Consider the following 72089-nt stretch of genomic DNA (forward strand, 5'->3'; position numbering starts at 1 on the left):
AAACAACGCAGAATTTGGTTCTCACAAAACGTTGAAGGTGGAGTCTATTCAAGTGACCTAGACCTCTAACTCTCCTTTAGACTATCCGATAACTGCAATGTATTCCAGGCAGAAGTATCAACTATCATGCCAGTCGCAGTTAGGATAGGCACACAAACTATCGGTAACGAAATAATTGTAGTGACAGCCAGGCTGATATCAGATCTCTTGGCTCTTACGCATTGAATTGTGAACTAAAACTAAACTGTCGCTTGATATCTTCAAGAGATGGTCCAATAGAACATCTCAGTATACTACCTTACATGGGTGCCGCGGCACCGGAACATCGAAGGAAATTGCATTGCAGATGAACATGTGTGTGAGGGCATGACCTGAATGAGAACGCTTAGGTATGCCCCTTTACCATATACAAGCACATCCACCGTCAAGCCGAAGAAAAATGCCTACACATACCTGAGTGTCGGAAATTGAAGGGAATCTGGCCAAATTAGGATCCTAGAAGATCCCGTTCCGCTTACAGCCTAAATGGTGGTACAATTTTAACACTTGTAAAGTACAAACTGGGCACTACCTTAGATGTGATTCACCTCATCTGCAACTGCCCGGAGCTAAGTGGTGCAAGGCAGCGCCTTTTCTGGATAATCTAGGCAAGATCGTGGATCATGACATTAGGGACTTGGTAGCCTTTATAAGGTCCTCAAATTATTGTGAAAAGGAAAGATGAACTGGCCGGTCAATAAAGACCTCAGGAAAGGAAAGATACTGGTATATTTTTATGGTGTCACAATGGGCCAAATGTCACTGGCGTAAGTGTGCCCGCAGGCAGCCACATCAATCAAATTCAACCAAACCTAACTCAATGTTCATTTTTAAATAAAAATGGATGTGTGTGTGTGTTTGTCGCATTACCTTCCAAAGTTTTCAATCGATATTGACAAAACTTTCAAAGTAGTTTCATGTGGCCACCCGGTCATGATCAATGGCATTAGCATGAGAATGGATTAGGAATGGGGGTAGATGAGCAATATTTAGAGGAAAAATTTTATTGTGACATTAGAATGGAAAAATGGGAGGCCAGAAAAAAGCAAGGAGAAATGGAAGACTAAGTAAAAGAGGATGGAAGGGGGAATGTTAAGAATGTGAGTGCATCAGGACTCCACTATGCGAACAGCCTTTTGTGAAGATCCTAAGTTGTTATGTGAGTATCCTATTGAAATTTAAGCTATTATTTTGTCAAGTACAGGGTATAACAACAATTCTAAAAGGCCCTTGAAATTTTCCTCTCTCAAGCGCACGATAACTACTATTTTGGGCTGTCATGTAGAACGCCCTCCTTGAAGCGGTTAAGCATTACTTAGGCGGGTTAAAAGGCACTTGGAATTGCTGTGATCAAAACTTGAATTGCCTTGTCGCGTAGTTAGTAGATATTGTTTATGAAGTTAAGGTTATACTGGCCGGTCAATACAGGTTTCACTTGGACTCTAGATGAACACAGTGTCGGCAGAGGTTTTTTGACGAACCGTCTGTATAGCTTAATCAAGATTCAAAACCCACATGTGGTAAAGACTTTCTGCATGCCATATATGTAGTCGGAGCTGTAGTCACGTTCGATTCCCCTGAACTATACTCAGCTCTCAACTTTTCTAGTCTATTCAGAAATTTCGTTTGCGGTTGCTAACGCAATGTTCTAGGTCCCCGACGAAGGTAACGTGCAGCACATTCCGAGGAGGTGTAAGTTTGATTGGTGCCTTGTACAATTGTTTAGCAGTTTGTTGATAGTCCACAGAATTAAGCCTTATATTGTACCCAGATTAAATTTGAGTTAGATAGAAACAAGTATCCCTCCCAACGCTTTTCTCCACTGCTTTAAATGGTGCTTTGGCTATGACATTCTAGAGCTGTGTGTTGATTAAGCAGGCTTACCGACTCAACATGTATGAGATAGTGCGAGCGATTGTGGTTCTTTGTTATTTAGTGGATAGTCTTAGGCCTGCGAGTTCCACATCCTCTTAAAAGTCCATCTTTAATATCCGAAGTTTAAACGTAACCTTCGAAATGCTTGTAAGTCAATTGAGTACTTAGCGTACGTGGCTCGTAAGTGAGCATCTATTCTATAGGACAATATTAGATACCAATTGTTAGCATAGAATGTTGCTATTGCTTTTTTTTTGTCTTTATGCAATTGTTGTTATTGTTTTTGCTTTTGGTTAAGTAGCATCATCAACAGCCACCACATGAACAATCGCTATTAATTTCTTTCAACCCATCCATCCACCTTTCAATACTGTAATTTCACATCCCCTTAGCTCATTATTATTGCTGTTATTGTTGTTGTCCCAACATCTAATTGTAGCTTCGCAAATGACCGACAGACAACCTACTTATTGTCTATAGGACAATTTGGTCATTTTGTATGCTCACGCTCACGCACCAAAGGTAGTAAAAACCGAAATCTATATTTACGATTATTGAAGTTTATGATGAAACATTTTCGTATCATTTTGCGTCAACTCATAATGTATTTTGTGTGGTAAAAGGCGAAGATATATAATCTCGACACAAACATACATACTATGAGTATGAGTACTTTTATGCAAGGTGGTTGAATTGCACATGAGATATGTATGTATGTAAATTCGTGAAAAATGTTGTACAAGGCAATTGTAAAAATGTGTTGCGCATTAAGACAACTAAATTAAAAGCAACATAAACATCAACCATGCCTTATTGTTGATATGTGCAAATAAGTATAAAGGTATGCATTTCATATGTATGAATATATGGACTAGACGAGGTTTGAAGGAGGAAGCATCGCAAGCCCGGTACTACTGTCAAGTATTTCGTTGGGAGAAGGGTTTAGCACTAAGCTCTTTTCGTGTTAGGGTCACGTTGCATTCTTTCAAAGTCGTTCTAAAAGCTGGGGTTAGAACCCACATACGTGTATGCCATTTTTTTACGTTTTTTTATTTAAGATGCTTTTTTTATAAATATTTTTTTCAACTTTTTTTTTAATATTGTTTTTCTTTTTTTTTTTGAATATTCTTTGGTTTACAAAAATTATTAAACATTTTCTATTCTTAATATTTTTTTGAATATTTTTTCTGTTTAAGTTGCCTTTTTTTATAACTATTTAAAAAAAAAATTTTTATTAATATATGTTTAATATTCTTTGATTAGAGACAATTCTTAAACATTTTCTATTTTTAATATATTTTTTTACATTTTTTTTTTAATTTTGTTTTTCCAGAAATTTAAGAAGCCACTTTAATAACTTTTTTTTTAATTCTATTTTTATTAAGTTTTTTTTTTGAATTTTTTTTTATACATAATAATTTTTTCAGATTTTTTTCTATTAAATTTTTTTTATTTTTACTCAAAATTTTCTATAAACAAAAATTTAATTCTTTTTCAATATTTTTATTTTTTTTCAATTAATAAATTTTCCTTTTTAATTTTTTTACTATTTTTAAAATTTTTTTTATTACGTTTTTTTTTGTTTTTTTTGTTTTGAATATACTTTTATTTATAAAAATTATTAAACGTTTTCTATTTTTAATATTTTTTTTTGAATTTTTTTTTATAAATCTTTTTTTTTCAGAAATTTTAGAAGGCGTTAAAGCCACTTGAAAAAGGTATGTTTTTTTTATTCTATTTTTAAAAGTTTTTTTTTTGTTGAATTTTTTTATAATAATTTTTTGGGTTTTTTTCTATTAAAGTTTATTTCTAATTTCTGTTTTTATGTACGGATCCCTTTTTCGCTTTTATTTGGAGTGCAAATCTATAAATAAAGTTTTGGTTGTAAAGATGGAGATTCGTGCTATTAGCGAGCTTTTGGCTTTATTGGTCGTAGTGCTTTTGTTTAGCTATATTTTATTGAAATAATTTGTTAAAAATAAACGATTGTGAGCACACAAAGAAATCTATTTGTCCTATGGCACTGTTATGAATATTTGATTCGAACTAATACTGCATTACTGGCAGTTGCTAACATTCGCCAGATGGCAGCGCAAGCTGTAAGTTTTAGTTGATTCATAGAACAGCTGATTTCTGTTGATATTTGATAAGAGAATTTTATATTGGTTGCGCAATATACGCACGGGTCCGGCTCGTTTTCTATAATAAAAATTAATGCTTTTTCAATATTTTTATTTTTAATTTTATTAATAAATTAAATTTTTTTTTATATTTTTTTAAATTTTTTTATTAAGTTCTTTTTCTTTGGAAAATTCTTTGATTTACAAAAATTATTAAACATTTTCTATTTTTATAATTTTTTTTTTGAATTTTTTTTATAATCCTTTTTTCAGAAATTTTAGAATGCGTTAAAGTCACTTTAATAATTTTTTTTTTTCATTCTATTTTTAATCAGTATTTTTTTGTTGAATTTTTTTATAATAATTTACTTGGGATTTTTTTTCCTACTAAAGTTTTTTATTTTTACTCAAAATTTTCTATAAATAAAAGTTAATTCTTTTACAATATTTTTATTTTTTTTTTATTTTTATTAATAAAATTTTTTTTTTATATTTTTTTCATTCGTTTTTTTTTTTAATTTTTTTTGTTGTTTTACTTGAAAATTTTATATCAAAAAAATTTATTTTTTTATTAATAATTTTTTAAGTCTTTTTTTGGAATTTCTTTTTTTGATAAATTTTTGTTTAATAAAATCATTTTTCAGTATTTCTAGCAGCCGTATCATTGTTGTTTTTGTAGCAATAAAAACACTCACCGAAAGTTTTAAGAAGTGTTATCGACGTTGATGGTCGTTTGCCAGATAGATCCGGTACGTTTCACCAACAAGCACCATTAAGGCACTAGCCCGTTTATCTCGGTAACGATTTAATCTGACCAGTTTGAACCCTCCAGGACATTTCACCCGTAACCCTCTAGTTCCACAAGCAGCTTGGGGTCGGCAGAGCTTCGCCTGCAAAAGCAACAGGGTTCTACACATGTAGGTGAGGTAGACAATTGTGTTCGAGAAGATTGAAATTGCATCCCCTTGAACTGGTTGCGCTTTACAATAACTTGAATAAGGCATATCACTCCGAAGTTGGAACGATTGAAGAGACCTGGTATTCAATCCCTGTTTTATTATGTATTATCTATGGACGTCAAAAATAAACGTTTACCCCAATGTTGTCATTTAGGCGGTTGTCTCCTTGTCCCCAATCCGTGCCTATAATTTGACGTCTTAAGTATTTATTTACACTTAGTTTTCCGTACGCGTGTTTTTTGGTTCGTGTTGTTGCTTAGTCGTTTCTTCTACAGTGCAGGCTTTCCACTTCTTAACCACCCCATTTTTACTACGATGACATCGCACGCTTCCGTCCATTTTTCGATACTTTGGAGCATATGACAAGCGATTGTTTCGCTAGTGCAATCTTCCCAAAATATGCTGCTCAGTTTGCATTTGAAGCTTTAACACCTTGGGCGGTTGAAGGATCGCCTCCAGCCAAATTTAGTTATGGTAAAGGCAGTTTTGAGGACTTAGTTTTGGCTCTAAGATTTTGAGAAATATTGCCCTACCACATATATCTCGTAGCCCATATGTTATTTGAGGTATATAGGAGGTCCATGAGAAGATCCACCAAGCTACCTGGCTCTCTTCTGATTAGAAACCTTGAACTAAATATAGTAGTGAAAGAAAAGTATACAGTCGAAAAGTTTCTAGCAACATAGTTAATATGGAGCGAATAGACAACATGGTACCGTGCCTGAGCTTCGAAAAAATCTTAAGCCACAACACATCTGGTGGTTTGGCGAAATCGTGCGAGAACGGAAGAGCATGTTGTGACGAACTGACACAAAGTGATACTCATATCACTAGTTTGATGCTAAGCAAATGAAGCCACAACAACAATAAAGCAAGCAGTCACTTCTATCTACATAAACGAATCAATCATTATGTCTACACATATGTACGTACGAGCAGCAGAGAGAAACGCACAAACACATGCATATATGTGAGACACTCCCAAAAGTATGCAATCATTTTTACAAGTATCACTCACATATACACGCGCATGGGCTATGAGAGAAGCTATAAAATCGTGCATCTGTAGTTATAGCTGAGAAACTTATAGCTGATAACTAACTAGTAAATTCTAGAAATAGAAGCGCCTAGAAATATCTCAACGAGGAAAACCAAACAGTATAAAAGGTAGCAAAATAGAGGCACGAAAATCAATTTGATTTAAGCAAGCTATCAGTTGCGAAGTATAAGTGTTATTTTGAAGTACTTTAGTAAAGGCCGTTTGGCATTATTGAATATTGGAGTTATGTATTCAATAGTTTAGTGATTCGAACGTTAGTTGAAGGTTGCAAATAAGCGGTATTGCACTAAACTCGTTACAATTGGTATCAGAAGAGGAATTGTTGAATAAATTCTGAAGACTTCGAATACAACTTGGACATGGCAAAGTGGAGTCAATTGAAGATCCAGCAACTGAAGAAGGAGTTGGAGAGCCGTGGATTGAATACAATCGGCAATAAACTCGAACTTCAGGTACGACTACGAAAGGCAATGGAATTAAAGGGAATTAACGTGGAAGAGTATATCTTTCATCTTGATGGCGAGGAGACAACAAAAATTAAAGAGAAAAATGAAACATCGCAGACAGTTACGAGCACAGACTTGAACATGATTTTAGCTGCAATATCTGCTCAAACATCGAGAGTTTCATCTCAACTGGCAGAACAGAAGACATATATGGCATCCAAAATGGAATCACAAGAGATACGTATATGCGAAATATCGTCACAAATGTCATCTCAGCTGGAATCGCAGGAGAACCGTATAACAGCGAAGATTGAAGCACAGCAGGCACGAATATCCGAAATGTCGGCGCAACTTTCAACACAGATATCATCACAGATCTCTACTCAACTGGAAGAGCAAAGGACGTATTTCCTCGAAGTTGGAGGCGCAAGATACAAAAATTGTACAGTTTGAGGAAAAAATCCAGGCCGAGGTGGATGCTTTAAAAGGTCGTTTGGAGCAGTTGCAACTAAATACCCAGCAGTTTCAGCGAGTAATCCAAAGGTAAAAACACCATCGTTTGACGGTTCTGTTCCTTTCCAGGTCTTTAAGCTACAGTTTGAGAAGACCGCAGTAGTGAACAAATGGAATGCGGATGAAAAAGTAGCTGCACTGTTCATGGCATTGAATAAGCCTGCAGCGGAGATCTTACAAACCATTCTAGAGGACGAACGGAACTGTTATGGAGCATTGATCGGCGCTCAAGATAGACGATACGGAACCGAGCATAGGAGACAGATATACCAAATGGAGTTACTGAACCTCTTCCAGAGGCCTGGTGAAACATTGCAAGAGTTTGCGTCGGATGTTGAAAAGCTGGCACATTTACCGAATGCGGACGCGGCTGTAGAATATACCGAAAGGGTAAAAATCCAGAGCTTTATTAATGTAATACGGGATATCGAAACGAAGCGAGCGACTTACGCAAACCCAAAACCTACATTCACAGAAACGTTATCACATGTTCTGATTCAGGAAACAGCATCGCTTCTGTGTAAGCCAGCGTTCAGAGCATGTCGTGTGGAGGTAGAAAGGCCAGACTGGGTGAACACAATATTGGAAGCGCTGAAAGGATCGCAAAAGTGGACTGGAAGGGTTATCAAATGCTTCAAATGCGTGAAGCCCGGTCACATTGCACGTCATTGCGATCTTGATCCTAGTGGTTGCAACAGCATGGGCGGTCTTAATAATAAAGCTGGATGGGATGAGCAGGACCGAGTAAGATGTAGAGATCGAGAGCTATCTCCAGCTATTGAATGTCCTGTGATATCTGTGTCGCAAATTGGAAGGAAATCAAGCAGTCTTACTGTCAGAGGGAATGTGGATGGCAAAGAACGTGTACTGACTGTAGATACGGGCGCACCTCTTTCGTTGATTCGATCTGATTTGGTCAACAGGAGAGTTAATCCATTACCTGGAGCAAGGTTGCGTACGGTCACGGGCGAGTATAACCAAGTCCTGGGAGAAGTGATCTGTGAAGTCTTAATTGGGAAGGCCATGGTTCTACACAAATTCGTTGTGGTGGAGATTGTTGATGAACTCATATTGGGAGTGGACTTTTTTAGTTGACCGTGACGTCAAGATCGATATGCAGAGAAGGGTTATGCATTATGAGAACCAGGATGTACCCGTCAGTTTGGAAAAAGGGTTCAGCAGTAATCGAGTACTGGTTGAGAACAGTCGACAAAGACCACGAATGTCAAAGGTAGAGGTTGATGGAACGAATGGGCCAAACAAAGCAAAATCAAAGATACCTGATAGAGAAACACTGACATTGACAAACCCAAACGGACGCACTAAAACGAAGGAAAGAATTTCGCAGAAAGAATGCAAGGGTGGTTTCAAGCCAGGGTACACTACTGTTGTGAAGCGTCGGAACGATACTGATTATGCAAAGCCAATCCGTCAAGCGTAAGCTCTACGAAGTAGTTCATTGGCCTAACAACAGGGTTTGAGGGAGCCAGGGTAATGAGTAGTACGATTAAACACAACCCTCACTGGCGGAAAGGTGTTCCATCCAAATTGCGGTGCAGTTGGGAAGGCCCGTGCAGAGTTGTGAAGAGGATCAGTGATGTCATCTACCGCATACAAACAATTGGGAAACCACGAAATAGAAGGGTGGTTCATTTGGAGAGGCTAACAGCGATTAGATCGAGAGATTTGTCTGATCGGGACGATCATACTTAGGCGGAGGGCAGTGTGACGAATATGAGTGACACTAAGTGATACTCACATCACTAGTTTGATGCTAAGCAAATGAAGCCACAACAACAATAAGGCAAGCAGTCACTTGTATCTACATAAACGAATCAATCATTATGTCTACACATTGTACGTACGAGCAGCGGAGAGTAACGCACAAACACATGCATATATCTGAGATACTCCCAAAAGTATTCAAGCGTTTGTGCAAGTATCACTCACATATACACGCGCATTGGCTATGAGAGAAGCTATAAAATCGTGCATCTGTAGTTATAGCTGAGAAATTTATAGCTGATAACTAACTAGTAAATCCTAGAAATAGAAGCGCCTAGAAATATGTCAACGAGAAAACCAAACAGTATAAAAGGCAGCAACAGTAGAGGCACGACAATCAGTTTGATTTAAGCAAGCTATCAGTTGCGAAGTATAAGTGTTATTGTGAAGTACTCTTTATTCAACAGTTTAATGATTCGAACGTTAGTAGAAGGTTGCAAATAAGCACTAAATAAAGTTACTATTTGCAACCTTCTACTAACGTTCGAATCACTAAACTGTTGAATAAATAACTCCACTATTCAATAATGCAAAATGGCCTTTATTAAAGTACTTCACAATAACACTTATACTTCGTAACTGATAGCTTGCTTAAATCAAACTGATTGTCGTGCCTCTACTGTTGCTGCTTTTTATACTGTTTGGTTTCCTCGTTGACATATTTCTAGGCGCTTTTATTTCTAGAATTTACTAGTTAGTTATCAGCTATAAATTTCTCAGCTATAACCACAGATGCACGATTTTATAGCTTCTTTCGTAGCCCATGATCGTGAATATGTGTGTGATACTTGCACAGATGATTGCATACTTTTGGGAGTATCTCAGATATGTGCATGTGTTTGTGCGTTACTTTCCGCTGCTCGTACGTACATATGTGTAGACATAATGATTGATTCGTTTATGTGATACAAGTGACTGCTTGCTTTATTGTTGTTGTGGCTTCATTTGCTTAGCATCAAACTAGTGTTGTGAGTATCACTTTGTGTCACTAATATTCGTCACAATACTGAACACGTCTATAACGATGGTTCCAAATTAACCTAAGGAGTATGGTCTGCTGTTTACTATAATGATACAGAAATGAGGTGGCACTACAAGCTACTAGATAAATTCTGGTTGGAGCGTGGTTAAGCTGCAGTCGCGTCATGATATAATTGATAGTCTGGCGGCGATAAAGGTAATAATCTTGCAAAGTACTTCATCAAAAAGTGTCGTGAAATACAATAAAGCATGGAAGAGACTTCGCTCAGGCCGGTACCATACATCTATACTGGGTTCCCTATCATAAAGTGATGGAAGCTAACAAAGAGGCCAATGAGGGTGGAGCACTTGATGAACCGACGGTAGGCGTCTTAATCCGATTGGGAGAAATCAAAAGGATACAGGAGTTGCATAGCAAACTTAATGTTCAAAACGGGCATGCTAACTGAACACTGTCTTTCGGAGTCACATTCTTATAAGTTAGGCGTCGTCAGTTACAGCAGATGTAAGAAGTGTGAGCTGCCGGAAGAAAGGGTTGAGCACGTTCTGTGTTCGTGTCCTGCGTATGCAAGGTCAAAGCTTCAGTCATTAGGGCTGGTAGAGTTGCCAGATCTCGAAGAAAAGCTTCTAATATTTGCCAAGAGGGCTGAGTTAATCTTTTACAAAGACCTGGTACCTATTTGGTGGTTTGGTCTTCAAACAAATTCTAGTAACACTACGGACACTTTCAGTCTATGTGAGTCCTTTTTGGCTGGTTAGCTTAACTTTCTCCAGTTATTACATATCACAAAATGAATACTAAGCTAGAAGTAAATTTGATCTAAATGCTGTATTAAATATACAACCTACCAGGAGGCGTTCTCTCAACGACTAATGGAGACCATACAATAATTGGGAATGCGGACGCCATTTGCATTTTTAAAGTGGAAAAACTACATCAAACCTACTGAAATTGGATGAAGAAAGAATGAGTTTCAATGTGCAAGTAGGCTAGAAACCATCTCACGAGTTAACCGAAAAAGGCCGAAGTTGTCCTCTTTGAACGAAGCTACATTGCAACAAATATAATTACATCTGAAAATGAGATTAAGCAGCTGGTATTTGTAGGAGTTTTAATACCATAATAGTGACTAGTCGCGGAACATTATGCCTCCCTACTGGGATTACATCATTTAAAAAGCTTATCGAATTAAACCATAATAATTAGGTAAGAAGCAGGGCTTCTCTGATGGGAGTAAATGTGGTCGCACGGAATGATTTCTGTCGCGGAAGCCTTTCTCTGGTCAAATCTTGTATGGAATGTTTGAACATGACCTTTCTCGAATGCTTGGCATATCAAGGCTATGCTGAGAGGAGCGGTACTATGTGCTTGATTCCCTGAACCCAGTATTTCTGCTTCCTGCACATATGAAAGAGAAAGGGCTTTAGATTATGTCAATGGTACAATAATAAACCAGGTTTGCCCGTCGTAAGTGGTTTGCAGAGCAGATCATTTTCACTGATATTGCATACTTTAGTTCAGCGGTATTTCCCACATAGAGGATATGGATTTCTTATTAAGGCAACGCATATAATTAGGCTATTACTATAAATTCAGTTAACTCGCACGTTTCATAATTTATAGTTGACATTTGCAACACATAAAATTATGATTACGTAAGCTTGCTTTTACTAATATTTATTTGGGTATCATCAAAATATTCGGATACTGCGCAGAGTGTGGGTCTGCCTATCGTAAGACAACTTTTATAGCGTGAAAATTGTCGTAATTACTCAACTCAGCCACTTAGTACTTACTATCAGCATAAACATTCGAAATCTTTCATAACTTTTAGTTATGTAGCATAATTTTAGGCAAACTTTTTTCGGTCAATTAAGCGAACGACCATTGGCATATGCAATCGATAATCTTTTCTCAATAAATTATTGCTTTTTTTGTTATTTTAACTTCTACTTTCTGCTTTCTTTCCAACTTCACATGCTCTTTTGGCTCTATTAGCATTTCTTGTTTATTACGTAGAGTAACTTTATATATTTCTTCTAACTCCATCTCTTGCATCTGTTTAATGTTTTCTTAGTTCACTTAATTGCATACTTTTAGGCAGTTAGCTGGTGTTTGCTATTCGATTATTTATGTCAGTAATTAGCAAAACAGCGGGAGAGGGGCGCACTTTTACGAAAACATTAAATATGAATTAGTGTAATATTTATTTGCTATGAAAATTTGTGTACCTTTAATTATTTTTTATTACAACAACAAAATTTAGTGGAATATTTTGAGAGGTTTGCGACTAGGATAATGGTGACACTTCTGCCTAAAGCCTCTAGCCATATAGAAAAGAGTCGGAAGATTATTTTCATTCTCTGGTAAAATTTCTTAAAGAAAAATGATCAGCCACCGTGGTGTGGTGGTAGCCTACCACGCTGCAGGTCCAAGCCCAGGGAAAGCAGCACCAAAATTTAATTTAGAAAAGGGTTTCAATAAGAAAGCGGTGTCACTCCTCAGCAGTGATTTGCAAACACTTCGAAAATTGCGCTGGTAACTCCTTGAAAGGGTTGCACTACGTAACCCCTTGAATCATTTGGATTATTAAGTCGCCTCTTATGACAGGCACACTTTAAAGGCGGTGCGCCCCTTATCCTGCCGCTTTAACAACATAGCTAAAAAAAAAAACAAAGATATTCCATTGTATGTCGTTAGTCGTCGGCCACACTTCCGTTCCCTTTGGCCATTGTTTGTTAAACGGCATGCAAGGTGAAAAAATGGGCGTAGACTGCAGCGATATTTAAATATTCGCAGTTTAGTTTTGTATTTGTATTAATAGTCGCCGCATTGATTTAGACTCAGCGATAAGCTTAAAGTGAAATAATGTCATGTTCGTGAAAAAACAAAGCCTACAATCAGGCCGTAAAAACAAAGCATTCCGTTCGATTGAGTTAACAATGCCGATGCTGGTGTTCTCATTTCGCTCTCATTCCTATCACTTTTTAATAGTAATTTTATCGATAATATTCGTGTTTTCGATTGTATGTGACGTGTTTGCTTTAATTTTACAGTATTGAAATGGCAATTACATTTGTAGGTTTTTTGAATTTTCTATTGCCTACTTTCAGGCTGTTCGCAAAGCTGCTTGCTAACAATTGCTCTAGAAGCTATGTGTTTGCCGAAAAATTATGAGCAATCGTCACGTAAAAAAAACGTCCAACAATGCAACAAATAAACAATGCGAATTCTTGAGTTGGATAAGGGTGAGGTTCTACTAGTGGCAAATCAAATAACAATTTGGTTTAATCAAATACAACAACATGGCATGCACTAACTATAACATAAGCTCACATACCATATACTTCACTGTGCATTTGTTGTCTCATAAATTTCTCGATAATCTTACATCAACAGAAAAATGAGTTATGAAAATTTTAGGTAATAATTGACTTAAATAGCAATGTTGCATGCAATACTTTTGAATGTGGCATGCAACTAAGTATGTAATAGTTAATCATATAAGCATAGAAGCATTTTAAATGTGTGCTGTTAAGGACCAACATTCGTTTTCCATAATCTGAAGGAAGTCAGTATTCAAAGTCGTGCTGGCATGGTCGCCATTGCGCGTCCCTGCTCGGGCGCCATTTAAGAGTTGCTTAAACATTTCCTTGAGTTGATAAACTGCTAAAGTATTCATGCATTCCATTAATGTTTGACTATAGCTACGCAATCGAAGATTTAAAAACTTTATCTGTCCCCCCAGTAGCATGGCAGTATTTCATTATTCTACGTATACCTCAATCTCAATTGACGCAAGTGTCTTTTGTTAACGATACGTGCTCATCAAAAGAATCTTTGGTGTAACCTCCACTACTTTTTTGGAGAACGCTATGCGGTCATGGAAATTTGGCCTAGAAGGTTCAATGTAGTCATATTAAATCGTTCCCGAGATGCTCAGGCATATACCTTAATGGCGCTTGTTATGAGAACGTATCGGACCTATATCTAGCAATGGACCATCAACATCGATAACAATCTCCAAAACCTTCAGAGAGCGCCTTTATCGCTACAACAGCAACCACAGGGGAGAGAGATGGAAAGATTCGAAGTCAAAGCCGAAGCCAAACCGGACTGTGTGTTATCAGTCTGTTATTGAAGTGCCCGCTTTAGATGAGTTATCTGTTTGTTATCAATGAGTTATAAGTGTGTTTTCTAATGGACAATTTATCGGTTTATCGTAGATTTGTTATGCAGTTATTGATTGTTATCGAAAAGTGATTGACATATCGAAACATTGTCATTTTATGAGCGAAGATTTGGCGATTTATTATCAAAAAATTATTGATTATTTAATGGAACTTTTATCGATTTATTATCAACATGATATCGCTTTGTTGTAGAAAAGAGATCGATTTGTTATCGAAAAAATATCAATATTATATAGTTACATTATAATCTTACGTACGCTTATACTTACTTATATTTACTTATACATACTTACTAACTTTAATCTTACTCTTAATTTAAGCTTAGTCCTACTCTCATAATTATTTTACTTATTAAGCTTACTTATATTTGAAACTACTCTCTTTATTTACACCCACTATTTACATACGTACTCACATTTAACATCAACACGTACATACATACCTATGTAACACAGAACATACATTCATACCTACATTACTTCCTTTACTTTCTCTTTTTCAATAATTGTATTTTCTAATTCCGTTTAAGGTTTATGTATGTTACACATTTTTGTATAATGAGCAGTCAATAAAAGTTCTTTGACACATAAAGACATTAGCATCATTTCTGGCGCAGTCTTACGCGAACCTAACACGCACTGCAAAATAAAAAAAAAAAAATTTTTTTGAGTAAAGCAAAATTGTTCGAAAAGGACATATGTTTTAAACGCAAATTTTATTGTGATTGACACTCAAATTTTAAATATCCGAAATCTTAATTACGTTTTTTGACTTAAGAAAAATGAGCAAAATTGTTCGAAAAGAACATTTGTTTTAAACATAAATTTTATTGTGATTAGCGTGAAGTTCTACACAAAAAAAATATAAATAACTAAGTTTTTGAGTCACGAAAAAGCAGCAAAATCGTTCGAAAAGGATATTTGTTTGACTTTAATACAAAATTTATTGTGATTTATGTGAAATTGTGCAGAAAAGACGTTTTAAAACACTCGAAAATGAAAATAAAAAATACAAGAAAACAAGAAATGTGAAAGAAAAAATTTCTTTTCTAAAAACTGTAGAAAGAAAAAAACGGTAATTTGGAGGTCACCTTGGAGAGGGAACAACAACTTTATTACAAGCATATTTTTTATTAGTTAATTTGTGCTATACAAAAACAGCATAAAAAAAAGAGAAATAACGAAAAATTTGCATTCTTAGAAACTGTAAAAAGAAAAAAGTGATTTGGAGGTCACCTTCGAGAGAACTATAAATTGATTTCATGCAATTTGTTTTTATTTGTGCTACTCGAAGAGAGCATGCAACAAAAAAATATTAAAAATAACCAAATACGAGAAATGAACTAACTGAAAAATCAAAATTAAATATTAAAAACAACAAAACAAGCATAAAGAACTCAATATCCGTGTGCATATATGAACATACATCAGCAATTAAATATAACAACAATTACAAAACAAGAGAACATCAATCAATAACTTGGGCACATTTTGAGTAGACAAAAAAACGGGGAGCAAATAGCAACAACAATCATTTTCTCATCAAGTAGGTAAAGTCATCTTTGATCGAACTCGTCAATTGCAACAAATACAAATAAAGTATAATAACTTAAGAAGAAATAATATTGAGTCAAAAGGTATTTTTCCACTCATATGTACAAATGTATATATTTATTTATATATGTACTTAATTAACATTAAAGAGAGCAAATTCATATTTTCATCATTTTTGTAGAAATTCATTTAGTGTAAATTCATTATATTCAATATGGAGAACTTAGATGTCAATATTAAATTTAAACTTATTTCGACAAACATAAATAGCATTCCTCCTTATGATGGAAATAGAGACGCATTGTCAAATTTCGTACATCGAATAGACTCCATGGTTCAAATTTTAAATAGTTTCACCGCTGACGAATATAAAATTTTATTAATTGGCCAAATTAAAGATAAAATTATTGGGAGTGCTAGAAGATCAATTTTAATCAACGGGAATCCAGACACTTGGCCAGAAATAAGAAAAGTTCTTATCGATAATCATGGCGAAAAAAATTCCGTTGATGAATTAATCGATAAAATACGAGTTTGTAGATGTGATTCTACAATTGAAGCTTTTTATAATTTACTCAATACATTATTATGTCGATTAAATAACGCATCACAATTTAGTGGAAATAGTTCATTGAGTATAAATAGTGAAAGCAATGCCAGAATTGCCTTGAATTCATTTAAATTTGGTTTACCGGAACCTGTAAAAAGCATTATTGTGAGTAGGGATCCAAAAACGTTAAAAGATGCATATGATATTATAAAATCAAATGGTTATTTGAAATATACAAACAAACGAACAAATTTTTTTAACAGTACTCAGTTTAACAAAAATAATAATAACTTTGAACATAATGTTAGTAACATGAGTTCTTATGCTACTCAACAGCATAGACAACATAACAGAGAAAACAATCTGAATAATTATGTTAATCAACAGAATAGGCAGCAGTTCAGTAATAACGATAGAGTAAACGATATTAGCAGTAATGTTAGCCAACAACATAGACCACAGTACAGCAACAGTAATGTTAATAATTCTGGGCGATACAATAACCATAACAGTATGAATTCTTTTGTTCAGCCAAGTTTTAATAGCAACAACAGCAACCAAACAAATAGAACGAATCGTAGCTCACGTAATTTTTATAATCAATATAATAACAACAATAATGAAGGACTGTATAATAATAGAAATCCGCCTGCGGAGCCTATGGAAATAGGAGTCAATGAAAATGAACAAAATTTTCAATTAGACGGTCTAAGAAATTACCCTATATAACAATAAACACTAACGTAAGAAAACTTAAGTTTATAATAGATACTGGTGCAGAATTCAGTATAATAAATCCACATATATGCAATCCCAAATGGAAAATAAAATCACGTCCAATCACCTTAAAAGTAATTAATAGAGATGTTACAACGGACATTCAATATAGCTTTCCATTGTTTAAAGAATTTAATAAGCCAAATTTTTACGTAAATTTTTTAGAATTTGAATTTCACAGGTATTTTGATGGTCTGATAGGAAATAATATATTGCTTAGCTTGAGTTGTAAAATAGACTACGAACATAGAGTTTTAATAACAAAAGATGCAAGAATACCGATTTATTTTAGCGAAGAAGAAGAATTGGCAGTAGAAGATTATCTGAATATTGAAACTTTGAAAATATTGACCAATGAAGAAGAATTTATGGAAGACTCGTTACCTAAAATGTTTCCTTCACATTTAAATTCAAAAGACGAAGAAATTTTAAAAAGAGTTTTAAGTAAATTTAAAGATATTTTTTATAAAGATGGCGAAAATTTACCTTTTAGTAGTGAAATTCGTCATCGAATCATAACAAAAACTGACAGTCCTATATATAGCAAACTGTACAGATATCCTGTGATACACCGAGCAGAGGTGGATAGGCAAATACAGGATATGCTAGCACAAAATATTATATCGCCGAGTAGTAGTCCTTACAATTCCCCATTATGGGTTGTACCCAAGAAACCGGATAACAGTGGTAAACAAAAATGGAGAATTGTGATAGACTACCGAAAATTAAATGACCAAACAGTGGACGACAAGTTCCCACTTCCAAATATGGAGGACATATTTGATAAGTTGGGCAAATGTTCGTATTTTAGTACTATAGACCTCGCTAAGGGATTCCATCAAATTGAGGTACATCCTGACGATAGGGCTAAAACGGCTTTTTCTACTGCAAGTGGCCATTATGAATTTAATCGTATGCCATTTGGCCTTAAAACGGCCCCTGCAACATTTCAAAGGTTAATAAACCACGTATTAAGAGATCATATTAACAAAATTTGCGTTGTCTATCTAGACGACATTTTGATTTTTTCAACCAGTTTTCAGGAACACATAGAGTCCATTAAAAAAGTATTTAGCACTTTACGCGATTCAAATTTAAAAGTACAAATTGATAAATGCCATTTCGCGGCATTGACTACAAGGTTTTTAGGGCACCTTGTAACAGGCAAAGGTATTAAACCTGATCCCTCAAAAATTGATGCAATAAATAAAATGCAGCCACCTTCTAATATAAAGGAAATCAAACGATTTTTAGGAATCACCGGTTATTACCGAAAATTTATGCGAGATTATGCCAAAGTTGCATATCCCATGGTTCGACTTTTAAAGCAAAATGCTGTACTAGATTTTAAAAACCAAGATTTCTTAAATTCCTTTGAAACTCTTAAAAAACTTATTACTAGTGAACCGGTGTTACAACCACCAGACTTTAATAAAAAGTTTATACTCACAACCGATGCATCACAATTCGCAATAGGTGCAGTTTTAAGCCAACAAGGCCATCCAATTTGTTATGCATCAAGAACATTGTCTGACCATGAAATTCGCTATTCAACTATAGAAAAAGAAGCACTTGCTGTTGTCTGGTCAGTAAAACATTTCCGAACATATTTATACGGTCGCAAGTTTCAAATTCAAACTGACCACAAACCATTAGTTTGGCTACACAACATTAAGGAGCCAAACATGAAACTACAAAGGTGGAAAATTCTACTAAATGAGTATGATTTTGAAATTTCGCATATAAAAGGTAAAGACAACACAGTTGCTGACGTTCTTAGTAGATATTTTCTAAATGACGAAGTCAAAAATTCAGTAAAAGAAAATATTTTTAATAGCCAAGTAAGTGTAGAAAATCAATTCAATGGAGAAAGTGATGATCACATAGATATTAAATCAACAGATGCGACAGTGCACAGTGCACTTGAAGATAATTTGAACTATATATTTATAACTGAAAAAGCAATAAATTACTACAAGAATCAAATATACCTACGTTATGGAGAAAAAGAAAAGTGTATGTTAAAAATTGTGAATAAAAAGTTCCAGAAGCACATAGAAATAACCTTTGAATCAGATCTCAATAAAATTATGCAAGATATATTAATAGATAAAGGTATAATGTGTATATATTGTGAAAATGATGACCTTTTTATGAAGTTTCAAAATATTTACCTTAGTAATTTTGATAATAAATCTTTGACACTGTATCGATCAAATATTAAGCTAATTGAAATCACTGACAAAAATGATATGTTGACTATCATTGAAAATGAACATCTTCGCAATAACCACCGAGGCATTCAAGAAGTATTTTTGGAGTTAAAAAATAAATATTTTTACCCGAAACTTTATAAAACTATAACGTATTACATAAATAATTGTTCCATTTGTGCTATAGCTAAGCATGACAGAAACCCTTTAAAAATACCGTTCCAAATAACAGAAACCCCTACACATTTTAATGATATAGTCCATATAGATATTTGGTACCCCTGCCGAAATAAAATGTATTTGACAACCATAGACAAATTCTCGAAGTATGCTACATTTCATAAATTAAATGATAGAAACTGGATTGCGATTCTAGCCGCTTTAAAAGAACGTATTTTATTTTTAGGAAAGATGAATAAACTCATATTCGATAACGATCGTTGCATTTTACATAGTGCTGTAAAGTTATTTTTAAAAGAACAAGGCATTGAGTCACACGTAACCACGCCATACCTTAAGACAGGTAATTCAGACATTGAACGCCTCCACGGCACACTTAATGAACATCTACGCATATTAGAAGCTGACAACAATAATAAAATAATAGACTTAGATGACAAACTTTTTAATATATTTAATGCCTACAATAGAACTATTCATTCTACCACAAAAATACGACCAATTGATTTTATAATAAAAAACTATGATAAAGAAGACATAAATAAATTATGTAAAGAGTATGAACAACAAAAAATTCAAAGAATAAATAAATTAAATAAAAATAGAAATGCTGAACCTAAACAATTAGAAAACATTGTAGTTAATAGACAAATTGCGAAAAGTAAGCCTAAATATAAGAAACTTGTAAAATATGATCGCCAAGGTAATTATGTTATAGATTCTTCTAACAATAGAAATATAAAATATTACAAAAGTCAATTCAAGCGAAACCACAATTTGAACAATAAATAATGTAAGTAGTAGTTAAAACATTTTCTTTTGTTTTTACCATGAAAATTTTTTCAATTTTTGTAATACAATAAATAATCAGTAAATTAAATATTTGTGAGGGCACAAATAACTTACGGGTGGAGGAGTTACATTATAATCTTACGTACGCTTATACTTACTTATATTTACATATACACACTTACTAACTTTAATCTTACTCTTAATTTAAGCTTAGTCCTACTCTCATAATTATTTTACTTATTAAGCTTACTTATATTTGAAACTACTCTCTTTATTTACACCCACTATTTACATACGTACTCACATTTAACATCAACACGTACATACATACCTATGTAACACAGAACATACATTCATACCTACATTACTTCCTTTACTTTCTCTTTTTCAATAATTGTATTTTCTAATTCCGTTTAAGGTTTATGTATGTTACACATTTTTGTATAATGAGCAGTCAATAAAAGTTCTTTGACACATAAAGACATTAGCATCATTTCTATATCCAAAATTTATCGGTTTGCTATCAAAAATTCAGCGTTATGTTATCGAAAAGATATCGATTTATTAAACCACAAATCAAAAAAAATAAATAAATTTAATCCAACAAATCAATACAACTAAGATTTAACCGCGTATTTCCTTTGGCGGGCAAATGGTGGTTAAAGTGATAAAAATTTAAGGTGGATCCATATCAAGGTAAAGTGTATATTCATATCACGCAGCGGCTCTTAGAATAGAAATAAGCATTCGATTGAAATGGCGCCAACCATGGCAAAAATGTAAGTGAAGTATCTTGAAATATTTTGCCACATCCATAGCATTTCGTGTAGGACGTTCATATCAGAACTACATATATATCTGACGGTTTAATACTAAGTTTCTAGATTAATGTTTACCAACTCCATTAGTTGGCGCAATCCGTCATCTTTTTCCCCATACTCACTGGAAGTCCCTCCTCTTATGCCAAATAGAAGGGCGATAGGAGTCTTTCTAGGCCAGAGAGGAGTTATTCATTCGAAAGACTGAAATATTTCCCAACTGTCATCAAAAAAGGGAAGGTTAAGTATTGTGAAGCTACAAAGTTAAATGTTAATTTAAACGCAACATGCCTTGGAACTACAAAACTCAACAATAAGCAATTTTTTCCAACTCCGTCACTTGAGTGCAGGTCATTCAAAATAATGAACGCCAATTAGCAAAGATAAAGCGTTAATAACAACACAGACTTTTTGCGAAATCCAAAAACCAAAAAAAAAAAAAAAAAATTAAAATACAAATCCAGTGGCCACATTTACAAAATGCGCCAGTTTCAATGTATACATTACGCCCACCTTTGTAAATGCGAAGTGCCCGTATACTTCCACAAACACACCTGTGATGACTCTAGAAGCATTGGAAGCTCATGCAAAAAAAAATTTAAATATATTGCAACAAAAACAAATAAAAATTTAAATTAGGAACAACAAAAAAGTTGCAGTAAGCGAAATCGCTTTAAATTCAATTAACCATGAAATCACTTGCAATTTGCGTGGTTACTTCCGCACGGACAGCCGGGTTTGATGAGCACAGCACATGTATGCTCTGCTCTGGATGATGAAAAAATGTTGATGAAAAAATAACGTTGTTCACACATCCATTACCAAACTGGCAGCACCAAAGGCGTCCTCACAGTACTGCAACTGGTTGTGAAGCTGCAGTGGGGGGTTTTCAAAGAACAGCAGTAATAAGCACGCTAATAACCCTTTCGACCGAGTATTGAGTAGACTAGAACAAAATACGTAAATTGGAGAGGAAAAGGGGGTTCAGGGGTACAATTGCCAGACTGGATATATTTTGTTACCAAAATTCTGCAATACAAGTACCAAAATGATGACCAACAATAAACTTTTTAATAGATTGGGCGTTTCGTGATATACGCACATGCAAAATCTTCTGACATCATGTTGCGCGCCAACGTGGTCCAGTTTACTCAGAAGGTACCTAGAAGGATTCGGCCAAACCAAGGAACGTTAACCCTGCAGTAGAAAACTTTGACAAAATGTTATTGTAATGGAATTTCATTGAGGAGGGGAGAGTGAAGATAGCCACTTCGACATTTTATGTATTTATAAGAATTCTGGGGTATATTTAGAAGGTTGCTCCTTCTCTCATTGGGTATTTACAGCAAATGGTGCAGCCTATCCCCTAATATGGAGTCCTTATTTGGTGGATAGATGCACAAAAAGGATTTCCAAGCGAAGAACATTGCGTTAACAAATGCAACGAGACGCAATGCCTCATGGAAGTTTAAACGCAGACCGTACGGTCATAGCTTTATCAAATATTTGACGAACATACTACCTGATCCCAAGACTGCCCTTCGAAGGGGATTTAAGTGCCGCAATAAAGATAGACGGAATGACGTGGAGTCAAGCGTGAGGCTACAAGGTATCGAAGATCACGTTCAGGTGAAATAAAGCTAATACTATCATTAAAAAAAGAGCTCGTTAGTTATAGCAGTTGTAGGAAGTGCGGATTGTAGAAGGAAACGAGCCAGATAAGCGATGCGAAAGGAAGGGAAATGGAAGGGAACAATAGGATGGGGAAAAAAGAAAGAAAAGAATGCAAAGGACGGTAAACGAAGAGACGGGAAAGGAGAGGAAAGGAAATGAAAGGAGAGGAAAGAAAAGGAAAGGAAAGTAAAGGAAAGGAAATGAAAGGAAAGGAAAAGAAACGAAAGGAAACAGGAAGATAAAGAAGGAAAGGAAAAAAGAAAAGGGGAGAGCATAAAGTACAGATTGGTAATCAAAACCGAGGGCGAAAGCGGAACCGAAAACTAGCGATCTGTCATCGTAATGTAATCAATTTGTTATCGGCATGTTATCGCTCAGACCTGGTAAATCTACCATCGACCAGATTTTCACAATGCGCCAAATCTTGGAAAATACCGGTGAAAAGAGAATCGACACACATTACCTCTTCGTCTACTTTAAGGCCGCCTTCGAGGCAGCTCCTTTGCCTACATGCCGCTATGTCTGAATTTTGTTTCCCCGCAAAACTTATACGGCTGTGCAACATGACGTTGAACAATACCATCAGATCAGTCAGAATTGGGAAGGACCTCTCCGAGCCAATCGAAACTAAACGAGGTTTCAGACAGGGTGACCCCATATCGTGCGATTTCTTTAATTTGATGCTGGAGAAAATTATACTAGCTGCAGAACTTAACCGCACTGGAACAATATTCTATAAAAGGGTGCAATTACTGGCGTAAGCTGATGACATTGATATCATCGGCCCAAACACCCGCGCTGTTAGTTCTGTTGGCTCCAAACTGGAAAAAGAAGCGGTAAAGATAGGTTTGATGGTGAATGAGGACCTGCTGTCATCGAGCAAAGAGTCAGCGCTTACGCGACTTGGCAACCACGCTACTATTGGCAGCCATAATTTCGAAATAGTAAAAGACTTCGTTTATTTGGGAACCAGCATCAACACTAGCAACAACATCAGCACTGAAATCCAGCGAAGAATCAATCTTGCCAATAAATACTACTTTGGACTAGGTAGGCAATTAAAAAGTAAAGTCCTCTCTCGGCGAACGAAAATCATACTCTACAAGTCACTTATCGTACCCGTCCTGCTATATGGGGCAGAAGAATGGACCATGACAACAGCAAATTAAGCGGCTTTGGGAGTGTTCGAGAGAAAAGTTCTTCGAAATATTTATGGATCTCTAAGCATTGGCGATGGTGAGCACCGGAGAAGATTTAATGATGACCTGTACTAGCTATTCGCAGACATCAACATAGCCCAGCTAATTAAAACGCAGCGGCTGTGCCGGCTAGGCCATGTTATACGAATGAAAGACGATGCTCCGGCCAAGAAAGTGTTTCTATCGGAACCCGCCTATGGAGGCAGAGGTAGAGGGCGGCCCCCACTCCGTTGGAAGGACCAGGTGGAAAACGATTTAAACTCCCTTGGTGTGACCAATTGGCGCCGGTTGGCGGAGCGAAGGAGCCACTGGTTGTTTGTGAAAATTATTCAACATTTATAGAAAAGTTATCGATATGTTATCAAAAAGATAAAAGCTATCGCTTTGATATCGAAATGTTAGCAATTTTATGCACGCGTTTTATCGATCGGTCTTGATTACGTATATCGATTGTTAACAAAAAGTTTTCACATCGTTATCGCAGTATTATCAATTTGTTATCGATGAGTCATCGGTGTAATATAAAACTGATGCCAATAAAACTTGAATTTAAAATCGATGACACATCTGTAATGCGACATTAACAAGCCTATAAATGACCCATATGAAGCCGATGACTCGGTAATAAGACGTCGATAACAGTCGATAACATATCTGTAATCCGATGTTAGCAAGCTGATTAGAAACCAATAAGGAGCCGATGACTCTGCGATAACAAGTCGATAACAATCGATGACATATCTGTAGTCCGCTGTTAACAAGCTGATAAGAAACCAAAAAGAAGCCGATGACTCTGCGATAACAAGTCGATAACGAACTGATAACTGCTAAAGTTTTCTCTGCAGTCACCCCTATGGCGTAATGTATGGCAAGTCAGTGCTCGTTGTTGAGGTTGATAAATCTGAAAACTTTATAACGAAGTCCTGGAATAATACTGTGTATCTGCGGATTCGTTTAGCTTCCAAAACAGTTCCAAATTAGACAAAAATGGTGTAGCTTGCATAGACAAACCAACTAGCAAAGAGTTTACGTTCTCTTTGAGGGTAACGCCACTTTTTTACTTTGGTAAACATTGAAAAATTGGAATAATTGAAATGCGTCGGAGAATTCAAATAAACTATTTTTTATGTCTTCAAACCAAAGTGGCAACTGCGCTCAGGAGTGAGATCCACACTACCCACTCTAGAGTAGTCATACTCCTTGGTAGAAGAACAGCACTTATTCGCATATTAAAAGGCTTATATGCATTCGGCCAAGTTATGGAATGAGAATCAAGTTACAAAAGGAGCTATTAACATGATGGTCAAATGTGCATAGAGTTCAGTTCACTCCAACATCCTACTGACTCATTGATTGCATAAACTTTCACCTTTGTTGGTGTTGTTATGCATGTTAAACAACACCGCATATCCTTTGTATCTATCACTAAAATAAAAAGGGCTAAAATGAGTCGCTGGGGCTGGCTGGCTATATGCATATGATGGCATAAAAGTGCTGCCCTTTTAGTGAAAAAAAAAAATAAAAAATTATTTGAGCATCGATTAAATTGCAAATGTAAATATGAATTTTTTGTTAAATTTTCTCACGTACTTCATGATAACGTGAATTTGTTTTTGGTGGAGAAGGAGCAGCACTCATTGTATATATGTTAGACCTTCCAATCCTGTTTGGAGAATTTAAAAAGGGACAGAGTTCGATATGATCAAATAAGCAGGAAAGGCGTGGTTCGAAGCGCGAGACTGCCATGTTCTTGAGGTCACATGGAAATCTTAGTATATTAAACTCACCAAGTTGTTCATATTTTTAAAGAGAGAAGACTTAAAGGTCATCATGGCCGTATACAATATGTAGGGCAATCAACTCTTCTAGTACTTCTGGAGTAAAGCTATGCTGCGGGTTTCGTCGAAGCGCGCGCTAGATAGAAGTCATCCAAATAGGGATTCAAATAGTACGAATAGGGGCGGCTAACTCGCGGGACACTACCGCTTCATTGACTGCAAGGTGATAGGATATAAGGCGGAGTTATATCAACTGGAACTCCATTGGCCGGAACCCGGTCTAAAGGTAGTCATAGCTCTAGGGCCGCTCCTCATTTAGCCTGAACTACGGGCGAGATAACCTAAACTGTGATGGTCTGTCGTCCTTGGAAGCAAAGGATGACCCGTGCCACGGCAGCAACTATTCCACAAAGGCAGTCAAGGGGAATGATCGTGCTGACTGTGATAAAGCGGCCGATTTCTCTAACCAACCTACGAGTATGAATGAAGTACTCACAGCAAATCCGTTTCTTTTGTTGTTGTTGTTGTAGCTGTGCTTCGTTCCATCCAATAGGTGAGATTACTTACAAATCGTCTTCATTATACTCTGACGAGAAACTTGCTGCTTCAACAGGGTTGGAGCAAAGAGAAAAAGGTGTTAGAGGTTTTATTTCCACATTGGAATTGAAAAGTTGGTTGTTCTCATTAGATATATCGGGGTTGCTTATGTCGGGATTGATTTTAGGTAAGTAAGAGCTTAACATATTACAGTATCCAGATCGAAGTTGAGCTAAAGTGTTGCGCTTATCCCTCGGGAGGTTGCATTCCGAAACTGTGAGTTCAGTGTATTTGCTTTTGAGTACGTAGTTCAAAGGGTATACATATATTGGCATAGTAATCCCACGATTTTTTGTGTATGTCACTGAAGGCTCATTTTCCTCAAACGGCTGACTACTTAAGTGCCGGACTTTTTCATAGTACTAACGGAGATGATTTCTTAAATTCCTGGGAGGCGGCACCCTTTCATTAAGATGTCTGTTGGGATGCCCAAGTTTCTGGGTATTCAGCATAAACTGTTTGTTCAGCATTTAATTTCTCTCCTTTATGCGGAGTATTCTCGCCTCACTGTGTAGAAGACATAAGAAGACATCCCGTGGAAGTTATGAGAGCTGCCTTTTGACAGGCCTGCAGTTCAAGATCGGTCACCTTTTTGGAACACGGCGTGCCAATTTTTTTATAAGTTTTATGAGCGTTTCTTTATCTTTGCCCCAAGTGCTGCCTGCCCATGACTTTAGGTGTAACTTCGGCTACATGCTCGCTAAAATATAGGACTTGAATGGACGCCACACCCAGTGTTTTTGCGGTAAGACAGTCAATAGCGTAATGAAATCAACCTGGATATCCTGTAAACAAGGGCGCCGGTGACAGTGCCAGATTCGCGAGGTGAAAGTCCTGGAAAGACTAGCTATAAAGTCGTTTATTTAAAAAAAAAAAAGGTCATTAATGGATAAGTCGGAACCTACTGCCATTAGCAAGCAGTGCCAGATATTTAGATTGCACATAGGCAAGGTTTTTAAGCAACGGCATAGCAATCCCGTACCGGTATACTGTTTAAAATGGTTGAGCAAGTCCGATTACTCCTTCAACCTCTTTAGTAATGATGGTATTTTTCCTCAAAAGGTGGTGTTTGGAAAATTGTATACGCACTTTTTGGACACTTTTTAGTCAGAGGTGTTCAGCATTATATAAAGACACTTTTTACTTGTTTATTTTTATTTTTTTACAAAATTCTAAGGTATGAAAAGGAATTAATTTCACTTCATCAACGCACACGAGTGTTGACATTTGATAAATTATGCTAATTAGCTAAGCGCATTCAGTTCATTTATTTAGCGCCTCCAATGCGCATACTTCATTATCTACACGAATACTCACTACTCATATATGAGTTAGATACTTATCGTCACCACCCTAGTGTTATGTATATGGCTTATGCGTCCTAGCCCTCCTTGCGCTCAACAGCTTTGACTGGTTTTGTCAATTCTTTTGTTGTTGTTTAATGTCACATTTTTCTAAGGTGTGGAATTCCATTTTAACGTATTTATTTTTATTTTTTTTACCTTTTCATACTAAATAATTAGTGCTAACTTTTTTAATTAATTAAAGCTTTGTGTTGTAGTGTAGAACAGAAAATGTTGAAAACCTGAAAAATGCTCTAAAGTGGAAAGCGAAATTTAATAAAATTGTAGCGTTTTTTGCTGTCAAAGCGTCACTAACCATAATTTGGCTGCACGCATGTTTTCACCACCTTCAAGAGACCAATGGCGTAGTGAGGTTTTCTTGGGCCTGGGGAGAAATATTTTTTTCCAAGTCGTTATCAACATTATCCATTGCGGAATATTTGGCGCCCCCCTGTGAGTAGCGCCCGGGGCAAGATGCCCCCCCCTGGCTGCCGCCCCCTCACTACGCCACTGCGAGGGAACAAGCTCAATTCTCACAAACAAAAATTGTTTGTAGGCTGTTAAGCTTTGAAAACCTCCAATTTAGTTTCTTGAGCGAAAGTTGAACACCGACCGCACGCAAAAACCATATTTAAGGTGCCAGCACTAAAATAAAAAATCCGTCCTTTTGGCAAATATCAGAATGTTTGTAGGACCTAGCTTTATTGCTGCCTCGAGATCTGGCAACTCTGCAGCTCCTAGTAGCTGCTGCCTTGACTTCGCACTTTTTACGTCTTCTGTTACTGACGAGGCCTAAACTTTAACGGCAGTTTATAGTTAGTATGCCCCTCGGGAGACTTACGTTTGCGACTTTATAGATATGAACTACTTTGTGAGCCTCGTGCTAATGTTCACGTCTTTGACGTTTGTGGGAACTCATTTGATTTGACATCCGTTTCAGTTGACTTGAAAAAAGTTAAATTTTATTTGATCAAGTAAGGAAGGCTAAGTTCGGGTGTAAACGAACATTACATACTCAGCTGAGAGCCTTGGAGACAAAATAAGGGAAAATCACCATGTAGGAAAATGAACCTAGGGTAAACCTGGATGTGTTTGTATGACATGTGTATCAAATGGAAGGTAATAAAGAGTATTTTAAAAGAGAGTGAGCCTTAGTTCTATAGGTAGACGCCGTTTCGAGATATCGCCATAAAGGTGGACCAGGGGTGACTCTAGAATGTGTTTGTACGATATGGGTATCAAATCAAAGGTGTTAATGAGTATTTTAAAATTGGCCCTTAGTTGTATATGTGAAGGCGTTTTCGAGATATCGACCAAAATGTGAACCAGGGTGACCCAGAACTTCATCTGTCGGGTATCGCTAATTTATTTATATATGTAATACTACGAACAGTATTCCTGACATGATTCCAAGGGTTTTTGATTTCGCCCTGCAGAACTTTTACATTTTCTTCTACTTAATATGGTAGATTTTTTCGATACTGATGATATTGATATATGGAAGTCTTTATCTATCTCGATTCCTGTACAACCAACCGTTATCCAATGAAAGTTAATACACTGTGTGTGCAAAGCACGCTGAGTATAACAAGTAAGTAAGGCTAAGTTCGGGTGTAACCGAACACTACATACTCAGTTGCCAAATTACAGCTTGCAAAACTTTTAAATAACCTTCTTTTCAAAGTGGGCGGTGCCACGCCCATTGTCCAAAATTTTACTGATTTTCTATTCTGTTTCATAAGGTCCACCCACCTACCAAGTTTCATCGTTTTATCACTTTTTCGGTTTTTCGAAATTATCGATATCGAAAAAGTGAGCGTGGTTATAGTCCGATTTCGTTCATTTTAAATAGCGATCTGAGATGAATGCCCAGGAACATACATACCAACTTTCATTAAGATACCTCAAAATTTGCTCAAGTTATCTTGTTTACGGTCAGACGGACGTACGGACTGACGGCATTACTAAATTAATAATCTTTCTTCGCCCAGATCATTTTGATATATAGAAGTCTATATCTATCTCGTTATGCGAACAAAATTAATATACTCTGTGAGCTCTGCTCAGCTTAGTATATAAAATACAAATCAGCTGTCCCGTGCTGCCACCTTGTATAGATCATAAGGCAGCAAACAGATGATCATCCCAACATGTCATAGTTGTTGTCCCGACGACGAACGTACATACATATGTATGTACATATATGTATATAATTTGATGAGCACTGTTTTTTGTGACTCCCGGTTTTTCAGTACAAGTTCAACTCAGTTTGTCAATTAAACTACGCTTAAAATTATTCTGCAGTTTTTCAGTCTACTTTAATTGAAGTTTAAGCTGAGCTTAAGCGGCCGATCTGGCAGGTTTAAACTCTGGTAAACCTATCGGTAATTTGCATTCGTTCGAAATGGCGTCGATTATACCCAACACGCATTTGTGTTTGAGTTCAATTAGAGCTCATGTTGATAACTAGGCATACCTCTAAAATCTCAAGAGTTGTTACGAAGCAGTGGCTCAACTTGAGAATCATAGTGTACTCACAAAGGGGAGAATTTTTTTCTAAAGCAAAAAATGCTATTACTTAAGTTAAAAAAATTTAATTAACAACTTTTGGTTCTCTAGCTGGACTCAAATGTAAGATTCCTGGCTTCACACTTCTTATTTCATCACTTCCATACACACGTATTTGCAAAATTAGCAGTGTGGAGATTTTTGAGTCGTTCCATCCATTTATTTCTTACTTGAATCAACAACATTTTGATTGCTTATATGAGTCATGACACCAACACAACTTTTTGTTTTTTTTTTAGTTTGGTGTTTTTTATTTTACAATTTCAAATTATATGTGTTTTCTCACCGTCTCTGAACTTCAAACATACATACATATATGAAATCATGCTACATGTGGAGACTGGTAAGGGTTAGGAATATGTTTTGGAATAGCTTGAGTTTCTGATCAATGAAGAAAATATTGAAAATTTCAACAAAATTTCGACCACTAACGAAACGGTTAAAGCAATGTCTCCTTCTATTCGCCTTATGACATTCAGTTGGCACTTACTCTATAAGGAATCACTTCACCGCTCTTTCAACGGGTATAAACTAATACGTTATGGCGAATATTAGCAGCTTTGAGACGTCTTATGCCGCTTGTAATAAATTCTGGACCAACAACAGCAAGTCGAGCAGATGAAATAGAAAACAGTCACACACACGTACATAGCCAAAAAGAGTGCACATTACTCTGATGTCTACACACATATATATAGAAGTCAACAGTGAATATGAGATGCAGAGGTATGAGGGATAAAATGAGGAACTAAGCGAGAAGGCTGTTCGTAAAAAGTCTAAACCCTAGTGGAAATAGGTGAACGGGGTAAGAGAGAGTATAAAAGCAGCTCAAGCTAAGAAATAGTCAATGAGTTTGATTTTAACAACACGCTATAAGTGAAGTACGCGAATACATTGAATTGTGCAAATCCACTGGCAAAGTTTTTAATAAAGAGCATTTTATATACAGAATATTTGAGTGCATTTTTCGACAGTCCAGTGATAAGAACGATTAAGGGTATATATCTAAGTATAGTATAAAGGTGGTATCAGGTGTCCACAGTACAAATTTTAAGCAATGCTGAATCTCACTCACTTTCTCGATATTGGATTTGGGTGGGATGAATTATAAATGTCCCTTACTTCCAATAGATTATTGAGACAATGTGCTCCACAAAACCCAAGTCACCTTATTTAAAGTGATAAATCGGCTCCATTTTTTGCTGATCCTGATGGCTTTGGCACAACAAACTTGTTTGCCTACGCCGAGAGCGCAGTTATACAAAATATAACTTCGAGTATGCAGATTTGTTACACAGCTTGCATGAAACGGGAGCTCTGCCATATCGTGAACTGTACACACTTAGTACAGCATCGTCCGGAGTTTTTGGTAATTTGTTTTCGAGCCGCTGTTCAAGTGGAGATACCGCATTCCTACTTCGAAGTTTACTATATGTCTAGCGTTTTCCTTCAGGCTAAAGGTCATACATGGATATTGGTCGGGTGACTGTGTTGCTTATATCATGAATGATTAAATTATCTTATGGACGGCTTATTTTGCAAGGAGAATACTCTCCATTTTCAGGGGATAGGTAACTAATCACATTGAGTCCTTTTTGCTTCCCAATCTGCAGTTTCGAAAATAAATTTTTCAAAAAAAACCTGTGCCCAAGGATGTGTTGACGACTCTACTCTTTTTTGGTGTGCTCTAAGGTTTGAGGGCTAAGGGGTGTATCTTTTGGTATGACAGCGCATTTTTCGCTAAAGGCCGAGCTTCTTTTCCAATTTGCGTCGTGCTCCGTTTAATTTTTCCTACAAATTGGCGGGACAGAGCCTACTTGTTTTATGCCGACTCCGAACGGCATCTGCAAGACAGATGAGTATTCACGGAGAGCTTTTCATGGCAGAAGTACACTCGGAGTGATTGTCAAACACTGCCCCGCTTAGAAAAATTGTCTACTAATTGAAAAACCTTGTTTCTAAAATTTTGTTTTTGCTTTGCCAGGGGCGTGGACCCAGGATATTAGGTGAGGTAGGCGGAGCACCAAAGACCACGGCGGGCGCGTATACAATTACGCTTAAGCACTAGCGGTCGTGACTACCAATGTGCGCCTACAGCGGGTTAGGGGGTAAGAATATACCCGCGGTAGGTATGACTGTCGTAAGAGGTTACTGAAATATCAAATAGACTCAAGGAGTTGTATAGCGCAACCCTTTGAAGGTGTTGCCAGCGCAAAATATAGTTTCTCCAACCCAATTGGTGAGGTTGAACCTATCCGTTGCGAATCCTGTTTCATTAACAACCGAGGCACTGGCGACCCCGAACTCCACATGGATCTAGGGGGTGGGAGGGCGGTATGGCCTATAACGTCGCATGTGGTCATACCAAATGCGACGTTATCGATGTGGTCGGGCTTGGTACCGGAACGTACTGAGTCTGCATCTGGCAAAGGACCATCAACATCGATAACACACCCCAAGGCCTTACGGGAGTCTCCTTATCGCTACAACAACAACAACAACTACCAATGTGCCAAATATTAAATTAACACTCAAAACAAACTTCCTCAGAAGATAAAAATTGGAGGAATTTTTTTGCAATAAAAAAGAAATTGTTTGCCTCAATTTATAATATGAATTTTTTCTTTCCCCAGCTCCCCCCAATCTGTGGATCTTCTAATGGTAGAAGGGGTCTTGTTTCTAATCCATGCCTTTGACTTTACCGCGTTGGCGGGTAACCCGAAATCCGATGGCCAGCCAAATACATTCCTAAGCGTTTGATACATAAGAGAGTTACGAGTTGGCAAACATTTACCCCTTAGTATGATATTGTCATCCCTCCTTGGAATCCCGCTAGAGGACACTAATGACAATTTGTGATTGGTCGCAACTATTGGATGCTACAACAACAAAAACAACTATGTCATCTACATATGCCGTGGTTCCGTTTCAGCCCACCTCAATTAGTTGTGTCCTTTCCAGCGTTTATTTAAGTACCATCCCTTCGGATATGACCGCAGCTTTCCACTTTCGAAACAATGAACATAACCCTAAAGCTAGTATGACGACGTTTTAATGGTCTATGTCAAATATCTGCGCACTTAACGGCAGTGCTTTAAGCGCTTTTCCTTAGTCTTCCAATAACATGAACTTTTTTAAATCACCGAGTGGGGAAGTCGTTTATCATTTGCGGCTCATAACATCTCACAATATTTTCAATATTCACAAACAACAAAAAAAAAAAGAAATAGTATATTAAATATGATAAAACAACAACAAACAGTACGAGCGCCTTTGCATATACTACAAATTTTGAAAATGTGCGCCTTAGCAATCTTTCGAAATGGCGCTAAAGCAAATCCTTTCGCATATGAATTATTATGTGAAAATTCAAAGCTGTCAATGACTTGACTCAAATACAATAAAAACAACAAGAATTTGTTTGTATGTACAAACGTTTGCACTCTAACAGCATAGGCAAGTCAAACATTCAAAATAACTTCGACTTTCAATAAAATATATTTTTATGGCTTTCCGGATGCGCTAAAGTAGGCAATAAATTTCCTTAAAAAAACACACACAAAAAACAGAAATAACCCAAACTGAGGGTAGCGTAAAAATCGAGGAAATCTCTAAATATCATAAAATTTGACAGTTGAAAATTGTGCGCAACGGCGGAACATATGCAAATATCAAAATTTGTTGGAAGCGCGAGGAGGCGAGCAGAATGAGATTGGTGGCGGCTGCGTGCTGAAGAGTCTTGTAGTATTCGCAAGCTCAGTTGAGGGTTGTGCGTATGAAACATTCCATAGCGTGCTTCCCGTAGCGTAGGCGCATAGCTCTAGATAAGGAAGACAATTTTATTGATGAGGCGTCAATGCCAAAACGTTTTCTCATTCGATACGCATTTGAATACATATTTTAAGGGTTTTCTTGCGTTTTTTCGGTCTTATATTGTTTTCATTACTTTCTATACCCTACGGTGAAAAACTGTCCAGGTGCTGCTCGAGGTCATTATGCTGTATGATCTACGTGTAAGTCTTATGGACGGATCCAAAATGGCGTAGGTAACGCTGGAGGGGAAGGCAAGTAGGTTCGCCGTCATCTCAAGTAGGTAACTCTTGGAAGGGAGACTAGAACGCTCGTCGTGGTCATGTACAATTGTTTGCTCGGACATCTCAATAAAAGCCTTTCTTTTTCCTCCATCCGTGCTTGCACTTATTGTTATATAGAGGCTTCTATGGGGTCCAAAGGCTTCTAGCAGTGCATGTGTTGCATGTGCGAGAATGTCGGCCAGAGAGGGCGACTTGTTTTTATTATAGCGATAAGGACATTCCCCGAAGGCCTTGGGGAGTGTTATTGATGTTGATGGTTCTTTGCCGGATGCAGATTCAGTGCGTCCCGTTACCAAGCCCGACCATATCGGGAATGATTTGTGTCGTCATACATGCGACCTTCTAGGCCATACCGCCCTCCCATAGAACCATGAAGAGTTCGGGGTCGCCAGAGCCTCGGCTGTTAAGGAAACACGATTCGCAACGGATAGGTGAGGTTGAAAATTGTGTTGGGGAAGATATATATTGCGCTGGAAAACCCTTGAAAAGGTTGCGCTACAGAATTCCTTGAATGTATTTGGTATTTTAGTCGCCTTTTACGACAGGCATAACTACCGCGGATATATTCTAGCCCCCTAACCCGCTGGGGCAACGACCATACCACGCTGAATATATCGGTTCTCGCCCGATAAGGCAGCTTCCTTTGTTTATATATACAGCTTCACGATGCTTTGAAATCTGTCTATCAATTTCAATCATTTACTTGGGAACTTTAGTTCTCTATAGCTTGGACGCTTTGGAAGCTTTAGCCAAGTCAATTTTGAAAGGCTTGGAATCATGCAACAAATGGGCCGGATTAGAATCAGCGGGACCATTGGCACCGTACCTGGCTTTGAAAATAATGTTAAATATACACTCGGTGGATATTGTAAGGAGCGAAGCTGCAGACTGGAATGCTTCGTGACGCAGGATTTAGACTTAGTGACAGTGTCCGAGATTACTTACTAGCTTCCACTTCATCCCTAGATTACTGTGCGCCAGGTTATACCCCGTCTGTCAGATTTACAACTTATATACGCTCGAAGGAGGATAAGGGTGGGGAATATATTTGAAGCAGAAGTTTTGATGGGTTCAGTCTGAATGGGTTTGTCAGGAACTTGGAGTCAGTTGATAACTTAGACTGCCGCCGCTGTCAAGGATGCAGCGGACGGGATGTTATACCTTATGAGTTATGGACAGCCAGACGGTTATCAAAGCTCTGAGCGTTGTCGGCAACTGTCACGCGGCTCTATATGTCCGAGCTGGTGCGTGCAAACTGGAGGTGAGTGCCAGCAGGAAGATTGCTACAGCGCTTTCCACTTGTAGTCTGTTACTCCTGTAATGGTAGGCTCCGAAGTAGCAAAGTAAGCGCTGAGCTGTCGCCACCTCTTACTGGGTGTCGACATCCTTATGGCAGGTTGTTGATTACAAACGCTCAGCGAAATTACTTGTGTTCTCTAATGCCAAATCCTCAATGGTGATTGGAGCGCTCACTTGGCTCTGTTTAAATGAGCTATTTCCACCGAATCAAATCTTAGGTGAGAGCTCTTTCTGTTTATATCAATAGAAGTATAACAAAATTTGGCCTGTCTTTGCCCAAGGCATTCAATATAGTGTTGTCTGAATTGCTTTGTTGCCCAGTTATTTATGGTTGCCCTAGTGTGGGCTCTGGACTATAGAATGATGCTATAGCACGCAGCTTACCTTGGTAACCTAACCTAAGGCTTTATGGTGCCGTAATTTTATATGAACTCTGGTTATTATATGAAGCATACATTTAGGAGCAATTGATATAAATATAAAATTTTACGTGATCATGTATACAGCAGCTGAATTTTTAAGGCACAGTACAGTTTCAGAATACAACCTAACAAACAAAATTGTATACAAATATATCCGGCTCATCTGGCACCCATACGGCATCTCATTGTCTCCCTTTGCTAGCGCGCTGATCATAGCAATGTCGAGGGGTGCGAACATGCAGATGATATGATCAAAATGTCTTCAAATGGAAAATTTGAAATGTGGCAGTCGATGCTCGCGCTCTCTACAAAAGATATGAAACCAAATTTTGTCAGCTTTACAGCAAAATATATGAAACCCACGGTTTTAATACCGGCATATTTTTAGGCGCAATTGTTATGAGGGATTAGAACCAATTTATAAAGTAATGTTCAAATAATTTTTTAGAAGGAATTTCGTAGTGAAAACCTGCAACTGGGTATTAAGGTTTTTTTGTGTTTTTTTTTTCATAGCTTATTCATATATTTTTTATTTTATCAATATATTTATTGTTCACATTCACTCCGCCCACATTTATTGTTTACGCAAATATCTTTCGCTTGTCTACTTTTAGGCGCTAAACTCTTTCGCTACACACACACACATACGCACACGCATATGTCATTTTCAGTATGCTATAAAATCAGCTAAAAATTGTTTGCTTTTTCCGTCGTGCATGATGTCATGAAATCGTTCGTCCTGCCGTTCCCTTTACTCTCAACAATTGTCCTTACACGTTTTTCATATTTTCCGTTTGCCACTTTATTGCTTCGACAGTTTGTTATTTGAATATTTCATTTATATTTGTAAAACACAACAACGAAAAACATAGGAAACTACAATATTTTAAAAGTATGCTTAATAGCTCTGAGGAAGTCTTGTGTGCGTATGTATGCGTTAAACATAATTTATTGGCTTTATATGATAGTCTCATATCGGTAAAATTGTCTGAAGACATGTAAATGGATATATGGGCGACTTTAGACAATCGAATTGTAGTTGATAAAAGTAGTAATAGGGTGGTGATTTGAATACCAAAAATGTATAAATTCATGTACCACACACACACACACATACGTGGCGGTTTACAAATGGAATATGTGAGTAGCGTATGAGATGCGATTGTAAGCTATGAAGACAGTAAGATAAGCGTGAAAAATGAGTTGTGCATTAGTGAAGAGCTCAACTAAAGCTGCTTGACTACGTGCAAAGGAAGGGTGGAATGCGAGTGCTTATTAATACTCGGTAGTACTATATACTGCCGCTTCCTAGCGGCTGAAAGATAAAAGCTAGCACGTGAACTCTGAGAGGAGGAATGGTGCTTTTAGAGTCACTTAGTGTACGAGTCCGATGCCAAATTATAGTATAAGCTGTAGGTATTCGGGAAGAAAAAAGAGAGAAAGTAGTTTTTCACTTGAATCCTCTATCAGTGTACGTGCAGAGATTAGCGGAAAAAGGGGCTGTACAACACAGAGAATCTAACATATGGAAACTAACCGAAGGCGGGCACGCGCCGATATTAGATGACATGTTAAAGGGACGCTTAGTGAAATCATAACTGACCTAGCGTCCAACACCGACCAAATCATGGCGGTTTTGACGTCTAGATGCAGAACGTGAGATATCCTTCAAGGAAGGAATGGATGGGTGCCTAGAATGTGGTAGGGGCGTTACTAGAGGACATGATAAGGGGGCACTTAGTGGAATCATATCCGACACCGATCAAATCATGGCGCAGATGCAGAAAACATGAGATATACTTCAAGGGAGGAATGGGTGGATGCCTAGACAGTGGTAGGGGCATTTTTATTTGCACAGACAGCCACGAGCTGTAAACGCAAACTGAAGCTTGAATGTACTCAAATTATTTGCAGGTAAATTAATCGTACCGACTTCCCCACTCATGCAGTGTCTTCTACGGGGAGGTATATGCCATAGAGAGAACAGCCAGTCTGCTCCAGGATAGTACGGTCGCAGACATCAACGTAACGATTTTTGTCGACATCTAGGGCACCTGAAAAACATTAGAATCCAAGGTTATAAAGTCGGATATCGTCCAGAGGTGACGAGCCTCGCCAGTGTCCATAAGATATCTAAATATCTCCCTTTGATGGATTCTATGACAAAGCGTTATTAAAAAGAATGAATTTGCAGATGAGATGGGTAGGAAAGTTTCAAGCTTAACAAATCTGCAGTGAGAATTCTAACGAGTGTTATCACAGGTCATTGCGCTATTACATCAGCACTCCGACGGTGACGCATGCTAAGAAGCCACCTTTGCGGAAGCTATCTAAACTCTAAAAACTGAACAATGGCGTGATAGCGAGCGTGAGCAGCTAAATATCCGACATCCCTTATCTATGCCTTACACTGTTTAGTTTGCGCTTCACAGGAGAAGATCTGATTACCTAAGCAGAGCCTGCGACGAATGAGGACTGGCTCATTCCCCGAAATACACAGCCAACGATAGCACGATGACTGGATGGTAGGCGGAGTTGGGCAGAGGAGAAGTGTAGTATTTCAGCACAGCGGAAGTGCATTTATCTCACACTTATTGGTTTAGTGTAGGAGCCAGACCAGGAGAAAAGGGGTTATGTACCCATGTGGCGGCGAGTTGCCATTCACTTAGCTTGGTAAACGGGTTTGGTAGCCTAAATAGTGGCGAATCTCCAAGAAAGTCGAAATCAGGCATGAAAGAAAGAGATCTCATCTCAGCAAAATTTATCACATCTGCTTCGTGGAGCGGTACAAACGTACAAAGGATATGAAAGTATTATGTAGCGAATAAGTGAACAGTTTCGTTAACTCAGTCTATTAAGTTTGGATAAGTGGACGGAGGCAGACTTTATCTTCGGCATTTCCGGCCAAGCGAAATTTAAAAGGATGTGGGCATCAAGTTCCTAATATCCAATAGGTAAAAATACATCCTTCTAGGAAAGGTTTTTTAGGAAACAACAGAAGTAACTTTCCCAAAAAAATTTTTAGAGTTATTAGTGAAGAGCTTCGTCTGCTGCTTATCGATAACAACCAATACCGAAAATGGGACTACTACCGAAAGCGAAACTCTCGTCGAGTTATCGGTCTGCTATCGCTGAGCCACCAGCTTCTTATAATTTTCTTATCGGCTTGCTATCGACGAGTTACATTTGTTTCATCGATTTTATATTGAAGTTTTATCTGTAATTGTTTCACAGCAAACCGATGAGCCATCGATAGCAATTTGATAACAAACTAGCAACCGACTTTTTGATAAAAATCGATAATTTTTGGATAAAGAATCGTTAACTTATCCTTAAAGCGCTGGCGCAAAATTGTTAACACTCCGATATCAAATCCGATATATTTTTGTAACATGTCGATAACTTTTTCTCGATATATGATGAATAAATTTTCGATAACAAATTGATATTTTCAAAAACAAAGCGTTATCATGCCGATAATGAATTGATAACAATTCGGTAAAAAACTTTTTAATAAAAAATCTATAAAATTTAGGTAAAGAAAAGTTACTAATCGATAAAAATTCGACAAAAAACGGTTAGCGCTCCGATATCAAACTAATAACTTTTCGATACCTTCTTGATGTTTAGGATGTCTATTACTCTTCGATAACTGATGGATAAATTTTAGATAACAAACTTATAACTTTTCAAGAGCAAAGCGACAACACGCCGATGGCAAAAAATAAAAATTGGCAACACTTGAACAAAAATTCGCGTACTTTTCATTAAAAAAAAACTATTATTTGTCTTTTACTTTTCGATAAAAAATTGCTAATACTTTTTGGTAGTATCTGTGTCGATAACTTTTGCCTTTTTATGTGTGCTCTTGATAGCTTTTCGATAAAATCTGGGAACACTCCGTTATCAAGCCGATAACTTTTTGAATAGTAACCAATTACTTGTAGCTAACAAATCTATAACATTACGATAGCAAATTGGTAAGACCTTTTGATAAAATGTCGATAAATTTTTATGTAAATATTTAATAAATTTTCGTTAGCAAAACGACCTTTTCGGTAACAAATCGATAACTTTTCGAAAACAAACCTATAACCTGTGGATAATAAATCGACTACTTTTCGATAAAAAATTGATTCACCATTTTGATAACAATTCGATAACTTCAAGGTTAGTAATTGATAACTTTCGATAGTAAATTGACAACTTTTCGGCAACAAATCCAAAGCAAATTGATGACGTTGCAATTACAATTCGATAACTTTGCGGTATCTTGTCGATAACTTTTCGCCAATGCAATTAGGTCGCTATGAAATTAGCTAAGATGAACCGTGGTAGGGCGTACAAACACACACATACACACATACATGCAAATATGGCAAGGTGAAGGTAATCTGCCACCACCTCAAAGAAAAGTTAAGGGCTACTACGCATGTGTGTGTTTGTGTGTGTATGGCGCTATATTTATACGGCTGGTATGTGCGAATGTGTATTGGCCTTTGTTCTTAAATCTAGTTTTAATTTTTTTACATTTTTTTTAAACAATTTTTCATCAAATTTTTGTTTATCAACTTACACACGAAAATATTCTTTAAAAGTTTTTTTTTTTTTTAACTCATACTTTTGCGCTTTTTTAGTTGTGAATTTCTATGAAACCGCTTTAGGTCACACGGCTGTCAGTGCGTACTGGGCTATGTGCTTGTTTTTACCCGATAGAAAGTTCTGTCCGACCGTACCTATATGCAAACAAAGAGGATCTCTATGACAATGCTATTAGGCATACGAAGAGGATCTCTCTAGCGGTACAAAGAGGACGCGTCGAACAGTGCTAGCGAGGGCATAAAGGAGAGAAGAAAACAGATCTGTCCAATAGTTACATCCGTCCAAAACTGCCCGTACAGGCACAAACAGGTACGACTGGCGTCTCCAGAGGATACGATCGTACAGAAAGCGACCACTTCAACTCATATGAAGAGATAAAAACTGGCTAAAGTTCTTTTGCGACTCGTCCTAAATACATGCTAAACTAACCGCATTTTTTGCAGGATATTGTTCCACGTAGGCAAGAAGGTATGTGGGTGTGTATGTGTATTAGTGTTACCCTTGTGGATGTGAGTCGTGATGGTAGAGGCGTTGCGCTTGTTGCTGTTGGCAAAGAAAAGAAAAAACTGTGTTGATTTTCGTGGATTTATAGCAGTTTTTTCTAAAATTTTTGCTGTTATTTGTTTGCATTGTTGTTCTTGTTGGTGGTGGTTTCACGCGCCAAACGACTTCTTTCTTAGCCGTTTCATGTTTGTTGTGTTGTTTTTTTTTTGTGCTCAAACTTTTTTTTTGTTATGCAAATACAATTTCCATTAAATTTAGCTGCCTATTGATTTTGAGCATTTTTCAACATTTTTTTCACAAAAATAATGTTTTTTTATTTGTTGTTAAAAGTTTTTCCCTAAACTTTTTATTCATAACATTTCAGTCTTTTTTTTTTAAATTTTTTATTTCCTCCACTTTTCGCCGCTGGATAAATTGAAAGCGTTATACGGTAAGTGCACTTTTGGTTAATTATAAAACGCCCTGTTTTTTAGGCAATCAGCCCTCCACTACCCACCCTCTTTCCAACCACCCTACTTCTACTTGACAACGTTTACCTGTCCAATGGACTGACGTTGGACCATTTCCTTTTTATCATTTTAATTGCAAATATGCCTTCGAGGTAAAAATTTCTAGAAACACATAAGAGGTACGACTCCCTCTCTCCCGCTCCCCATACCGCAATTCTACATTAAAATCTTTATTTACATAATTTTTACATTTCGACGCGCCCAAATATTTGCGAATTTTTTTTAACATGCATACAAATATAAATATTTTCCAGAAAAATATACAAATAATTATGAATTTTCAATCAATTTAGTTTTCCTTCATCCCTTCTCCCCAAATATTACACTTTGGACTCATTCAGGCTATGTGAGTTCCTCGCGAACCAGCGAGTTCTCAAATATTGAACTTTTAGTTACCATCACAACTATAAGATGGGGCTGACATCGCATGTTATATGCCCGAGCACTGCTGAAGGGAGGCGGACGGTCTCGCATATTTCGACTTTTCTTTCCCATTTCCTTGCATTTTACACTTCTTTTTTTTGTTTGCTGTCGCCTTCACTTTTCTTTTTTTACTTTCCCTTGTCCTTCCCATTTTAATTTTTCTTTTATTTTTTTTCTATTTTCCTATTTCTTTTCCTTTTACTATTCTTTTTTCTTACTTTTACCTTTCACTTTCACATTCCTTCTTTTTCTTTACCTTTTCTCTTCCCTATTCGCTTGCCTTACTAAATCGCTTTCCCTTTTCTTTTTTTCATTTTTATTTTCCTTTTCTTTTCCCTTCTATTTTACTATTTCTATCCTTTTCCTTTTTCTTTACCTTTACCTTTCACTTTCACTTTCCTTCTCTTTTTCTTTTCCTTTTTTCCTCCCTATTCCTTGGCCTAACTAAATCGCTATCCCTTTTCCTGTTCCTGTTCCTTTCCCTTCCTTGTACCTTTGCAATTCTTCTCCTTTTCTTTTCACTCTATTTTCACTCTCTTTTTCCTTTTCTTTTTCCTTTTATTTTTCCTTTTCCTTAGCATTTTCCTTTCCCTTTCCTTTTACTCTTTTTTCCTTTCCTTGCCTTTTCTTTTCCTTCGTTTAAATTTTTTCCCCTTTTCCTTTCCTTTTGCCCTTTGCTTCCTTTTACCTTTCGCTTCCGCTCTTGCTCTTTCCCTTCCTTTCCCTTTCCATCACTCATCATTTTCTCCATTCACCTATCCCTCTCTCTATGTGCCTCTCCTGGTCATTCTGAAATACCCTATTCATCTACATTTCCCTCATAGTTTCCCTCCCTTGCTGCAAATCGAATATTCTACATCATTACTACTCTGATCACCTGCGGCTCCTTTGGTGACCCTGAGTTCACTTTAGTTAGCAAGTGGTTCTTCCGCAGCCCTGATCAGTATTAGTTGAAGAGTAGCCTCTCTTGGTGGACAGAGTTACTCAATCACGTTTCACCTTCCATAGGAGGGCTTTAATACAGCTACATAGTTGGAATAAGATATATACGGGTTGGGAGGTTTATATAGAAGGATCTTTCAGTGTGTGTTCAGTGAAGCCTAGCGGAAAGCGTAGAGAAGCTGCTGCGATGATATGGAATATTGCAAATTTTGAGAAAATTTTTCACCTTTTGCTTTCTGAGGGTAGGGGAGGGATGTTGAGGAATGTTAGTTGGTGGAGATGAGTAGCGAGAAATCTATAAAGGAACTGTTGAAAACTCATTTCCTTGATGTCCCGCTTGAAAGGATACTTCTGCCTGCACTACGGACTACTCTCCTCCATCTCTCAGCCCCATGAGGGAGAAAAACTACAGAGTTTGTCCGTCGCAACTCCAAAGCTCACAGGAATTCCCTAATTCCGAGAAGTTATATTATCCCTGCTTTCTGGCTCCCCTCTGTTGGGGGAGCAACGTCTGACAGAGGTAGGTTAGGTTAGGTTAAGAGGGCGTGCGTGGGTGTTATTCACACTTCCACTCGGAGATATTTTTGTCCATTGTGAGTGCCCTAAGTAAGCGCAGGGTGGCAGCACATTCGTTTAACCTCATTACCTCCTAGTGGTCCTCAACGAACCACTTGATTTCCCTCATGAACCAAAGAAGAAGCGAGATGTCCACCTTCCCTACCTCTGCCAAGCTTTCGAAGAACCGTGAGTCCAGAAAACTGAACCTTCTTCTTTGAAGCGCCAGACATCGGCAGAGAAAGTGGTAGATCGACTCCTCTTCCTCCTCATCCTAACCAGCTACAACGTTATCCATGGAAAGACTAGTTATTGTGTGTCGGATGCTACTACCTATTTGTTGCAGCCGTTCTACCTACATACTTATCTCGGGTCGATAAACAATGCCAACAATCCTCGTGTACCTCCATTCAAATAAAAAACTCTTTTCAATAACAGCAACAACAAACAAAGGCAGCTTAGCTCGTAATCAGCACGAATGCTAAATAGTCAACTAAATAAAACGCGGAGCTACGTGTAATGCCTCGAAGTTCGAACACTCAAATCAAGTGTGGTAACAAAAACAAAATTTTCAATTCTATTGGAAAAGTTTTACGATAACACTTAAATATGAGTGCATAACATTTAATAGAGTGTGCCATTTGAAGCATAACTTTAGGCGGTCGCAGGACACTAACGTACAAACGAGCGTGTGTGTGTGTGAAAATTATTGCAATATAAAGGTTTTAAACAATTTCCACTAAAATTTTGCATATGTGGTTGTGGCTGTTAGTATTATGCATGTGCATATGTATGTACGAACGTGCGAGTGCTAGTAAAAAAGCGTTGAAGCGTACGTGTTGATTGTTTATTTTATAATGCTGTGGAGTATTTGCTTTGTAAAAAGTATATTTGGAAATCTGAGTTGTTGAAACTCAATGAAAGCATGTGTTTTAAGTGAGCTTTTGAAGCTCAGCCGCTTTTATTAGAAAAGGACTTAGATGACGATTACTACTCTGAGTTGCATACTTTTAGGCTTAAAAAAAAAACTTAGAATTAACGGTTGATGAAGCAAAAATTAAAGTACAAGATTTGTTACGCAGCATTTAGAGGAGCTATTTTGGTATCCTTCTCCGATAGCCAGGCGGCTCTTGGTGCCCTCGGGTCAGCGACGATAACATCCAACCTAGTTGGGCAGTATAGGGAGAGCGCCATGATTCTGACGAGCCGGCAGATCATGATGTATATTGGAACGATTTTCCGTCATCCCTTGTAGATCGTTACTCTAATATGGGTGCCGGGGCGTCGAAACATACAGGATAACGAGATGGCGGATGAGCTGGCACGGCGTGAAGCGGCTCTTGATGTCTCAGGAGCGAAGGAGGTCTTTGCACCCCTGTGACTCATTAAGGGTCGCATCTCACAGCACTGGTTGAGCGGCGCCAACAATAGGTGGAAGTTGTGAAGACCCCAAAGTGCAGGCGTTTTGGGACTCCACAAATATTTAATAAACTTGAATTTCTGTATACTTTAAGCTTATACACATTTTTTCTGAAATGTACCTTTGAATTGTATATTTTAATTTTATATCATGAAGTACAGCCACATTAATTTAAACTATGTCTTTTTATACATATATATATTATATACAATATAAGTTCTATATAGTATACACCTAGTATAAATTACTTGAAGTTTTAGGCGAATACTTTTGGCACAGCCTATAGGAAGTCATGAACATACATATGTACATAGATAAGGAATGTGAAAAAGTACAGCAAAGCCAATAGATTATTGCTAAGCAGCAGCGACCGACTACCAAAATCGTATAGAAGGAGCGGCCACCAAACAAAAGTTAGTTAGGGGCTGACCAGCCAAAGAGTAGGCATATAGTGGGACGCGTAGCGACCACTACGGAGCAACTGATAGTGACCACTCAGGTTGCTTAAGTTACGTATATTACAAGGAAGGAAAGTATAGGTATATAGTGGGACGCGTAGCGACCACTACGGAACAACTGCCAGTGACCACTCAGGTGTTTAAATTACGCATTTTTCGAGTTAAGAAGATATAGGCATATAGAGGGACGCGTAGCGACCATTACGGAAAATCCATACCCTAATAAGAACCAAATAAATAAATTGGATATTTTAATTTAACATAGATGAATTCTTTTCTTTGTAAGGGAACCCATCGACCGAGTTATACCCTTGCTATAGACCCGGACGACCGGGGTTCGTTACAAATAGCGCCCGAGCAGGGACACTTATAAGGTAAAGGAAAACGATAGGAACACTAAAATCAACAGAGAGAGAAGGTAGAAAATAAATTGCAGAAGGACCATCAGCTGAAAGACAGAACAAAGCAATCATGGTAAAGGTAAGGTGGATCTGCTACCTAAATAAGAAGCACCTGGTAACATGCGCAGGTGAATTTGGCTTCGGGAGCATGAGAACTGTCGACGAACTAGGGAAGGAGTTCGTCAATTTCGTTAATCAAAACCCATCGTACGAGAGTCGCTTCGCAGAGTTGGAAGCAAAACACACGAAACAGGCGGGTACGCGAGAGCCGCCCAACCAACAAGGTGGTAGTGTAAGTCCAGGACGATCAACGACGGCCACCAACCTCAACTAGGCCCAGGCAGGACTAAATGCAACGGAGCCAAGCAATCCACTGATGCCACAGGCTTGTATAATCGATCGGGTAAGGAAGTGGGGCGTGAAGTATGATGGTAGAGGAGATCCACTGGCATTCATCGAGAGAGTCGAGGAGCTGGCAGAGGGGTACGGAGTAGACCAAAACCTACTACCACGAGCGTTACCCGAACTGCTTAAAGATCGAGCGTTAGTATGGCTCAGAAACAACAATCGGCATTTGGCACAATGGCGGATGTTCAAGCAGGATTTTCTCCGTTTCTTCTTGAACGGCCGATACTTCGAGAGGCTAGACGACGAATTACGGCAACGTCTTCAGCGACCAAAAGAAACATTCAAGGATTACGTCTTGGAACTGTAGAGCTTAATGCGGCACGCCAATCTAACAGAGGAACAGAAATTAGATCGCATTTATTGTAATAGTCGTAGTGAGTATCAACTTTATGCCAAAGGTAACGAGTTCATTACGCTCAACGAGCTGGAAAGTCTTGTCGAAGATCTTGAGAATATAATTACAGAGAGAGAACAATCACGGCCAGTATTGCGGCCAAACCCACCGCTTCGCACAGAAGGGCGCTACCCCCAAACTCAAAGGTATACACCTGCGCACACAGCAGCAACGAGAAGAGACGCCCAATTACGACAACTCCAAGAAACTGAACCACCAGGAAGTCAGAAACGTGTCGTAGATCCGAGCAATGCATGTAGGCGATGCGGCGAAACGGGTCATTTTGCATACGAATGTCGCAACGAGCAACGACAATTGTGCTGGAAGTGTGGTCGATGTGATGTACTGACGCGAAATTGATGTCGCTGATCGATGGGAAACGACCAGAGACCATACCAGAACCGAGGGATAGGGTCTCAAGTCGTGCAAAATCGGTAAGTTTAAACATTTTGAAACAGGCATAAGGGCGAGTTTTGGCAGAGGCAACAGTAAACGGCGAAGAGGTGATGGCAACACTAGACACGGGAGCAACCAGAAGCTTCATGAGCGAGGCTTGGGCAAAGAGTATACGTACAAGTAATGTCAAACAGGTGCAGAGGCATGTGGTAATGTGGGATGGCAGACCAAGGACGGTAGTAATACAAGCAATAGATGTAGAGGTGATAATTGGTGATAAGACACACAGAAGTGAGGTACTTGTGCTCCCCGGGCTGGTTGACGACGTTATCATTGGAACCGATATACTGGCCAATGCTAATATGACATTAAGCTGCGGAGGCCACTCTCTGACACTACAGGAGAAAGGGGTGGCGCGAGAAGTGATCGCGTGCACATCAATAATAGAGGACAATAACGGTCGTAACGAACCAAACAACAACGAAGCAATTGTAAGTTTAGAACATACATCAGGTAAAGGTACCAAAAGGATCAACACTTTCTTAGACGAAGAGCTGCGTCGATTCGAGAACATGAGTGTGACATCGAATATCGCCACGCACAAGATGGCAATGCGGGATGACCGCCCCATTAAGCAGAGGTACTTCCCACGTAATCCTAAGATGAAAGAGGCAATCAATAAAGAGGTCGACGAACTATTAGAAAAGAAATGCATAGAGCCATCGCGGAGTCCCCACAGCGCCCCGATAGCACTGGTAAAGAAGAAAAATGGAAGTTGGAGATTATGTGTCGACTACCGACAGCTGAACGCAGGGTCAATCCCCGACGCATATCCTCTCCCACGCATACAGCACATACTGGACCGATTGCGAAGTGCAAAGTTCATAAGCAGTCTAGACTTGAAGAACGGCTACTGGCAAATCCAAATGGAAGAAGCGAGTAAGCAGTACACGGCATTCACCGTACCAGGGCGAGGCTTATTCCAGTGGAGAGTAATGCCATTCGGCCTACACTCGGCACCAGCGACATTCCAAAGAGCGTTAGATCACGTTATCGGCCCAGAACTCGAGCCACATGCATTCGTCTATTTGGACGACATCATTGTCACAAGCACAACGCTAGAAGATCACATCAGACACCTTACCGAAGTGTTTGACCGCCTAAGACAAGTCAACCTCTGAATAAATCCAGAAAAATGCGATTTTTCCAGAAAACGGCTGAAATATCTTGGCCACGTGGTAAGCGAGGAAGGTATCCACACTGACCCCGACAAAATTTCAGCAATTAGAGAACTTAAGGCGCCCACGAATATAAGAGAATTACGAAGATTTTTAGGCATCGCATTCTGGTACCGACGGTTCGTGCCAGACTTTTCACGCATAGCACACCCCCTCACCACGATGTTAAAGAAAGGTAACAGATGGAAGTGGTCTGAACAACAACAGGAGGCGTTAGAGAACTTAAAGTGTTCGCTTACTGAAGCACCGGTGTTGGCCTGCCCAGACTTCACACAAAAATTTACCATGCAAACGGACGCAAGCGCTTTCGGATTAGGAGCAGTTCTCACTCAAGAGCTAGAGGGTGAAGAACGAGTCATCGCGTATGCTAGCCGCCGTCTTAACAAGGCAGAACAGAACTATTTATCAACAGAGAAGGAGTGTTTGGCCATCATATGGGCCATCCGAAAGATGAGGCCTTATTTAGAAGGATACAAATTCACCGTAATTACCGACCATCTGTCCCTGAAGTGGTTAAACGCGATCGAGAGTCCCTCTGGTCGTATAGCAAAATGGGCATTAGAGTTACAGCAACATTCGTTTGACATTCAGTATCGTAAGGGAAAACTTAATGTAGTCGCCGACGCACTCTCACGCCAACCCCAAGATGCACAACTCTGCGTGCTGGGACAAGCAAAGGAAATACCAACATGCAAATGGTTAAAATCTAAAATAGAAGACGTGAAAGGAAATCCGGAGAAGTTCCCGGATTATATTATCGAGAATGGTGAGTTATATCGTCACTTCACATTTCAGGTAGACGACGACGACGGGATGCCATGGAAGTTATGTGTGGGCAAACTTATGCGAGACAGAATACTCCAAGAAGTTCACGATAGTCCAACGGCTGGTCACATGGGGGTCCGGAAAACAATCATACGGGCGGCTAATCGATATTATTGGCCTGGAATGCACCGAGATATAAAACGGTACGTACAACAGTGCCCAACCTGCCAAATATATAAACCCAATCAATAGAAAAACGCTGGTAGAATGCTGACGCAGATAGCGGAGGAACCTTGGGCTACAGTATGCGCCGATTTTGTAGGACTGCTACCTAGATCAAAACACGGAAATACCATGGTAATCGTATTTCAAAACCGATTCTCTAAGTGGGTAGAAATTATTCCCCTCCATAAGGCGACGGCGAACAGCCTTAACAAAGCGTTTCGAGAACGGATATTGTCAAGATTCGGCATACCGAAGATCATAATCACCGATAACGGAGCAAAATTCACGAGTAAACAGTTCAAGCAACTCCTAGAGAATTACGGAGTCAAACATCAGCTAACCGCACCTTACACGCCACAGGAAAACCCAACGGAGAGGGCCACCCGAAATATTAAGAGAATGCTATCACAATTCACAGGCAATGACCAGCGAAACTGGGACGACTTATTACCAGAGATTATGCTAGCATTCAACACAAGCGGAAGCGGAGCAACCGGGTATAGCCCTGCCTTCATAATACAAGGACGAGAACCATGAATGCCGAGTCCACTCTACGATGAAAAAACGTTTGGAACAGGTGAGACCGTAACAACACCTAATGAGAGAGCTGAAAAAATGAAGGAGATATTCAAGATGGTACAAAGGAATCAACAGCGCGCATCTACGGAACAGGCGCGGCACTATAATTTACGCCGGAGAAGATGGCATCCAGCGATTGGAGATAAAGTTTTGGTGAAGGAGCACAATTTGTCCAAAGCAATAGACAACTACGCTGCCAAACTGGCACCAAGATTCAGCGGCCCATATCAAGTCATGGACTTCATATCACCAGTAATCGTCCCACTAGACAAAACTCACAACGGCAGAAGAAGAACCGCACACGTAAGTGAAATAAAACCATTTTATGAAGACAAGGACCGACCAAGAGACCAAAGCGAGACCCGCCCTGGGCACCCCTCTGAACCTAATCCACCGACGAGAGGAGAAGGACAAATAAGCACAAAGGATTACCAAGAACGCCGGAAGCGGAAGCTTCAAAGAGCGAAGAAGAAGAAGCACGAATAATTACACGGAACATAATTAAGCAACCAACTACATGCATGGCGGAGAGTCTCAAAATTAACCGAGGAAAAGAAGAACTATAAGAAGGAGAAGAAGAGCAAAGTTAAGTCTTATAACACACACAATGATGTAAGAAGAAGCACAAGCAGCCCCAATTATAATTTTTATTAATAAGCATATTAAATACAAACACTTATTTACATAGGCACGCGCCAACAATGCTAATACAATTTTTTTTGTTTAACAAATCCCTTTCTAGTAAAGGAAAATGACAACACGGCAACGACAACGCGTTACCCCAAAAGGCAACACTACGGATAATCATCCACTCCGTTAATATTATCAGCAGAACAAGAACAACCAAGAAAGTTGAAATGCCATACGAACAGAAAAGAACAACAAGTGCAACGCAAGCAATAACGATCAGCAACAACGCCAACACTAGCGCCAGGACAATAACAAACAAGAAGGTGAAGATGAAGTACGATCCAAGAAACAAATTGGTGGCCAGCGACAACAACGAGAAACCAAACAACACAAACAACACACTGAGCAGGTACTTCAACGTAGGCAAGCGCAGTTGTCACATAAAGGAAGCTGCAATTAACTATACACCATAATAACATTCACTAACAAATCGCAGTCATGGACAGACGACAAAAATTTATGGCAGAGAGCTCAACCGATGGTAGTCTGCGCATCCGGCTGCGCCGCATCAACAACGAGGATATCGAGGAAAGAAACTCAAGCTACGGCAGTAGTAGTTAGCATAACAGCACCTCGGAATACGGACACCTTGCCCCGAGCAGCGCCGCCAACGAAGGGTTAAACGAACCTCCTATAATCATCCCGTCAGACGAAAGCGACAACGAAGAGGCCGGAGCAATAACGAGAGCCACCACACCGATCAGCATTTCCTCCGAAGAAGAGCCAAGGAGACGAGGTACGGTAGAGGTGAGGGAGGTCGAAAACACACGGGCAGGCAACGGGTACATCGAGTACTCCAAACAGATGGATGTACGCATCCGGCTATATAATGAGGGAGTAACCGAAGAAGACCCTCCCCCGCAGAAACTACAAATATGCGGTGTACCAACAAACGAACCAAAGGGTGACACACTAAGCCTATGCGCAGACGAGAGGTGGTTGGAAGGCTGGCTAGACGAGGTCATCAACGCCGAGGAAGAACCAGTAAGCCCGGAAACCATCGAATAGGTGGAAAAGTGGCTCTTGGAAGGAGTGAGTCCGACCGATCCAACACCGCCTATAAAAAACTTTAGCGGAGTCGAACGGGTGCAAAAAGAAGTCACAAGAGAAATAGCCAAACAAACCATACACCGGGGAAGCGCCAAACGTTCCAGGTACACGTAGCGGGAAAAATCTTCGGGGTGCGGATCAATAAGAGTGGTGCGGTAACGGCCACGCTCCGTGAAAGTAACGGGGGGATGTGAAGACCCCAAAGTGCAGGCGTTTTGGGACTCCACAAATATTTAATAAACTTGAATTTCTGTATACTTTAAGCTTATACACATTTTTTCTGAATTGTACCTTTGAATTGTATATTTTAATTTTATATCATGAAGTACAGCCACATTAATTTAAACTATGTCTTTTTATACATATATATATTATATACAATATAAGTTCTATATAGTATACACCTAGTATAAATTACTTGAAGTTTTAGGCGAATACTTTTGGCACAGCCTATAGGAAGTCATGAACATACATATGTACATAGATAAGGAATGTGAAAAAGTACAGCAAAGCCAATAGATTATTGCTAAGCAGCAGCGACCGACTGCCAAAATCGTATAGAAGGAGCGGCCACCAAACAAAAGTTAGTTAGGGGCTGACCAGCCAAAGAGTAGGCATATAGTGGGACCCGTAGCGACTACTACGGAACAACTGATAGTGACCACTCAGGTTGTTTAAGTTACGTATATTACAAGGCAGGAAAGTATAGGTATATAGTGGGACGCGTAGCGATCACTACGGAACAACTGGCAGTGACCACTCAGGTTGTTTAAATTACGAATTTTTTGAGTTAAGAAGATATAGGCATATAGTGGGACGCGTAGCGACCATTACGGAAAATCCATACCCTAATAAGAACCGAATAAATAAATTGGATATTTTAATATTATTTAACATAGAGGAATTCTTTTCTTTGTAAGGGAACCCATCGACCGGGTTATACCCTGGCTATAGACCCGGACGACCGGGGTTCGTTACAAAGTAGTTGCGGTCCTGTAGAGTTTCTTTGAGCATGTGACCATTATATAACGAAAAACGATCTAAAGCTGTCTTTAAGATGAACAGGAGGGATATATTCAGAGTAGTTGCTGTGCTCACGGGGCATTGGACAATTGGGGTACATGCGGCATGGACAAGACTGGAACACAATACCTCCTGTCGCAGCTGCAAGCGTCCGGAGGCGGAGGAAATGGTTGAGTACCTGCTGTGCGAATGCCAAGCACACTGTCGAAGCAGAATACAGTTTCTTGGAAAGCCTTTTTCGAAAGCCCCCCAGAACTCAAGGATGTTAGGCCGGGAGGGCTTCCCAAATTTATAAACTCCACGGGATGGATAGAGGGGGACAGGCTTCCCTGAGGCGCTTAACTCACGAGTTGTGGTATCAAAACGGCGCATGAGGGTTAATTGGAGTCAATTGGGACTCGCCACTCCAACCAACCAACCAACCAAGATAGTGATGAAATAAATACTGGGCGCGATTTACTTCCGGGTAGATTTAGACCAAACTTCTCTTCCAACTTGAGTCGTGCTCATTTTTAATTTTCTTACAAATTGGCGGGAAGGGATCTACATCTTTTATACCGACTCTTAACGACTGTTGGAAATATGAGCCTTCACTGAGAAGCGTTTAATGGCAGGAATACGCTCGGAGTGTTTACCCCAAACAATTGCGACGGGCGACCCCGCTTAAAAAAACTTTCTTCGAATAGTATCAACTTCTTTTAAAATTTTGATGTTGCATTGCCCGGGATTTGAACCCAGTACATTCGGTGTGGTAGGCGAAGCACTCTGGCAGCATACCACTGCGAGTTAGGGGGCTTAGAGTATACCTACGGCAGGTATGCATGTCCGGCTTGTACCATAATAGTGCTTGTTAGCGGAGCATACTGCATCTATATCCCGCAAAAGGCTATCAAAATCAATAACACTTTCAAAATACTTCGGGGAGTCTAAACACTGCGGCCTGCTGTGGCCTTTAGTAATTGGCATTGCATACTTTTAGGCCTAAATAAATTTAGAAATTACGGTTAATGGAACAGCAATTCCAACAGTAAAATATTTATTATGCATCATTTAGAGGAACTATTTTTATGTTATTCCCTACTTAGATGGTGTTAAGAAGAAAAATACCTGGCGCGATTTACCTCCAAGTGGATTTAGGCCGGGCTTCTCTTGGTTATTGTAATGCGGAGACACATTACATGCAGGAAATATATTGACTGTTGATTCTACATAAGTAAGAGTTGATCCTACTACGGAGTGACACGAGTCTTTCTGGAGCGTCTGCTTTCCTCTACTGCGATTTTAAGGTATTAGACTCTGAGAACTGCTCACCGGACATAAATCAGAATTAGACTTTACCGAGCGTACGCGGATGAGCTTGAGTGCCTGTAGCTTTGCACCGCATATCTTTGCTTAAGGAAAGTCGACTTATATTCCTTGGAGGCGAGTCGGTATCAATGAGTTATCTGTTAGGATCGTCGTTCTTAGCGCAGTGTTTTGAGTGGCCTCCTTTTGGTTATTTTTTAAGCCCGACGACCATACTGGAGACGCGTATCACATGAGAAGCTCGCCAAATGTTTTATAGGTATTAAGTAGGGTTTCTATGTCTTTTCTCCAATTGGTGCCAGAGAGAGACAAGAGGATTTTATAACGGCTCTGTACCTCCTCACAATGTAATTTAGTGGCACTCCAAAAAAGAGTAACGCTATCCAAGAGTAATGAAATTTGCTTCGTTCTCGTCGTAATTAACGACGTCATAGATTCGGTTTGTGCTGAAGTCAGACTACGCGTGAAGGTGAAGGTTTGTTCGCACTAGGCGCTTTATGAGACCACAAAATCGGTGAGCAGTGGCACCCTGAGGGTGGGGTATTGTAAGCTCTGCTGTGAACGCTGGTTATCAACCTACTCTTTAAGCCGTTCGATGCGGGACCTGTCCAACTAATGGCCTACAATTGCATTGCTGAGAAGTGGAAGCAGCCTAATAAAAATAAGCTCTTTTATGAATTGGATATGGTCCTATTTACTTGTAAGTATAAGGTCCCGAACTGGTCTAGGCCTGAGCTAGGAGGTGTGACCCTGCAGCAGAAACCTTCCACCAAATATGTAGGAATCATTGAAGAAAGTAAGTTGTAGTAGAAACTAAACGTGGAGGAGAGAGTGAAGAAGGTCTCGAGGGCACTTTATGCATGTATACGAATGCTGGGTTGTACGTGCAGGCTATCGCCCTCTGTCACACAGACTTGACGGCGACGAACATAGCGTTAACAATTAACACGAGACTCAATGCTTCGGGGCAGCCTGAGCGGAGATCATACAGTCTTAGTAGTGAAAGGAAAGGTTCTGAGTGGCCACTGTAGGCGGTAAATAAATTGTCAGGCGTTGTTTGAACTTAAAGAATAATTATTTAATTCAAGAATTTAGATTATAAGTAACATTTTAAAATAGGTTAGCAAATTTAATATTTCATTGTGAGTGCGAACGTTACGGCGGCTTTGATTATCTTCGATCGACTGCCTGTCGGCTACTGTTCAATTGTTGGTGTTGGTTTTATCCTAGTGTTGCATTTTTGGTAGAGTTGCCATTAGTATCTTATAATAGTATAACGATATCAAATGTTGGACGGGCAAAGTACCTTGTTCTATAGCTGCACACCGATCGGTCTGTTAGAGAAACGATAGAGGTGGAAGGTTAATGCAAAGGCACTTAAATGGCAGACGAGCCGATACACGTGTATATCGATGGTTATATAGTAATGGAAGGAGTATGGCCTGCGGTATACTCCGCAGATCCGGAAATAAAAAAAATCCAAAAGCTGTCAGATCACTATAGTTTGTTTCAGGCGGCCTTGACTAGAACAGTAGAAACACTGAAGGAAAACTGTCACATCTGGAAGGAGCAAGTTGCAGAGATCCTAAAAAGCTTCTAATAGGAGTTCTAGCAGTTATTTTATAACATAGTTCTTGTTTTCTGATAGGTGTTTTCAGTTTGTTTGTTGAGCAAGCTTTTTTTAACACTATGGACTCACGGACCATCTAGCTCAACCGAGCGTAACCTTGGTACTCGCATTCAGCGCAGTAACATCGATTGTGTGCGTCGGTCGCAATGTTGACGAATGTTGTCCTTATGATGCATCAAGTGATGTGCCCGATCATAGTGCTCTCACTTACACATCTGCATTTTCATTTTTCCGACTTCTGCAGTGGACTTTTTTAGAAGAGTTAAAAGAATTTAGTTGGAATTGAATTGAATTCTGCAGAGCGCGCATTTTTGAGCGATTCTGTTGGTCCACTGAATGGAGCCATCCTGCACGTTGTACTCTACTCTCCTTTAACATGTTCGCAACTCATAGCAGCTAATGAGCGCAATGTATTAGAGCTAATAAAGAAATAAGAAAGGACTTACTAATGAAAGTCTGTCTCGAACATCTAATGAACATATTTATATTTAACATCCTTGAAAGAAATTAAAAAGACAAAAGTTAAGGAGTTGATAGTGAAAAAAAAGATAATCAGTATCCTTTTTAAGGCGGAAAATTGTGAAAAATCATTTGATTTTTAATTATGTTTATTTTTCTATATTTATCTATTTAAAAAGAAAAAGGACACTTTCAAAAGCAATCAACACCACTCATCACGCTTATACTACATACCAACACACACACACTTTTAAAGCCTTGCGGCAGTAACTGTAAACTCCCCAGCTCAACAATCAAATTTTGCTGCTCTTCCTTTATTATTTTTTTTAATTGAGCCACTTGAATAGCCAATTCGCAGTTAGCTTTTTCCATTTTTTTCAGTGGTGCACTCGAACGCTTCGGAAATCTATTCCGCGTTCGCCTATATATTAGCGCAGCGACAAATATTCAGTAAAGCAAGCAGGCAATCAATCTCATGCGTGAGTTCTGCGCTCAAAGATTTTTCATATAAACACATACTACGACAAAAAACTTACGTTTGCATACGAAACACTGTCATAGTAAAATTCATCAACGTTTTATCTCCAGCGCATCTCCTTCCCCCTTGCTGAGCGTACATGCTCGCATCTTTGGTGATTTTTAACACGAAAAAGGGTTTCAACTTAATTATACATTTTTTTTGAGAATTCTCATTGACTTCTTTCTTACAATCGTATTTCCTTTGAAGGAGCGAATCGTCAACAAATTTGACCAAAAAAAAGCTCTGCAGAGGACGAAAAGCTAGAAAAGAAATTGACAGCTAAAGTGGCTGGAATTCGCTTTAATTAAGTGTGACAAAATGTTGGCAAATGTATTCGCCATTCATAGGGCGAGGGGTTTTGGTGTAGCACTCCACTGCTAGTTGTGTGAGTTGTGGCCGTTTTTCGCCATCTAATTAGACATTTTTGATTAAGTTGGGCATAGAATCGTTAATGTTAGCAAATTAAATGTTGCGATTGTTGTGTACTAGAGTTCGGAGCTACTTAACAACGCAACCCTTTTTGCTTTGGCAGGGGTTGTATAGTCAATTGGTAATTGAATACTTCAGTTTCCCAACAAGTGATACTTTGGACGGAGTAGATAATTGAAGAGTATACACTAATCTCGACGAACAAAACCCACGCTCTACAAGTAGCACATCATACCTGTCCTGATGTATGGCTCTAACGAAGACGATCCGGCCAAGAAAGTATTTCAGTCGACACCGCAGTTTGGAAGCAGATGAAGCGGGAACTGGAATATGCAGGTGGAGAAAGACTGGATCTCCATTGCTGCTCCCTATGGGTGTCAGTTATCGCGAAACAGGAGTATCTGGCGTTACGTGTTTCGAAACTGCCAAAGTCGCTTAGGCGCTTAAGCAACTTTACGTGCGATAGCTCCTATTAACTTCTACTTAAGTTTATTATCACACATATGGCAAATATTAATTATAAAGTTAAATTATGTTAGGTTAAGTTGAATGCTAGCTGCCTCGGTAGGAGTAGTTTACTTTGACCGCATGAAGGCACATCGGATAAGTGAACCAGCACCTATGAATCCAGCTCATCATCGCTCATGCTACTGCAGCAGGAAAGGTTTTCAAACATACACTTCGAACCAAAAGTATATTTCTAGCCTGCAAGATATAGTGCTTGCCCAAAATTTTACTTAACTGACTTGAGCTCGTCTAAGACGGATCTTAGTACAAGTGAAAAGGTGGACAGAAGAACTCCGAATTTCCTACAGTCCTTCATATCGGACTCAGTTGTAACTATGGGAGCTAGAGGACAGTTGAACTGAATATTTCTATACAAGGGTCTTAGACGATCATAAGCTTTAAAGAGTTCAACGTCATCACACGTATTTATCTGTCACTCTCAGATCACCCTTGATATCACAGCAGTTTGGCTTAGCGCTTTAATAGCTGCTTGACTATTGGAGTAGTTGCAAAATTCTCTAACCGTTGCAGCATGAAAAAGCAACAAATCTATTGCATTCTACATCACGGTAATTTCCGTTGGGAAGAGGCTACAGTGACCAGACAGGTTGAATTTGTGGCTTACTACATTAAGTTTCGACAGAAAACCAACACCTGCCTTTCGCTAAAACTTCGACCCATAATCGAACTATTCCACTGTCCCGTATGACTACTTTCCCTCTCTTATCCCTGCAGGAAATGAGTCTGAGGCCAGTTCAGGCACACAATTGCCTATTTTAATTGGGATCAAATAGATGTGGGTATAGCTTGAGCACTCGTACCTAAAGTCAGAAAACTCACAGCCTATACCACGATTCCTGATCCACGATCCTGTAAAACCTTTGGTGAGTCTGGTGCTCTTGGGCCTCCTTACCCATACTCCGCCAGGAGCAGTACAACATAACCCAGCTTTGAAGTTATAACGAAGGCTTTGTCAAAATCTGACGAAGCGCTCAGCTATTACAGGCTCAAGTAGAAATTACATGAACCCATACAGAAGAAAGGCAAGGAAGTGCCGCAGCTTTGTGTACTGAATTAGAAGGCAAGAGACGGAAAATGGAGTTTTCAAATGGAAATAGTGTCCAATTTTCGATTCTATAGTGGGACGGCTTCTGTGCAGAGTAAAATCATCTATGACTCTTAGTACTAAGGACATACAAAAGATGGTTTTACCTATGATATTGGCTCCCAGGCTGCGCATTTATTTGTGAGCCAATTTTTGAGAAGAGGAAAGGTTCATCTAAAGCAGAATGGCCCCTCTGCCCATATAGCGATCTGTAAACGAAGGCAGATCTAGTAAGTAGGGTCCTTTCTCATTTGATTGAATGGTGGGCTGGTAAAAGTTGAGCCAATATGCAACAATTGCTGGATTGATAAACCGTAGTAGCACAATGTTCATTTGTAAGCTGGTCATGTGTGCGCCGATGCCCAGTAAACGTGGATTGTAGAATTGTGTTCGTAGAGCAACAATCGCGAGCGAACCACGAATGTGGGTTTTGAACTCAGTTTATTCACTCCCAGTCTCCAGGCACACTAAAGTTAGCAACAAGCGAAGCTATCAACCGGGTTATAAAAAAGGATATCTTTCTGCAAATTAATATGATTTTAAGTCTAAGGTAGGATAAACCCTTTGAGAAGTTTAGGCCTTCACGGTAGGCGAATGATTCGCTAATGAAATTATTGCAATTGATGCATTGTACCTGTGGTTCGCATGATAGGGATTGCATGTTGGAGTAGCAAAATTGATTCTCTCCCTATTTATACCTCAACCCTATCCTAGGTAACACACGATTAGGTTACAGTATCTTGAAACATGATTACTTAATTTGCTACATTAATATCGTACGAAATTCCCCTGCACACCATTCTCAACCCTAAGATTGCCTTTTTAACTCGTCTCATGACATCGATTGACTTATTTGGAATTTTCCCACCAATCAATTGACACTACATCAAATTAAACCAATCAACACTGAAATGCAAACAAAATCATTGTCGTTCGTATGATGTGATAACATCACATCACATACTTCTTGCCCAGCTGTTCACTGATCGTCGTCAAAGAGCGGCTGTTCGAAAACTAAATGGCTCTTGATTCATGGCTCAATTTGTGCTGTCCACTTGATTAACTGTTAAATTCCAATCAATTTAAAAGTGCAACGTGCAGTAATGTCTTCACTTCAACAATCGCATAAAACAAAAACAATGCGCAGATACAGAAGTTAAATTGGTAATAGGGCAGCAATGAATTCCAATGCAACAGATCGATTGAACCAAAACATTTGTGATCGAACGAGTGGGAATGCGAGATTCAATGGTAGGCAGTATTGAAGCGATGACGTGAAATTCCAATTGATTAGGTGTCGGTCATGCGTAACGGCGGCGGCGTGCTTTGATGCGAGCAACACGGTGGTATTCAGAGAGCGTGTACGAGAGTAAGGCGCTTAACCGCCTAAACGATTTTGGCTCTTTCTTAACAAGTCACGCCGAAAACTGACGCCAACTGACGCGAAAACTGACGCCAATTTGGGGGCATCAAGAGGGGTCAAGTTTTCCTCCACCTGTTCCTCTAGAGACCTTCCAGTTCCCACGCTTTGAAACTGCGGTGTCGATGGAAATATCTTCTTGGCCGTAGCGTTTATTCGCATAACATACTCTAGCCAGTGAAGACTTTGAACTTTTATTCGCTGCAGTATCTCCATATCTGCATAGAGCTCAACAACTGATCACAAGAGCTGCTTTGATCTTCGCCGTCAGCATAACGCATATGACCATAAACCTTGTAAAGAATGTTTCACTCGAACACTCCAAGAGCCATCTTATATTCTTTCAACATCGTACATGATTCCGAGCCATACACCAGCGCAGGTGTCATGAGCGACTTGAAGAGCGTGAGTTTTGTTTGTGGAGAGCACTTTATTTTCAATTGCCTACGCAGTCAAAAGTAGCACTTTTTGGCAAGTTATTCTCCGTTTCGTTTCTAACCTGACACTGATGAAGAGGTTCTTTACAGTCGCGAATTTGTATCAGTCAACTTTGCCGTGGCTGCCTAATCGCGAATGTGACAATACTTTCCTGGATGACAGCAATTATTTCGTCTTGTCCTCATTTACAGCAAGACGCACTTTTTGTCCTCTTTACATAAACCAGCGAAAGGAGAACAAGCGGCTCATAACATACGCCAATAAATGTACGCACTTTGGTTCTGCTGAAATTATATTCTCCACAGTCAACTTGTCTGAAGCCTGGTTTGGTTTCTTATCGCTCGAGGATGTTCCCCTCAATCTTTGCGTAGCTGTAGAAACTTCTTCTTACGATGTCAAAGCCTGCTTTTGGGTCGACAAAAAATATGGTGAATCTCTTCACGTAAGCCTTCTCCAGGATCTGTCGCATCGTGCCGATCTGGCCAATAATAGATTTACCAGTTCTGAAGCCGCGCTGATAAGGTCCGGTCAGATCGTTGACTATGGGCTTCAGCCTTTCATATAGTACTCTAGTTAGAACCTTATAAGCGATAATGAGCAAGTCCGATTCGGCGGTAATTTGGACCTTTGCGGAATCATCTTTCCTGTGTTTTGGGCAAAGCACACTACAATTTCATTGTAGCATGCGCTCATCCGAACATATTTTATTTAGGAGTTAAAACATGCTTTTTATCAATTCTACGCCTTCGAGTTTAAACAACTCGGCGGTTAGTACTTTATTTCCCGGCGCTTTGCGATTTTTTAACCGGGATATTACAATTTTCAATTCGTCATAGTCTGATTCCGGAATTCGGTTTCCATCATCGGCGATAAGGATATCGAGTTCGTATTCTCCCTCGCTAGCTTTCAATGAGGAAAGTGATTCCTCCATAACTTAAACACACTCTGAACATCAGTAACTAGGTCGTCATTATCATTCCTGTAGAAATCTGCATAGAACCTTCCGTCATTCGGCGGATTTTTTGGTAGACTTTCCGGGGACTACTCTTATTAGCCAGCATCTGAAGCTCCGTGTATACACGCCATTCTGCCTCATGTTTTTTCCTTCTAAATAGGCGTCTCCTTTCGCTCTGCACCTCACAATAACGTTCCAGTATACCGCGCGTTGCCACGACCGTACGCAGCATGGCTTTATAAGCAGGGTATTTTTATCCTAGGCAGTGCGACATTGTACAAGTTATTGTTGGTGGGCGCGCTGGAAACCGGTAAGGAACTTGGTTACGTGGAAATTTACTTCGCCGTGCTATCGTGACAACAAATGTTTCAAGATGGGAACGCAACAATATGTTTAGCGAGCCTTTGTCGAATTATTCCATATCATCTGTCAGTTTCGCATACTAATTTCTTGTGCTTTGTAGCGTTCAGTTTTATCTTTGGTAGTTAGTTGGTATGCTCTTAAAGTAATAAATAGTTTACTATATGGAATGCCAGTTTATTACACACATGATAGTAGTAGAAGGCGGCGATCGCTGAAGTGTTTAAGGAAAAATTAATAAGCAACACAAAAAAGTTGGTCGTATATCTTTTGGGAGGCATATCGCCGGCAAAGAATGTGATCGTAAGCCCTGATATGATCTAGTATGTAATACGATGAGACTTTGGCCTCAAGTGTCTTTGTAATCTGAGGCAAGGAGCCGAATATGTTGAAACGAAGATATGCTTTCTCAGGTAAAACAATAAAACCATTTTCCCAAGGTTGGAGATACTGCCTATGAAACAACAAAGGCCTAGTATCTTAGGGTCTACATGTCGAGCTGTTAAACAATTCAGTGCTCGGATCATCAAAATCATGCCCTCATACAACTAGTACCTAAGTACCATATAAACAGATCAATTATTTTCTTCAACACTGTACAGCTTGCCTTATTGCGCACTTCCACATACGCAGCCAAAGCGATTACATAGTTAATGCTTTTGCCACTTGACTGCTTTATCGCCTCTCAATTTTTCCAATGCGTACACTGATCGTATTTGATCGCTGCTGATTTCACATGCAGCACCGCCGACGGTAAGCTGCCATGACTACGACGGCTTTATGCAAAGTTTCTACATTTTATTCGCTGATGATTTTAATCCGCATTCGATACGCTAAACATTCTTACTTCATCACCATTCAACATCATCAGAATGATCAGCTGGATTGGTGGCTAAGAACAGGCAACAGGCGAAGGAAGCCGAAAGGGCGCAAATAAAAGTTATAATGAGAATAACAAGAAGAAAATGACATAATTGTGCGCAGCCGATGGGTACAAAAATCGTAACTGACAAACGCATAACTTGCCAACTAATCCGCCAAGTCAAGTCAAGAAGCGAGAAAATGTAAGGCAAAGCTGAAGAGGCAGAACGGGGTTGTGAATTGAATGGACATGATTTTCAAATTTCTCAGCTCATATAGATTAGGCATGCGAAACTCAACAACAACCTCAGTTGAGCGCTGCCCACTTTAGCGATAAAAGATCAATTTAGTTGCAATGCGTCACTGATTTAAATCCGATCTTGCAACAAAATCAATGTAGACTGCAGTGCAATTGAAATTGAATAGTGTGTGTGTGTGTGTGTGTGTGTGAATGCAGTAAAAGTGGTGATCAGCGCCTATTGAGGGGAGTAAATGCGCGCAATTTGCAATTATCGAACATCAAAAGATGCAAAAAAACCAAAAAGTCCAACGATCGAGCAAAACGAAACTATCAATGCGATCAACGGATCAATGTTACATGGGCAGCGTGACCAGTTGCGTTTCATTGTAGAACGTTAAAAAAAAAAAAAAACTGAGAAGGGTGATGAGTTTGCAGATGAGTGTGCAGATTTATGTTCGCATGCTGATGAGTACAAAACGATCGACTGATTAGTTGATCGCCGTCTTCATATTTTATTGATCGACGTGTGTTAAAGCTTTCAGCACTTACTTTTTGCTTTTTAAGGAGGTGGGTTTTATTGACTGAGGTTAAGGAGTTTTGATCTTTATAGATATACATATGTACATATGTATGTACGCAAATGAGGTGATCAAATGAGTTTAAGCCAAAAGTGATCGTGCAATCAAGGGCTAAAGTTGTGTAAGCAAGCTGGCAGAAAATTTTTCGAATGGTATTGGATGTTTTTGTTGTAGCAGTGTTTTGCCCCATACAGTAGGTGCGACTACTCACTGCCACAACAACAAAAACAACAATGATATTGGAATTTTTGGAAAAAAAAACGCACGGATTTTGGAGACGATGCCGGATACTGGGAATGGAAATCTTTCACGTTTCTTTGAACAGAGCTTTGTGAATTTCGTTACTAAGCCACACACATCCGTGTATCTGTGAACCCAAAAAAACGTCCTACATTCCGAATATTTATCCATACCAGTTCCGCTTTCGCACTGCTCTGAACTGCCGTTTCAAATTTGTCTTTGATCGGCGTTTGCTTGCTTTGATCGGCGTCTCTACAAAGTTTTTCATTTGTTGCGACTTTTTCGGCCGCTCTGCCCTAGTTCTTCAATATTATTGACAGTAATTGCTGAAGCCATTTGTTCGTGTATCTATCGGTTTTGAATCCATGCTAAATTTAAGTAAAGTGTGTTGAGTACCATCTTAATCTACATCGTCACTCACGTATATCATCATTAATTGTACGGTAGGTTCTGCTACAAGAAAGGAACGTGGTGCAGAACGGCGTGAGCTTCAGATGCTGACAGATAGCAATAATGACCGCAAAAAAATGGAAAGGATACTCCAATCGAGTTTATAATTTTAGGTGAACAAAGACTTAATCTCAACTGGCGTTCTCAATTTCATCACTTAACTCTAAGCAGGGATGGCTGGCGTGCGAGGTTGCCTTCGTCCACCGTATTCTATGGTGATTTGTATATACATTATCTGACCTCTCTCTCGTCCTGTAAAATCTCTCAGCAACACACTTTCGCTAGCTTATTCCAATTAAAATAAAAAAGTGGGTGTGGCACATGCCATCGCCTTTAATTCATTTCAATACATCACCATTATCACAAAGTATATTTAGTTGTTCATTTACGAGCTGCCAAATGCAGACATAGTTTACTCAATAAACAAACAACAATTTAAAAGTTGATGCAACATAAAGGTCATGGGTCAATTGGAGAATGTGTAAGCTGTCAGAAAACACACCCTACTCAACCACTCTATAACTAGAAAACTATCAGAAAGTATTTACAAAACAGTTTCAAATAAATAAATGCTTAATAACAGTTATTTGTGGTAGAAGTGGGGGGAGTACGAGAGAATAGAAATTGCAATAGCAAAGTAAGTTTTTGTTAACCATTTCATGTGGTAATAAATGATTTATTATACCTTTCATGAACATGAAATGGTATACTGGCTTTGGTCCGATGTTTGTAACGTTGAGAAATATAGAAGATAGACTCACCATTAAGTATACCGAATTAATCAGGGCGACGAACTGAGTTGATATAACCATGTCCGTCTGTCCGTCCGTCAGTCTGTATGTTTGAACGCAAATTAGTCCCTCCAATTTTGAGATATCTCAATGAAATTTGGCACAAGGATGTATTTTTGTATTATATTAGACACTTGTCGGATTCTGTAGGATCGGACCACTATAACATATATCTCCCATACAACCGATCGTTCAGATAAGACGATTTTGGTCATTCCTGTCGCAATTTAGAAAGTATAAACGTGAAACTTTGTGATATATATTCTAATATATCATAGAAGATTTCATGAAAAAATCATTTCGATCGGAGCTATATATAATGTATATCCAATACAACCGATCGTTCAGATAAGGGGGCTTTTATCTTAAAAATCGTTCACTATATATTTCTTATCTTATACATCCGATTATTTGGAGATTACGAACGGGATAAGATTATTGTTCAGCCCCATTCATGAAAGGTATGAAGTCTTCGGCACAGCCGAAGACAGTCCCGTCCTTACTTATTTTTGTTTAAAATTAACTCCTGCTACGCAACAGGAAATCCTGCAACTCAAAAACATACTTAAAAGTGTATCAAAGATTAACCAAAATGACAACACAATAACAAAGCAAAAACAATGTCAACAAAAAGATAGAGCTTTTGCCATTTCTACCCATTCCTTAAATTAGCTGGTCATTGCTGGACTTCTCGGTCTACTTGTAGTTGGTAGTTTGCCTGCTGTGGCGCTTGTTCGTCCTTTTGGGTCTTTTGCTTTGTCCTCGCCCAAACTCTCTCGTTTGTCTTTGCCTATTGCAATGTGCAGCTAAAGATTTTGCTATTAATTTTATGAATTGAACTTGTGGTCAGCTTTTTTGCCCTTACAAATCGCTAAGTGTCACAACGGCTATATTGGTGGACAATAGGACAAGTGAGCTTAGTTAAGATGCATTATCATTACACACATCACACAAAAGCAGTAACCTCGTAACCAACAGAACCTCGATTACGAACGCAAGATTTTTTTGCGAGGTGGTGTTTAAGGATCCCATTTTGGCCAGGTTTCCTTTCATGTCCGATAAACCGGTATCTGTAGCCATCTTTCTTTGACTTGACAGTAGAGGTGCTCCTTTAGCACTAGCTTGAATATGGCAACGGTTATACCTAAGCTTTGTTGAACAGGAAAAATCTGCTGGAACGTATCCTGTCTCGCGAATTATTCATCAATGAAGTTTCACTCAATGTACCTGTGCTCCTGGGCCCAAATGAGGTATACTGTGGTGTTCTGTTGCGCTATCTGTTGAAGAATTTAGCGACAGTTAACTGTTAGCTCAGAATTCAACGAGAAAACGAAGAGACTTTATAGCAGTCTGGCTGCCCGATACTGTGTGTCCATATCCTAGCAGCGGCTTTCACGACGGCTGATACTTCTCCCTGTGAGACACTACAGTGCTCGGCTATCCTAAAGTAGGTATCTTGAAAAGACTCCACCTCCAACCTTGCCATTTAGCTTATAACCGTCGGTATATAGGGAAATGCTGCCGTCGACAGCACGGCACCTAACCGATTCCGCCCAATCACCTCTTTTGCAGATGTTTATCATAAAATTGATACCTGCATCAATTGTGGTCGCACTGTGATCCGTGCTTAAAGTAAGAAAACTGTATTTGCTTAATATGCTAGATTGCCCTATGGTGTTGTTGTTCCAATTGTTGAACTCTCTTAAACGCAGGGCTGCCGCCACTGCTGCTCGAACCCCAGCTTGATCCAGTGGTAGGATGTCAAGAATCATCTGAAGAGCTATGTAGAGGATCGTTTTCAAAGCACCGACTATGCTACCAGGTCTGTAGACTTGAGCCAACAAGTTAAGGTTTGAAGCATTGTTTAAGGCTGGCCACCATACGACTATACCGTACAGCATGGATTATCGCGGTCTACATATGCATTGGGGATGAGACCCCATTTTCTCCCAATGATTGTTTTACACATATTTAATGCGATGTACGCTTTCTTTTGGCACTTTCTTTTGCCCTTCTAGTTCGGCTTTTTGTCCAGAACTAAGCCTAGGATATTGGCATTATCTGCCAGCTTTAGGCGCACACTTTTTAGTTCTGATAAGTAAAACGGTGATATTTTGTATGGTTTGATATATATCTAAGACAAGCTCAACTTGATCAGAGTTGACACTGAGCCCGCATCGTGGGGAAACCTCTCGCAAGGCGTCAGGTCGCAATAAGTTTGAGAGAACTTTTATCTGTAAGCAATAGCTACGTCATCAGCAAATTCCATGAGCTTTCCGCTCCCTCACCTTGTATCTCGTATTAAGTCGCATTGAGTTTACCGATAGGTTCCATAGAAGCGGGAAGATGACATCACCTTAAGGTGTGCCCCACGCGACTTAGCGTCCTATATCAGTATTTTGATGTGCAAAAAGTACTTTCCTCCACTTGTGTAGCTGATCAATCAGGTCCACTAGCGGCATATTTACATCCATATTCATTACGACTTGTTTAACGGCATTTGGGCTTATATTGTTGAATGCTCCTTCAATGTCGGGGAAAGACGAAATACAATAATTTTTTTCGAACAAGGATGTTCCAATAGCTGGTTAGCGTAGTCTCCGTGTATTCACTCTTGGGCTATGCGTACTGATAGTCAGGTATGAGGCTGGAGAAGTTATAAATGACTCTATCTAGGGTCTTAAGTACGAGGCACGGAATGCTGTCTGTAATGGCTTGGTCTGTAATGACTTGGATCGTTATGAGAGGCTTTACCTGCCTTAGGAATAAAGACAACTGTGACACTTCACCATGTACACGGAATATAGTTTAGAGTCAAAGAGGTGGCACAAATGTGCCACAGCCTGTTAGCTGATATCTGCAAAGAGTAAACAATGTTAGCAGGGACAATTACGAGTGGCTCAGTAGACTTCAGGGGGTTAACAACGTTTAGCTACCCACCTAATCCTTTCCTCAGTTATGAGTATATTTATAGATTGATTTGGTGCAGCTGCTTCAGATGATTTGTGCATAGTTTCCGGAAAATGTGTATACTAGGGTTTCTCCCTTATGTGCTGGTCCTGACACAGTTAGTATTCCACGAATAGCTAATACCTGGTTACATTTTTGATATCAGGCACAGTAAAGCTAAGGATTTTTTCATAACAAACATATAGCTTCGGTTATTATGATAAGAGCTTCTTCGGCTTCTTATCGGTTTATAACCGATACCGACGAGTTATTATTTTACTATCCGCTAACTATGAATAGCGATTTATTATCGGAAAGTTAACGGTTTGTCATCTCCGAATCATCGGCTTCTTACTGGTTTATTATTAGCTTGTTATCGACAGGTTAAAATTGTGTGATCCATTTTCGATTGAAGTTTTATTGGTATCTGTCTTGTTAAAGGCCAATAAGTTGCGATAAAAATCGAAAACACGCTGACAATAAGTCGTTAAAACAAGTTATCGATAACACTGCGATAACATATCCATAACACTGCGATAGATTTCATAATAATCCATTATTTTCTACAACTAATTGATAATATGTCGATGAGTTTTCGATAAATGATCATCATCTATTTTATATTGAGTTTAGCAGTATCTATTTCATAACAAGCCAATGGGTTGTCGATAACAAAACAATAACACGCTGGTTACAAATTCATAAGAATCTGCAAAAATGGGTAAATTTTATAACAACTTTTCGATTTTTTCGATAACTTTTCAATAGATAATCGATAACTATTGAATAACAATTCTATGAGCAAATCGATTTCTTCTCGATAAGTTAATGATCACTTTTCGATAACTTTTCAATAGATAATCGATAACTTTTGAATAAAAATTCGATGACATTTTCATGGTAATCTATAAATTTTCCATAACTAGTTGATAATATATGGGCAAACATTCCATAAATAGCCCTTAATTTTCGATAATAAACCTATAAAGAGTCGATAAAAATCGATAACTGATCTACACTTCATCGATAACACATCTACATATAACAAACCGATAACTCACAGATAAGAAATATTTAGCATCGAATATAAGCCCCTAGCTCATCGATAACATATCACTTACACTGCGATAACAATCTACAGTGTAATGACTACGCTTAATACGTGTACATTATGGACACCCCCATAAAGTGATAAAAGATGCTAACACATCAAAGAACAATGTGTTGTATTTTTTGCCCTAATACTTTTTTTTACAGATATCTATGTATTTTACGGATGGCACTCAAGTCCAGACTTTCAGACTACCGACAATTCATAAACGCGACAGTTTTGAGAAATCCCAAAAAGACACAATCCAGACATAACGAAATACTGACATAACGAAATCCCGTTATGACAGTATCTCGACAACATAATATTTCAACTAGATAAAATCCCGACAACACGTAGTCCGGACAAGTTTACTAAAATTTCCTTACTGCGCATTACGCCTACGAAGAAAGGTGCTCTGCGCAGGAAAACTGTCGACTCCGTCGTTGGTCTTGGATCTAGTAAGTGTTGTTGTGTAGAGATGTCTAAATTAGTTGAACAACAACAAAGTTCTTTTTAAACAGTTTTATTTACCTTGACTCTGTGTAGCCGCCGGCCAGAAGGTCGTCCGGCCGTTGTGAACAAATTTTGTAATTAAAATTTAAGCAACTTCCCGATGCTTAGAACTTGGAATATAGTTAAAACTTGGAATATAGTTCAGAACCATATGACAGTGCAATAATAAGAAAAAACTCGTAATTAAAATTTAAGCAACTTCCCGATGCTTAGAACTTGGAATATAGTTAAAACTTGGAATATAGTTCAGAACCATATGACAGTGCAATAATAAGAAAAAACTCTGATAGGTGGCGAATAGATCGAAATCGTATTTGTAGTCAGATTTGGCTCATATTTGGAACAAATACTACATATGATCCGGTAGAAGTGAATTCAAAATAGTTTGGGGTTCGAGGAGGGACAAGCATACGTGGGACCGGGTTTATGTTAAACGGTTTTATTGAAAACAATGCTTACACTAAGTAAGAATAATACAAAAAAAAAAAAACTAGGAAATAATTAGGTAGGTCATATGTACTAGTCATCACACTCCTCATCAATCTAGAGCGTTGATCAGACAATTAAATAAAAGCGGTGGGCGCGTGATATTTCTAAAAATGTGAGGCATAGCATAACCTGATTAAGGTTCAGTTGGTCTTACTTATATATATATGAAAATATCATTTGTAAATATATGAGCCTTTGACTATCAAAAGAAATTTGACGCGTCCAACGCTTTTATTTAATTCACATCATGTGTGATTTCCCAATTTAAATGTTGTTGGGACTATGAAAGGTCGGAATTTGGTAATATCGGGACAGTGAACTCTAGGGACTTGGTCTTGTTGGACCTACGTATTTCGGTATTTTATATTTCGGGTTTTTGTATTCCGGAATTTTGTCTTTTGGGATTTTATATTTCGGGACTTTGTATTTTGCGATTTTATAAGTCGGGATTATGTTATACCATATTTTTTTGCATCACTAAATGTAGTCGTTATTCAATATTTTGGTTTTTATTTCATGGAAACAATGAATTAGTTTATAAATCTTTACAGACACTGTCATACATAAATTCAGCTCATAACAAAATTATGTGTTGTTGTATAATCATATTTAGAAAATTCGCATAGTCTTTGTAAAAAAATTAGCAACTTACAGTTAGTTGTAATTCAGACGTTGAGGTGTTGAAGTGTTAAAATTAAGCTGCAGTTAAATTGTCATAAAGCACAATATTGGACATTTTATATGCATCAATACATACATACATACATATATCGGTGTGTCAGTGTTGGCTACAGACAATAAAAGGAAATTGTTCCCTATACCTGCGTTTATAATATGTTAATAAACAGTGCGCGTTAGAAGTCTGCGTACGTGTTTTTTTATAAATCAGGGGCTTTGTTAGCTTCGCACAACTCAATAAAAAACAAGTAAGGAAGGTTAAGTTCGGGAGTAACCGAACATTACATACTCAGTTGAGAGCTATGGTGACAACATAAGGGAAAATAACCATGTAGGAAAATGAACCGAGGGAAACCCTGGAATGTGCTTGTATGACATGTGTATCAAATGAAAGGCATTAAAGAGTATTTTATGAAGGAGTGGGCCATAGTTCTATAGCTGGACGCCATTTAGGGATATCGCCATAAAGGTGGATCAGGGTTGACTCTAGAATGCGTTTGTACGATATGGGTATCAAATGAAAGGTATTAATGAGTATTTTAAAAGGGCGTGGACCTAAGTTCTATAGATGGACGCATTTTCGAGATATCGCCGTAAAGATGGACCAGGGGTGACTCTAGAATGCGTTTGTACGATATGGGTATCAAATGAAAGGTGTTAATGAGCATTTTAAAAGGGAGTAATCCTTAGTTCCATAGGTGGACGCCGTTTCGAGATATCGCCATAAAGGTGGGCCAGGGGTGACTCTAGAATTCGTTTGTGCAATATGGGTATCAAACGAAAGGAGTTAATGAGTATTTTAAGAGGGAGTGGGCCTTTCTGGACCAGGGGTGACTCTAGACTTTGTTTGTACGATATGGGTATCAAATGAAAGGTGCTAATGAGTATTTTAAAAGGGCGTGGGGCTTAGTTCTATAGGTGGACGCCTTTTCGAGATATCGCCATAAAGGTGGACCAGGAGTGACTTCAGAATTTGTTTGTATGATATGGGTATCAAATGAAAGGTGTTAAGATTATTTTAAAAAGGCGTGGGGCTTAGTTCTATAGGTGGACCCTTTTTCGAGATATCGCCATAAAGGTGGACCAGGGGTGACTCTAGAATTCGTTTGTGCAATATGGGTATCAAACGAAAGGTGTTAATGAGTATTTTAAAAGGGAGTGGGCCTTAGTTCTATAGGTGGAGGCCGTTTCGAGATATCGCCATAAAGGTGGGCCAGGGGTGACTCTAGAATTCGTTTATGCAATATGGGTATCAAACGAAAGGAGCTAATGAGTATTTTAAGAGGGAGTGGGCCTTAGTTCTATAGGTGGACGCATTTTCGAGGTATCGCAATAAAGGTGGACCAGGGGTGACTCTAGACTTTGTTTGTACGATATGGGTATCAAATGAAAGGTGTTAGTGAGTATTTTTAAAAGGGAGTGGGCCTTCGTTTTATAGGTGTTCGCCTTTTCGAGATATCGCCATAAAGGTGGACCAGGAGTGACTTTAGAATTTGTTTGTATGATATGGGTATCAAATGAAAGGTGTTAAGATTATTTTAAAAGGGTGTGGGGCTTAGTTCTATAGGTGGACCCCTTTTCGAGATATCGCCATAAAGATGGACCAGGTGTGACTCTAGAATGCGTTTGTACGATATGGGTATCAAATGAAAGGTGTTAATGAGTAT

At 38.8% G+C, this 72089-nt stretch overlaps 1 protein-coding gene across 1 annotated transcript; it reads left to right on the plus strand.

Annotated features, from left to right (window-relative positions):
• Positions 1-14214: 14214 nt before the first annotated feature.
• Positions 14215-16804, plus strand: LOC137247829 (probable ATP-dependent RNA helicase ddx42). The gene has a single exon (XM_067778766.1). The coding sequence runs from the start codon at positions 15740-15742 to the stop codon at positions 16802-16804; it is 1065 nt and encodes a 354-aa protein (XP_067634867.1). The 5' UTR covers positions 14215-15739.
• The last annotated feature ends 55285 nt before the right edge of the window (positions 16805-72089 follow it).

The sequence above is a fragment of the Eurosta solidaginis genome, chromosome 4, assembly GCF_040869045.1.
Source record: "Eurosta solidaginis isolate ZX-2024a chromosome 4, ASM4086904v1, whole genome shotgun sequence".
NCBI lineage: Eukaryota > Metazoa > Arthropoda > Insecta > Diptera > Tephritidae > Eurosta > Eurosta solidaginis.

Bases quoted from the DNA above. Each gene is read 5' to 3' on its own strand.
- LOC137247829 (XM_067778766.1), top strand. From the start codon at position 15,740: ATGGAGAACTTAGATGTCAATATTAAATTTAAACTTATTTCGACAAAC.